Source organism: Euphorbia lathyris, chromosome 9 (assembly GCF_963576675.1).
Source record: "Euphorbia lathyris chromosome 9, ddEupLath1.1, whole genome shotgun sequence".
NCBI classification, from domain to species: domain Eukaryota; kingdom Viridiplantae; phylum Streptophyta; class Magnoliopsida; order Malpighiales; family Euphorbiaceae; genus Euphorbia; species Euphorbia lathyris.
Window position 1 is genome coordinate 34,165,069 of NC_088918.1, and position 72,089 is coordinate 34,237,157.

The 72,089-nt window shown below is 37.8% G+C and overlaps 5 protein-coding genes across 6 annotated transcripts; 2 read left to right on the forward strand and 3 right to left on the reverse strand.

Annotated features, from left to right (window-relative positions):
* Positions 1-9,133: 9,133 nt before the first annotated feature.
* Positions 9,134-9,787, reverse strand: LOC136206764 (dehydrin HIRD11). 2 transcript variants are annotated; one of them, XM_065997927.1, is made up of 2 exons: positions 9,377-9,787; positions 9,134-9,283 (listed from the first exon to the last, which is right to left on the reverse strand). In XM_065997927.1, exon 1 carries the CDS (start codon positions 9,707-9,709, stop codon positions 9,428-9,430), a length of 282 nt encoding a protein of 93 aa, XP_065853999.1. In that variant the 5' UTR covers positions 9,710-9,787; the 3' UTR covers positions 9,134-9,283; positions 9,377-9,427. The 2 variants fall into 2 exon arrangements, with proteins under 2 accessions (XP_065853999.1, XP_065853998.1); XM_065997926.1 differs by having other exon boundaries at positions 9,134-9,293; positions 9,377-9,785.
* Positions 9,788-20,869: 11,082 nt separating this feature from the next.
* On the reverse strand, positions 20,870-29,849 carry LOC136205852 (FH protein interacting protein FIP2). The gene is made up of 11 exons (XM_065996679.1): positions 29,647-29,849; positions 29,076-29,185; positions 27,634-27,768; positions 27,316-27,471; positions 26,950-27,033; positions 25,404-25,450; positions 24,976-25,049; positions 24,413-24,471; positions 24,084-24,143; positions 23,697-23,777; positions 20,870-21,250 (listed from the first exon to the last, which is right to left on the reverse strand). Exons 1-11 carry the CDS (start codon positions 29,699-29,701, stop codon positions 21,197-21,199), a joined length of 915 nt encoding a protein of 304 aa, XP_065852751.1. The 5' UTR covers positions 29,702-29,849; the 3' UTR covers positions 20,870-21,196.
* On the forward strand, positions 21,560-23,331 carry LOC136205851 (uncharacterized). The gene is made up of 2 exons (XM_065996677.1): positions 21,560-21,920; positions 22,001-23,331. The coding sequence occupies exon 2, from the start codon at positions 22,061-22,063 to the stop codon at positions 23,141-23,143; it is 1,083 nt and encodes a 360-aa protein (XP_065852749.1). The 5' UTR covers positions 21,560-21,920; positions 22,001-22,060; the 3' UTR covers positions 23,144-23,331.
* A 24,359-nt stretch (positions 29,850-54,208) lies between the features above and the next one.
* On the forward strand, positions 54,209-57,274 carry LOC136206929 (uncharacterized). Its single transcript, XM_065998141.1, has 10 exons — positions 54,209-54,378; positions 54,475-54,721; positions 54,786-54,887; positions 54,963-55,132; positions 55,240-55,373; positions 55,457-55,634; positions 55,731-56,286; positions 56,358-56,470; positions 56,551-56,800; positions 56,882-57,274. The coding sequence occupies exons 1-10, from the start codon at positions 54,329-54,331 to the stop codon at positions 57,110-57,112; spliced, it is 2,031 nt and encodes a 676-aa protein (XP_065854213.1). The 5' UTR covers positions 54,209-54,328; the 3' UTR covers positions 57,113-57,274.
* LOC136206930 (co-chaperone protein p23-2) lies at positions 57,259-59,860 on the reverse strand. Its single transcript, XM_065998142.1, has 6 exons — positions 59,024-59,860; positions 58,753-58,936; positions 58,479-58,638; positions 57,806-57,837; positions 57,664-57,706; positions 57,259-57,549 (listed from the first exon to the last, which is right to left on the reverse strand). Exons 1-6 carry the CDS (start codon positions 59,026-59,028, stop codon positions 57,512-57,514), a joined length of 462 nt encoding a protein of 153 aa, XP_065854214.1. The 5' UTR covers positions 59,029-59,860; the 3' UTR covers positions 57,259-57,511.
* Positions 59,861-72,089: the final 12,229 nt, after the last annotated feature.

Genomic DNA, 72,089 nt, shown 5'->3' on the forward strand with positions numbered 1-72,089 from the left:
AAAAACTTTTATAAAGACCAAAAGCATTTATACAAAACTTAATTAAATAATATGTAAATAAAGTAAATAATGGTATAAGAATAACTTGTAATTTAAATAAAATTTATGATAAAGAAATCAAATAGATAGTTTTGTTAAAATTAGAAGACTCTATAATTAAAATCATAGAAACTAAATAGGATAATATGTACAAATTCGGTGACTAATGTAATTTACCAAAAAAAAATTAGGGGGACAAATAAATATTGAGTGAATTACATAAACGTCACCAATATTAATAATATTTTGACTTTAATCAAATTGATAATTTTTATTTGTATTATATTAAATAGATTCATTTTTATTTTAGAAATATCATACACTAAAAGGTAACCGCCATCTTTTAACCTTCTTCAAAATAAATAGTTATAAATAACTTTCCTATTAATAAAATTTGACATAATTATAAAATATTTAATGGCATATGATTTTCCATCTAATTTCCACATAAATATTTTACAACATTTATGACTTGTATTTAACAACGGGTGAAATACATGAATATCATAATTAAGTACAAAATTACAACCAAGTCATATTATCAAACTTAATTCTTAATATGTCATTATTCTTTATATATTATGATTTTACATTATAATTTAAAAAATCGAGACTCCAATTCATAAATCATAAACCCTATAAAATATATTTTAGACTTCTAATTTATAAATTCTAATCCTTAAAATATATTAAAAGTACTGATTTTACTAGTTTGACATAATCCAAAATTATGAATTGACATATTTGTAAATAGTTTTTAGAATATGAATTTCTGTGTAATTTTCTCTTTAACTAACCCATCAACATATCGATTTCAGGCCCACTAATTTTTCAGTTGAAACTGGGCCTCTTGTCTTTCTCTTTGTCTAATTTTCACATTTGTGCACATCGTATAATGAGCATAGGATACTATTATTATTATTATTATTATTATTATTATTATTACCCTAACCAAGGGGAATTATCAGAAATAACAATGGCGAAGGAGCGTGCTAGGGCGACAGAGCGAGCGAGGGCGACGGTGAATTCTTTGGGCGGCGAAAGCGGCGCAGGCGGTCGATCGGGGGTGGGGATTGGAGATCGGGCGGCAGGGAGCGAGCCGGGCATGGATCTGGCATCGGATGGGGTGATTGCAGGGGGCGAAGAGAAGGCGGCGTGGATTACCCGTGTGAGGCGAGGGAGCGGGGAGAGAATTAGGGAAAGGTCTCGGGAAAGGGACCGGCCGTGTAGGGAGGGGGAGGGGGAGGATCTGGTTTCTCAAGGGCCTGGCAAAGGGGATGAGGGATCGGAGAGGGTGAGGGAATGGTGGGATTTATCGGAGGAAATAGGGGGTGATGGGGGCGGGAGGTGTGTTTTGGTCAGGGGGCCGGAAACTGCCAGGGCCGATCTGGCTAAGGGATCCGGCGCTGGGGTGTGCGGGCAGAGTCCGGAGGGTGAGGAGGTTCTGGCCCGCGTTTCACAGGACAGGGGGCCGGATGGAGCTGTGGGCTTGCGGATCCCTGGCTCGTGTGCTGAGCCGAGCAGTTCTGCCGTGGTAATACCGGCAGTGGTGGCTACTGCCCAGGCGCGGGATCCGGCTGTGTCCCCTGAGCCTAGGGCAGTGATGGATGTTGAGGCAGTCCCGATGGGTGGGTCTTTGGCCCAGGGAGCTGCGGGTTTAAACAATTATTGTTCTGCTGATAATACGGTTGAGAAGTTCACCTTAGAGAAAGGTATAGGGAATTCATCCTGGAGAGATAAGGTGTTGGGCGTGGTTGAGGAGGAACCCATGATGGAGGAAGACATTATCGAGGATGAGTCGGAGGATTTCTTTTCGGACTCTGATGTTGAGGATGGTGTACAAGAGGACCCACTGTGTCCTGTGATCCGTCTTTCCTCGGAAGACAAACGTATCCTCAGATCTAAATGGAAACTTGCCTTAATTGTTACTGTCCTAGGGAAAAGGATTAGCTTCAATTACTTTGCCCAAAGGATCCAGGCTCAATGGGCTAAGAAAGGAAAGGTTACCATTACGGACCTGGAAAATGACTACTATGTCATCAAATTCACAAGGGCGGAGGATTATAATGCCATGGTTAACGGAGGTCCTTATATAATTTCCAATCATGTTTTGGCTTTAAGGCCTTGGGTTCCAAACTTCAATCCTCATGACTGCTCTATCAATAGGATCATTACTTGGGTTAGATTCCCAGGATTGCCTATTGAGTACTACAGCGAGAGATTTCTTAATAAAATTGGAGGACTTGTTGGGAAAGTCCACCATGTAGACAAAACTACCGTTGGGGCAGTGAGAGGCAAGTTTGCCAGGGTTTGTATCGACATTGATCTTGCTAAGCCTCTTCTGTCTAAATTCTGCGTTCAGAATAAGGTCTTTCACATTGAATATGAAGGAATTCACAATATATGCTATGAGTGTGGCATGTTTGGCCATACTTATGATGGTTGTCCTAGAAGAAGGAAGGTGGTTGAGGAGGTGGTGACAAACATTGTTAGAACTGAGGAGAGTCAAGGGGAAGGGAGGGATTTTGGCCCTTGGATGCTGGCCAAAAGGTCGGTCAGAAGGAAGCCACGTGCGAATGTTGTTCGGAATCATCCTCCCGATATCAGCAAGGAGATGCAATCTCTCCAAATTGCTCCTGAGATTAAGGTCAGGCCCCCGGATATCAAGATTGGTGCTAGTACTGAATCTATTTCCGCTTCTGGGTCTAGGTTTGGTGTCCTGTCTAAAGAGGAAGGACATGACTCTGACTTATCTAATGATCATATGGAGTTAAGTATGCCAGGCCTTGAATCCGCCGAGCCAGCCACCATCCTTGGTGATTCTGTTAATCCGCTCTTCGTCTCCGAAGCTGTTGCTAATGGGAGCTCCCACATCATTGGCTCAACAGGAAATGGGATGACTAAAGAGGTTAGTAATTTGAAAACTTTGGTTGATGTCCCAATTGGAAAATCTGTGGGAGTCAATAAGTTGAATATGAAGAAACCCAAGGCTAACCCTAAAAAGAACCATAAGTCTTTGGATTCTTGGGATAAAAGGGGGCCTGCTGGTACCTCTTCAAGGCTCTCAGGAGCCCCGAATAAATACCTAATCTAGGGTGTGGGCCTGGGATCAGTAGTCTTTCGATCTGATGGACTTTTTTGTTTGGAATGTTAGGGGAGCGGCTAGCAAGGCTACCCGCATCCATGTTAATGATCTAATTAAATAATTTAACCCCTCTTGCTTTGCTCTTCTTGAAACCAAGGTTAGTGGTGCTAAAGCAGATGATGTGGTTAATAAGTTTAAGAATTGGAGTTGTGTCAGATCTGAAGCTACTGGTCGGGCAGGCAGGATCTGGCTTTTCTGGAAGCCAGGTCGTGTTAAAATTGATATTATGAGTATGGATAAACAATTCATTCATAGTAAGGTTTGTTACCCTGGTAATAATCCTGTCTTTGTTACCTTTGTTTATGCCGATCCTGTTTTGGCTAACCGTAAGAGGCTGTGGGAGATTCTGTATTCTATAAGTACCAGCATGGTGGATGCATGGATGGTGGCTGGGGACTTCAACGATATTGCCCTTATGAGTGATCAGAAAGGGGGGGTAATCATTATGTTAACCGGTGCCTCAATCACAAGCAGAATATGGATTTATGCGGGTTGTCTGACCTGGGAGCCGCTGGTCATAAGTTTACTTGGAAAAGGAATAGCGTGTTTGTTAGGTTGGACAAAGTTTACGCAAATGTGGCTGCGATTTATGGTTTCCCCGAGGTTAACGTGCTGAATCTCCCTTTCCGTTATTCTGACCATTGTCCTATCCTCGTTAAGCTGGTGAGATGTCAGCGGCCTAAAGGGAATAAACCTTTTAGGTATCTGGTTGCCTGGGAGTCCCATCCTGAGTTCAAAAGTTTTGTTAAAGACAATTGGCAGCCTCATTCTAATGTTCTCCTTGCCGCTGAGGGGTTTAGGAAAAATGTGGTGGGTTGGAATAAAAACATCTTTGGCCACATTGTTAGAAGGAAAGAGAAACTTTTGAGAAGAATTGAAAGGCATTCAACGCAAGTTGGAGGCCCGCTTTGATCACAGTCTGAACTGTCATCTTAGATCTCTCCAGAACGAATTAGAAGCTGTGCTTAGACAGGAAGAGCTTCTTTGGTTTCAGAAATCTAGAAAGGCTTGGATTAAGGATAGGGACCGAAATACCAGGTTTTTCCACCTCTCTACCATTATTAGGAGGCAGAGGAATCGTATCGACGCTATTAAGGACTCCAATGGTGATTGGGTCTACGAGGATGAAGATATTCGCCGTCTGGCCCTTGACTTCTATAAAGACCTTTTTAAAGAAGATGTGGTGGATCTGGATAAAGCTCTTTCTGGTACATCCTTCCCTAGGTTGGAGGAGGTTACTATTAAGGACACTTTCCACCCTATTGACCAGAAAGAAATTGATTCGGCCTTCTCTAGCATTGGAGCGACCAAGGCCCCGGGGATCGATGGTATTCCTACTTGCTTTTACCACAAACACTGGGATACTGTGAAAGAAGGCATTTACAGTTTTGTTAAAGGTGTTTTTGACGGTTCTAATGATATTAGGCTGGTTAATAAAACCCTCCTGGTTCTTATCCCTAAAGTGGATAAACCCTCCTCCTTTTTACAAATGAGGCCGATTAGTCTTTGCAATGTGTTGTATAAAGCTATCACTAAAATTGTGGCAAATAGACTCCGGCATATTCTTCCTGAGATTATCAGCCAGAATCAAGGCAGTTTTGTTCCTGGCAGACAAATGATGGATAATGTGGTTATTGCACAAGAGATGGTTCACTCCATGAAGATGAAGAAGGGTAAGAAAGGGATTGTGGCTCTCAAGCTGGATCTGGAGAAAGCCTATGACCGTTTAAACTGGAGTTTTCTTCTGGATAGTTTGAAGAAAGCTGGTATCCCGGATAGCTGGAGGAGATTGATTGAGGACTGTATCTCTTCTCCTGTCTTTCAGGTCTTGATCAATGGTGATATGTCTGATGAGTTCTCCCCCTCCAGGGGAATCCGTCAAGGGGATCCTATGAGCCCTTTCCTTTTTGTCATTGCTATGGAGAGGTTGTCTCACCTGATCCAAGAAGCTGTGAGCAAGGGAAGCCTCCACCCTGTGTCCATTAACAGATTTTGCCCTCCTATTACCCATTTGTTCTTCGCTGACGATGTGATGATATTTGTGGAAGGGAATGAGGAGCAAGTTGGTGTGGTTATGGACATCCTTAATTGCTTCTGTGCTGCCTCTGGCCAAAAGATTAACATCCAAAAGTCTCGGATGCTTTGCTCTAAAATTATGGATAAAGGAGTTTGCAAGAAACTTAGTGATCTTTCTGGTATTCCTCTTACCCATTCTTTGGGTAAGTACCTTGGGATCCCTCTCCATAGTGACAGTGTCTCCAAAGCCTCGTTTAAGGAGACTCTGGATAAATCTAATGGGATGTGTGCTAGTTGTAAAGCCAGTTCTCTTTCCCTGGCAGGCCGTCTAACTTTAATTCAGTCGGTCAACTGTGCAGCTCCTAATCATATCATGCAAGCCTGTAGATTGCCTGAGCCAGTTCTTGATGAGCTTGACAAGATTAACCGGCGTTTCCTTTGGGGAGAGTTTGGGGAGGCGAAAAAGATTCACCTTGTCCCTTGGAAGGAGGTCTGCCAGCCGAAAAAGTTGGGGGGTCTTGGAATAAGACAAGCTAAGGATAATAACAAAGTCTTATTAATGAAGCTCCTCTGGAGAATGTGGCAATGCCCTTCCTCTCTTTGGGTTCGTCTTCTCTGCGGTAAGTACCGAAAAGACAAAATCTTTGGGGGCCCTAAGGAGAGAGTTGCCAATTGTTCTTTCCTCTGGAAAGGGCTTAGCGATGTGTTTGTAGAATTTTGCTTGGGGGTTGGCCTGGAGGTGGGTAATGGCAAGTTAATCAGTTTCTGGAATGATTTTTGGTTAGGAGACAAACCGTTATTAGAAGTGTGTAGATCCCCTCCGCCTAATAATGTCCGTAATTGGAGGATTGCCGATGTGGTGGACTCTGAGGGGGACTGGATTTGGTCCAAGTTTGATACTTTCTTTAACCTGGATACTCTCCTTAGGATTAGGGGGGTGAAGATTAGTAATCAAGAGGAGGACAAGGATAGGCACTGTTGGGCCCTAACTAACAATGGTGTTTATTCCTGCAAATCGGCCTTTGAAGCCCTTTCTCCCAATAGGGCTGACCCGCTCTCTGGTACTTGGAAATCCATTTGGGCCCTTAGAATCCCTTACCGTATTAGGAGCTTCCTGTGGCTGGGGGTTAAGGACAGGTTGCTTACTAATTCGGATAGGCACAGAAGGCATTTAGTGGCTTCAGGAGCTTGCAGTAGATGCAGAGGACATGTTGAAACCTTGTGCCATGCTCTTAGGGACTGTTCCAAGAGTAAAGAAGTATGGAAAAAGATCCTCCCACACCATATTCTTCCCTCCTTCCTTGCCCACCCTGAGCATGATTGGTTCTCTGAGGGTGTTAGTGGGAATTTACTGGCTAACATGGAGCATGGTGATATTTTCTTTGCTATCATCAGTCACCAAATTTGGAAATGGAGAAATGAGGAGATTTTGGTAAGAAAACGGTTTTTATTCCTAACTTAGTGGAGTTCTTCTCGGAAAAGCTCTATGTTATTACTGAGAGTTTCAAAGGGGATTCCCTTGCTTGCTCTACCCAGAATAAAGATGTCCACCTCCTTGGTTGGAGCAGGCCAAGAGAAGGGGTGGTTAAGTTGAATACGGATGGCTCCTGCCTCAATGATGGGAAGATTGCTGCCGGAGGAGTTCTTAGAGATGCGGGGGGCGCCTGGCTGTCTGGGTTTACCCAGAATATTGGGTTGGGCTCTTCCTTTTCTGCCGAGCTTTGGGGCATTCTCTCCGGCATCAAGCTTGCCAAAAATCTGGGTTTGAAGATGTTATCTGTTGAATCTGATAACATGGAGGCCATCAATATGATTTCAGACAATCATGCTATTTGTCGGAATAGCCTTAACCTTATCAGAGCTATTAAAAGACTTTGATCCTCCTTTGACTTCATTAAGTTCAGCCACATCTTCAGAGAGCAAAACCGGGTTGCTGATCGCTTGGCGGCAGCTGGTCATTCTGGGTTATTGGGCGTCTCTACCCTTTCTGAGCCTCCTTCCTTTCTCTCGTCTCTTCTTTTAGAAGATAGGATCGGGGTCAGCTTTCCCAGGCTGATCCCGGGTTAGATTTTTTCTCTGTTTGTTTGTTTTTCTTTTCCTGTTTCCACCAAAAAAAAAATTATTATTATTACCTTTGCCATTATTACCATCCAAAAAAACTTTATCTCTCCCCTTTTTTCTCAAAAATAAAAAATAAAAAAATTATCTCTTTCTTAAATAAAATAAAAGCTTGGGGTAAAAAAAAATTGGGAGCAAATTAGAGATTGGATGAGCTTACTTTGTCAAAGTTTATCACCATCTAATGGTGAAAAAAACAAAATATGTCTTACTTTATCAAAAACAAAGTAAGCATAGCCTACCCTATACTCTGTTTATTCATCTATTAAAAATAGGATAAATTCAAAAAAAAAACCCCTATGGTTTCATGTTATTCTAAAAAAACTCTTTTGGTTTGTTAATACAAAAAAAAGGACTGTGGTTTGCGCCGTTATCCGAAAAACGAAAAATAGCTTAACACCGTTAAAGTGCTGACGTGGCACAGAGGTAAGGTTGGAAATTCGAATTTTTTTTTATTTTTTTATTTTTTTCCCTCTCTCTCTCCTCCTTCTTCTTCCTCCTTCTTCTTCCTCTTCTTCTTCATTCTTCTTCCTTTTCTTCTTCCTTTTTCTTCTTCTTCCTTCTTATTCTTCCTTCTTTTTTTTCTTTTTTTTAAGCTTCCGGAAATCTGGAAATTTCCGGAAATTTTCGAGAAAATTTCCAGATTTCCGGAGATTTTTCAGAAATTTCCCAAAATCCGGAAATTTTCCAAATTTCCGGAAAATTTCAGAATGTCCAAAATTAAAAAAAAAAAGAATAGAGGAAAAAAAAGGAAAAGGAAGAAGAAAGAAGAAAAGAGAAGAGGAGAAGGAGGAAGAAGAAACAGAAGGAAGAAGGGAGGGGGAAAAAAAATAAAAAAAAATTCGATTTTCCAATTTTACCCATGTACCACGTCAGCACTTTAACACCGTTAAACCATTTTTCGTTTTTCGGGTAACGACACAAATAACGGTCCTTTTTTATATTAACAAACTAAAAGAGTTTTTTTAGAATAACATGAAACCACATAAATTTTTTTTAGAATTTACCCTTAAAAATATAAACATTTCCATAAAAAAATTAAAAAACAAATTTAATTAGCTTCCATCTATTTAGAAATGTAATTTTACCTTTAATTGTTATCTTTTTAACTCTAAATAAATTTTTTATCTATATTTTTATTTATTATTTTTCAATAAATATCAATCAATTCTTTTTTTTTACTAGCTAAAAAAATAATTCAGTTAACTGTAACTTTTTGAGAAACCGGACCTTTTATGTCTTTCCTCTTTATATGTTTTTGGCTGTAATCTGCCGCAGATACTTCTTTTTCTTTTTATTATTTCTAATCTTATTTTTTGCATAAGATCTAAAAATTTTATATTTTTATATAAATCTATTAGAGCATCTCTAACAATCTCTTAAATAGAGCATTTTCAACAGTCTTTTAAATTGGTTCTTAAGTTAAAATTTAAATTAAAATTTAAGAAGAGAGAATGAAAATTCATCTCCAACAGCCCTTTAGTGACTCCTCAAATCATTAAGAACCCCTCCATCCTCTCAATTAATAGAAAGTCTCTCTCAAATCACTAAGAACCCCTCCATCCTTTTTATTAATAGGGAGTCTCTCCACCTCTTATACCTTCTAACTTTATTTTTTATTAATAATTTATTATTGATGTGTCTCTCCTCACACTGATAATGTAACAATAAAGAATAATTTTAATAATAAAATAATAAATAAAAAGTGAATACAAAAAAGCATTATTGAAGATACTCTTGGACTCCATCGTTAAGATGATAGTGTGATTTCAATTATTTTCCATGGATCCATACTTTAATTAAAAGAAGAAAATGTAGAAAAAGAAAGTATTTATTATCAGCAATATTCATGATTATTACAACTCCTCCCTTCCTATATCACACAAAGTAACATCTATAGTCGGAGAATCTCTCTCTTCTCTACCAGAAACAACTTCTACGGCTGCGGATATGCTCACTCACATCCTAAACACACCTGCAACGGTTAATAATTAAAACAAAAACAATAATAATAAGGAAATTAAGAAAATAATTAGGAAAATGAAAAATGAAAAATACCTAGAAATAGATCTCTGATCTGTAAGAAAGGGAGAAAAGTAATCTACAGATCTAATCGCTATCGCTGCTGCTGCTGCTGTGATGTCCATCATCATGATGTTTCTTCTCCTTCTTCTTCTTCTTCTTGTCGCCGTCGTGACCGCCGGAGTGCTCTTTATCGCCATGGATCTTGTCCTTGATCTTCTCAACCATACCTTCCTTGTGCTCGCCATGTCCATCTTTCTTGTGATCTCCTTTGTTTTCAGCTTTGTGCGATTCCACCTTGTGTTCTTCCTTCTTGTTTCCTCCTCCGATGTGGAGAGTCTCCTCAATTTTGTGCATTATTCCTGCCATTTTTTCTTCTGATCTCTCTTTTTTCTTTCTTTCTTTGTTTCTGAATCTCAAGTGTGAAGTTATATGGCCTCAGGGTCTCCTCATTTATAGGCAATCAACACTTTTCAGGACCATATAAATAATACTAAAAAATAAATAATTATATAACGAATAATAATAAATAATCATATCTACTATACTATCTAGATCTTCCGATTTTAATTGTGTCTAAGTAGTAATTATTTTGAATTTTCTTTAAAAACGTTGAAATGCCTTATCTGATGAGATTATAAAATCAGATGAAATGACGGAAATGCCCTAACATACGTGTGAAAAGAGTGTGAATGTTATGGTCAGAAATGTAAATGAAATGAACTGGGTGCCACGTTGTTATGTATTAAATTAAAATTAAAGGGTGGTTGATTTCATATTATCCAAATAGGAAACGGAATAGGAAGGTTACTTAACTTTGGTACATTGATCAGTAATTGCAGGGACCAATTATGGGCATACCTGTGGATGTCCATCTTCAGCTCACGTGTTTTACTTTGGATAACAACAAATAACTTTTTGGGAAATGGAGAATGGAATTATATATTTTTTTTTATATAAAAATGTCATATTTCATTCCATAGAGTCACAAATTATAAACACAGCACGATAAAACTTTTCATCCATGCTATAGTCAGTATAAAAACTATAAAGGGAAAAAAGTAGACTACAAAAAGTAAAAAAAAAACTACAAAGAGTAATAAAAAACCCATAAAGAGTACAAATACAACAAAATAGAAATAATATACTTCTCGAAAGTCGAATCCCATCGAAAAACAGCTGTAATCTATTCTTCATCATCTAACTTCTTCCGGACATTCGGATCTGAGTCCTTTCTTTTTTTACAACCACGCAGATCTATAGATCTGCGGACAAGATAAACATTTTTCCGCTCTTGCTAAGACCGAAAAAAAATAAACGATAAAAGTATAGCTAATAGCTGTAGATTTGACGGAAAAGAGATTCGAGAAAGAATATAGACTTCAAACTAGGAAGAAAACACAAAACCGAAACTAAAAAAACAAAGATTAAAACATAAATGGGAGGAGGAAGAAGGAAGACAAGCTTCCTTCTTCCTCCTCTAAGGGAACCTGAACAAAAGAAGGAAGCGAGACGGTGACGATAGCGGAAAGCTGGAGAAGAAGATAAAAGGGGAAGAAGAAAGCTTTAGAAATTTAGATCAGGAGAAAGAGAAGGGGGGGAGGGAGGCGGTGGTCATCCAGTCCAAATGGAATTATAATTTTAAATAATAAGTTTTAAAAATACATCTTCCTTTAGGTTTTAGGCGTCTTTATTTTCTCTTCTTCTCCTGATTTCCTGTTATTTTTGCTTTCTGAAGATATTATGGGGTTAGCTTTCCTAGGCTAATTCCGGGTTAATTTGTTGTGGTGTTTGTGATACAGATCGGTTTCGGGACGTGTTAGTTTTAATCGTAAACTAACAAAGATGTTCTTCTCTAACTAAACTAGAAGGAGTGAATCCCGGGTTTTACGGACTAAATCCATAGGAAATCAAAGATCCCCCATTGTTGAAGTGATGAGGGCATCTTATCCCTAAGCCCGAGTCCGGAACTACTAGAAGCCACCCGGGAGAACCCACTCAAAGAGAGCAAGGAACGACCCAAAACAGAGAACACGCGGGGCGTGTCCAACCTGACGCAAGGCGTGGGAATGGTGGTCTTGGATGAAAGACCAGGTCAGTTGGTGACGCGGTGCGCATCTCTTGCCACGCGGGGCGTGATTACTCACATTAAGCAAGAAAAGTTCCAGGAGAATAAACACGCAAGGCGCAATCCTTGGGCGCCCCGCGTAGATTCCACTCCGCAGACCTCCCAGTTCCAGGAGCCTCATGACGCGGGGCGTGGTCCACAATACGCCTCGCGTGACGCCGAGCCACCAGGTCAGGAGCATTTTAACGCGGGGCGTATTCCGCAGGACGCCTCGCGTACTGAACTCGAGCCAACCTCCTGAAGTCCAGGAGCATTTTTACGCGGGGCGTAAGAGCCGATACGCGGGGCGTATCTCGACCTGGAGACTACTTCTCCTCCAAGTTCTTACCTTGGGGGACCATTTCTGCAACACTCTATTTACTGTATTGCCATTGTGACTTATTTACTAAACTACCATTTTCCCTATTTTACCCTCTTAGCCAAGTGTTAACCAAAACCCTATTCATAGGCTTTTGGGTCTTTTTCTTTGATTTGAGGGAGAGTATTTAAACCCCCAATTTTTGTAATGTTCTCAACTTTTGAAGAATTAAACTTATAGCCTCCTTAAGAGCTTGGATTTCTATCCTTTGGGTTAACTCAACCTTCAAGTATAGCTTGAGAAGATTGCATTCTTTGTGGATTTAAGATTAAAATCCTCAGTCGATTTCACCCTACATCATGAAGGTGAAAACCTTAACAAACACTTCTTGAAGAAGATGATATAAATTTGATTGATAAAAAGTTAACTATTACAATGACAAAGAGATGAATTTATATCATCTAAAACCCTAAAACAAAATTACATAAACGGCTAACATACATAATTAATTAAAGAGTAAGGTTATGGGGTAAAATGGGATAATAATAAGATGGTGGTAGGGTTGTAATAAGGGAGTGGCAAATGTGTAAATAAAGGAGTGTAAATAAAGGAGTGGTAGGGTTGTAATAAGGGAGTGGCAAAGGTGTAAATAAGGAGTGACAAAGGTGTAAATAAGGAGTGGCAGGATTGTAAATAAGGAGGAAGTTGGAGTAAGGAGCAAGTTCCTTAAAGTGAATGTACGCGGAGCGTGCCTAATTCTACGCGGAGCGTAGGTTGGCTATTGAGCTCTTATCCGGATCAGTAGCCATTTTACGCGGAGCGTGTCCAAATCTACGCGGAGCGTAGGTTGGCTGTTGAGCTCTTCTCCGGATCAGTAGCCATTTTACGCGGAACATGCCCAAATCTACGCGGAGCGTAGGTTGGCTGCTGAACTCTTCTTCGGATCAAACCAAACTTTACGCGGAGCGTGCTATAAACTACGCGGAGCGTGCCTGAGCTGCTGTGTGGCACTATTTTGGCCTCCTTACTCGCTTGTTGCTCGTGCTTGGTTCTTCCTCCGACTTCCTTCGTATGGACCCGATCCCAGAAGGAGATGCCCCGCATCAGTTTGTTTTGTCTTTACTTTCTTTTCCTTACTAAAAAAAATAAACAGGAGCAATTTTATTTTAACGTTTAAAATTGAGGAACTTTACTTCTAATACTGGCAGTCAAAAGTATTTTTACTTTTAATATTGGTAAGTTTGGTCAATTTTAGACATTATTATAAAACAAATATATTTTGTTTCTTATTCTGTACAAATTCTAAAAAATCATATTTTTTTGTAATTTAATAATAAAATTGAAGATTAATATTTTTAAATTTGGTGATTTATTTTGAATTTTTTATCTAGCTCGTACAAAATACAGTATATTTTTTAATTTAAAAAAAAGTTCACGTTTAATCATATATTTGTAATTTTTTATTAACATTGACAAGATTCATGATCGAGAATACAATTTAATAAATAATTTTTTTAATTGACCAAACTTGTCAATATTATGAGTAAAATTACTTTTAGCTGTCAACATTAATGGTAAAATGACACTATTTTAAATGTTAAAGATAAAATTGTTTCGATGTGTAAACATTAGGGACATTTTTACATCTTATCCCTAATTTTATACTATTTACAAATAGAGGAAATCCAATATTTTCTATTACAAAAAAAAATTATACAACTTATATTGGGTTGCAATAAAACAAAAAAAAATTAAATTAACATAGTATGACTTTGCTAATCTAGTGGTCTGATATGTAACCAAGTCAATTAAACCTAATATATCACATTCAACGTATGATTTTTTAACAAAAATATCATATTTTTATATAAATAGTTTTTTTTTCCCCCAAATTTTCCTTACATTTTCACATATTTAATTAGGTGATTTGTCCTAAAATAAATTTGAAATATATCATACTAATGATAGATTTTTCCTTAGAACAAGAGAGTAAAAATAGTTTTACTTAAAAAACATAATGATTTTTTTTTTTTTTTTTTTTTTGTAAAGGAAGGCTCAAGGCATGGGATAGGAAAAAAAACATGAAAAAAAAACAACTATTACCGAACAAGTCTGCTAAACATTAGCCCTCTACCATCAACAGAAGAGATTTCCTGAAATCCTGCAGGAAACGCATCAAATTCATAATGACCCAAATGGAAAAAACTTGCAAAGTTCGCCAACCAATCAGTCGCACGATTAGCTTCTCTATATGCATGCACAAAAGTGATAGTCTTGTCTCTTTCACGGAGCTCCTGTCAGCGAGTGATCAGCCATAGGATGGTTAACCGTTATCAACAGTTTTTTAACCATCAAAATCGAAACTAGTCCATATCAAACGGTTAACCATCAACCGGTTAACCATTAATTTCGGTTAGGTTTTTCGGTTAACGGTTTTTAACCAATTCCCACTAGTTAACCAAAAATCAACGGTTAAACTTTACTCAAACCTAAATTTTTAAACAATATTAAAATACACATAATTTTAAAAATTCAAACGAAACGAATTCATATAAAAGTTTAGAATTCAAGCATAAGTACCGAACTAAAAAACAATCCATCAAGTTTACATTTAAAACATAAAGAAATGTAAATAATATTTCATCAAAGTACTTATTACAACATAAAGCAATATAATCTATGTTATATATTTATATTAATCTATGTTATAATCTATGTATTTATATTAAGCAGTATAATCTATGTATTTATATTTATATTTGTCTTGCCTTTGTCGTCAAATGACCTATATATATTTTTTTAAATTAATATTTATTAAATGGTTCGGTTAACCGTTAACCGCGGTTTTTGAAACTCTAACCCGAAATCGAAATCGAAACCGGTACCTGTCTATTTTTTAACCATTAAGAAAACCATCGGTTCGGTTAATCTTTTTTCCGGTTCGGATTACTGGTTTTCGGTTCGGTTATCGGTTTGACCGTTTTTTTCCCACCCCTAATCAGCCATGCATAAGGTGATGCATCACACATGTTAGAAGTTGCAGCACTGTTTTGAATCGAGCTCCAATATAACTCTCTGAAACTCCTTGTCACATGCTAGGCAAGGACCATACCAGAGTCTCCAAATTTCAGTCAGAGTGACAGTGCAATACATAATGTTAACCCCAAATCCGCCTAGCTAGGCCCTCGTTGCATCCCAGATTAAACCTCCTGCAAAAACAGATCCCAGGTTCCCTTTACAAGCGCCATCCATATTTATCTTGACCCAACTCGTTCTTGGGGGCTGCCAAATGCAATGCGGAACCATAGACGAAGTGGCTATATGGGACCACACGCTTAACAAACTCAGGCCGATTAGGCGGGCTAGCAACCCCTTCAAACACCAAGGCATTTCTCCATCGCCATAACCACCAGACTCCAAAGGTAAATAATGTCGACCACCGAAGTCCCTCCACTAAAATGGAATTGACAAGGTTCTGCCAAATCTAGTCGGACAGGCTTGCTGTAACGACCCGGTCCGGAGTGGGTGGCGTCGGGGTAGAAGGCTTGAGCAAGGAGTGGCCTTAAAGGATGGCGATGGGGGCAGGAATAAACTGAATCCCACATCGGAAATGGAGAGGGAGTGATTGAGGCTTATTATTAGTAAGATGTGAATCCAATACATGCAGACGCGTTTTAAAGCCGTGAGGCCCAATGTGTTGGAATTGGGCCAGAGCGGACAATATCTACATGGTATTGGACCAGAGTGTTACAATTGGTATCAGAGCCGACTCTCCACGTACGATGTGTGGTTCAGGGACGAACCAGGCGGAAGCTGATGGGCCTGTAACGACCTGGTCCGGAGTGGGTGGCGCCGGGGTAGAAGGCCTGAGCAAGGAGCGGCCTTAAGGGATGACGATGGGGGCAGAAATGAATGGAATCCCACATCGTAAATGGAGAGGGAGTGATTGCGGCTTATTAGTAAGATGTGAATCCAATACATGCAGACGCGTTTTAAAGCCGTGAGGCCCAATGTGTTGGAATTGGGCTAGAGCGGACAATATCTACATGGTATTGGACCAGGGTGTTACACTTGTTATGAAGAAAGAAACTCGGTGATGTTGTGGGAGAAACTGGTTCCAAAATAGTCGTGCCACGAAGCAGTCTCCTAGCAGGTGCGGTTTGATTTCCACCTCCAGGCAGCAGACGCAATTCAGAACAACTGCAAAGATAAGCAAATTTATAAGAAATAGTGACAAAGTATAGCTTCTTTTGGCTCTTAAACAAGTAAAAATCCCTCAAGTAATCATGTATAAATTGCACTTATCACTCATCAAAGGAAATACCAAATCATCATAGTGGATGACTTCACCAAATGGGTAGAGGTAGAACCAGCTTTGGGCATCACCTCAACCCAGATCACCAACTTTGTCAACAGTAATATCCTAAGTAGATTTGGCATGCCTCACACCATCATCACTAATAGTGGAAAATAGTTTGATTGTACAACTTTCAGAACCTACTATAAAAACTTGCAAATCAAACTCCATTTTCATTAGTCTCACACCCTCAAACAAATGGAATGATAGAGGCCACCAAATGAACCATCATCCGGGGCCTCAAGAAAAGGTTGAAAATACTTGATTTAACTGGCTTAAATAGTTACACACTCTATTATGGGCCTACAGTACCACAACCCGAACGGTTATGGGAAAATGCCTTTCTCACTCACATAAAGAGCATGAGCCTTCATCCCAGTAGAGATAGGGGCGACCAGCCCTCGCAAAACATTTTACTCTGAAGTAAATAATGAGACCAACATAAGAAGGCATTAGTTGGACATCCTCGAAGAGAGAATAGAAAAAGTATGCATACGTATGGAGGCATACAGATAGAACATCAAGTCCATCAATGATAAAAAAAAGGGTCAGTCCAAGACATTTCTTCTTGGGCAACCTCATGATGCGCATCATAGAGGCATCCCAAACTAAAAAAGGTAAGGGCAAATTGGGGGCACAATGGGAATAACCATATCAAATAGTAGAATGTGTTAACCTTCACACGTATAGGTTAAAGAGTTGGACGACACGCTAGTACATTAGACTTAAAACGCCAATGCACTCAGGAAATTCTACCAATGAGGCCTTCCACGTTCTCCAAATGAAGATTTTTTATTGTAATTATTATTTCAACTTCCAATCTGCAAAGATAGTCGAAAATAAATAATAATAAAATTACATCATTTCTTTCACTAAGGCTTTATAGTGCATTTGTAAAGTTCCCTTAGATTATATTAAAGGTCAACCATATGCATGCTACAAGGATTTCGATCACAATCTATGGTCGAAAAGACTTTAACAAAACCCTTTTGAACACATTACATGAACTCTCAAAGACTCATATTTATATCTATTCGATTAACACAAAATCATAGCACAAATCAAAACATAGCTCGAGAACGACTCGGTCACAAAATTGTCAAGAGCAAGCAGGCCAAAACAAAATTAATTTTCATCGAAGTATAGAACTACTTTTTGTCAAAGTACAAAATTACTTTTCATCAAACTAGAGAGTTACTTTTCTTCAAAGTACATAATTACTTTTCATCAAAGTACAAAATCACTACAAAACTAACTCCTTTACAAAACAAAAGAGCTAACACAAAGGTACAAAGCGCTGAGACGCCAATAAAGATTCACTAATGATCCTATGCACGCCAGATGAAGAGGATTAGAAGGAACAAACATCATTCTAGATATGGTAAGTGACAGAGTGCAAGAGAGGCTAGTCTCCCAATCAGTTCTCTCTCCTCCTCCCTTTTCCATCTTTGTGGTTCGAGCTTCAAGAAACAACGAAAGGAAATATCATTCACTCTGAAACTTAGACAAGCATATATCTCACAAAGGCCAAAGCTCCATTAAGAACCCAGAATGATCCAAGAAGAAAATAATGAAATTCCTTTAGGAATCCCTATAACGCTGCTCATAAAATAAAATCGCCATCCTAAACCAACACATAGGGCATAAATACCCAACATGTTCTCTTGACAGCAGAAAGAGGAGAGAAAAAACACACCCATCATTAGTTCTCCCCAAGACCAACAGGGAAAACTTACAGTCACCAAACAGACAAAATGGAGGATAAAACAAATGCATCCAACATATTTTCCCTTTTATACTACTCAAAGGGAAAAGAGAATGCGCCTCACGACCTTCATGACTCCCTTTCTTTCATGGCCTAGCTTTGCTTCTTACTCTCTAGGCTTGAAGGTTGCAGGTTTGACATCACCACCAAACAATGATTAAAAAGCACTAAAAGCCCATATCACGCCTCCTAAAAAAACAAAAAAATAACGATATCTAGCAGCACAGAAGGGAACCGCGTCAAACAAAAAGACGCTCAAGAACATAGAGAAACGAGACCTAATATGTGCATTTATGAGCACTGGCCAATGGGTAAACCAACCGGCACGACCTTGCATGAACTCCTTATCAGTCCCGTATTTTTCAAAATTCAAACCCCCCCTCCACCATCTTATTAGAAAATGACAAAGTACAATGCTTTTCGATGCCAATACTTTTTCGTCCTAAATAAAGATAAATTAGACTCGGGGGAACATCTGATATTAGACGAATATAATTTTACCACATGGAGCTACGAAAGTGCAAACCTACTCTAAAAAAGATAGAATATGCAGCGTCTTCTCAGCTGAATACAGCTAAACAACTACATATGAAAAGCTTGACTCTAGATACCTCATTAGACTTAGTCAAGAATCGAGTTGTTGCCACACACTGATCCCAAGCATCACGGGCTTAATAGTATCATGCCCTGATATCTGGACTCACTCTCTCCTATCAACAGGAGACACGTGGCGCACCCCATTCTATAGTTCAACATTAGTATAAATAGAGTAAGCTCAGCTCGAGCTAAACAAGTTCATTCATATTTACATTAAGCTTTAATTACAACCTTAATTTATTGATTGTGATTATCTTACCCACAAACTAGCTTAGACATCAGAGCGAGTTCAACGACCCCTTTTAACCTTGCTCATGTGTAGTTGCAAGTTGACACGTAGACTTTCAGGATTCAACCAGAGAACTAATATTTCTTACAAGTATATATCTAATTATAATTATAATGTGTGAAACGGTATAAATTTATTCTTAATGTTTCTAAGTAAGATCAATTTTATCCTTATATAAAAAAATTGAACAAATTAGTTTGACTGTTAATATCATAAATTACAAACCATAATTTTATATATTTTTATTAATTATTTGTATTTATATTAGTAATATTTTAGAAATTTAATAAAAAAATTATAATTGATTTATATTTAGGAGATTTAAAAAAAATAGCAGACTTGATTATTAGCATTTTAATAAATATTTTTACAATTATATTAATATTATACTAAATATTTTGAATATTAATTTAGAATATCAGATAAATAATAATGAAATTAGATTTTTTAAATTAGTCTTAATGGAAAATGTTAAAAATAAATTACAGTATAGTCGTTTCATTAAATATGCACTTTTCCTTAAACTTGATACCTAAATGGAAAGAAAAAGGAAAAGGGATTAGATTAGATATTTGGATATGGATAGGGTTCATTTCCCACGAATAAAGTCGGTGGGTGCAAAGGTACGGTATAAACCATAACCGAGGCCAAATCAACCGTATTTATTATATACAGTAGTAATAATTAAAAATATCTCATTTGTAGGACCCACTTGGTGACAGCAGTGGACCGAAATGGTGGTGGTAGATAGAAATATAGAATTAGATGCTTTTTTTAAAAGAAAAAAAAATCACTTTGTCCTTCCAGAATTAATAAAAGGAGATAAGTTTTAATTTTAATTTTGGTGTATGAAGTTGCCGACATCACGTGTAACATAGAAGGGAAGTGTTATCCTCATCTTAAGCAGCAGCCCCCACCATCTCTTTCAGCTGACACGTCTATCACAGTAGTCAAAAAAACAAAAATTAAGACGGATTTGGTTGCTGTTATTTATTACTAGTTGTTATCTACTGGGTATTAGATAAAAAACATTTTTCCAAAAGTTTTACCAAACCCTTTATGTTTTAAAATTGAAAGATAAAAAAAAACAGTTTCGAAAAATGAAACTAGACGGATACTTAAAATCAGTTTGAACCTTTAAATAAAAACATGAATAATAATTTTATTAAAATTAAATAAATATATATTTTAAAAATTTCTAAACATCTGTTTTTTTTTTTTTTTTATAGATAAACATCTGTTTTTTAAGTAAAAGACTAAAGATTATAACTGTTTTTTTAGTGGAATGGTAAAAGTTGCTTCAAAGAATACCCGTGTTTCATAAAAATATTGGTTATAACATTGAAAAATGAAAATAAATTATGGATAACTAGTGTTTTTAAAAATATAAAAATGAATCAAGTAAATTTTAAAAACTTATGAATCCTTTATAAATTTTTCTATTAATTAACCTAAAAGTTTTAATTGATTTATTTTTCTAAACAAATAAACGGAACCTTAAACTTAAACTTTATCGAAAATGCAACTTGAAAATAGTTTTTCTTATTAACAAAATATGTACCATTTCAAACTCATCAACCTATTGAGGAGGAGATGCATCATTTACTTCTTTATTTTTTATTTAAAAGTAATAGGATAAATTATTAAATTAATAGTGGATTCCCTACGTCGAGAAATTAATGTATTGAAAGTGGATAGTTTAGGGAAACAGAGTTTAAACGAGTGAATCCTACAATAATGATGTATTGCTAATACGATATGTATATTAAATTGTTGAGAATTTAATGCATTGAAAATGCTCTTTAGATGACTAAAATATGATATGAAATGTTAGAAGGTAGCTAGAACATAAAATTAGGTATAAAAAGAATTTGTTAATAAGAATTGAAATTGCACTATTTTACACTATTTTATACATGTCATTTGCATTTTATCTCCATTCTTGATGATGATAATGTCGTATCAACAATCTGATCAGAGGGTTTTATGCATTTGAATTCAAGTTTATGGTTTCCTTTTAGCCCAAATTAAAATCTTACTCCAAAACTTGAAGACTATAATGAAATCCATATACATATATATATACAGCATCAGATGTATCAATCAGCCATAAGTCTTTTGAAAGGTCTAGGCAATGGAGCCTAACAAACTGTAGATTACAACAATCAATGTAACATTATCTTTTACAATTATAACCCACACGTCTTCACAAATTATTATTCAACATAAGCACTCAACACTTATCTACAACAAGGGGACCTATAAGCAAGTCTTTCAAATTTGATTGAATCAAGCCATCCACGTTCATAGTTGTATTTTCGCAAGAAGGTCGTCTACTCAGGTAGAAAACAAACACGGTTGTAATACTCACATTTCAAAGAGTTGTATTTGATTCCACATTTTATTCAACATTTCTCCAATATCATCGGATTGCTCCCAGTAAATTGGCACCGTCAAGCCTCGCATTTTCCAAATGCTGAATAAACGCATAATACAGTTAGACATCTAAACCAGAACATGCAATTTAACAATGATGATCACTTTGAAGTAAAAAATGCATGGAGTACAAGGAAAACCATATAAGGAAAAAGTCTTCTATTGGGAAGAGATGAAAGTGAAAAAAAAACACCCATGATAATAGTATACATATGTGATATATCCAAACATCTGATTGGTTATACAATAAATAACAGCAGCATTTTCTTATTTTTCTCCACACTTCTCTATGACTAATACCATTTGGTTCACAGCAATTTCTCCTCTTGTATTTTGCTGGCTGTCTCATCTTGATAATTACCTTCCCTCCTCGTTGCTTCTCATGTAACTAGTTAGTTTATCACACAACTCCCTGAATATTTTGTTAGGAGCAAATTGTCTTACAGTACATAGTCAAGGTAATCTGATAAAGAAGGAGACAAGGGCCAACTTTTAGATGTTACGTCTCACAGGCCCAAGATATGGAAAGTGTATTCTAGAAGAAAGGGGGAGACACGTGTTGGCTGTTTAGGGAATGAGTTAGTTAGAGGAGAGTGAGAGAATCAGGTTGTTACCTATAAAGAGCTGTAACGTTTTGGGTAGAGGCATGAGGATAGTACTTTCTGTTATTTCGGCATTAGTGCTTGGGCAGTAGGTTAATTCCTATTGTGGTATCTTTCTCTTGTATCCCTGTTTGGCTACTTTTATTTCTAATACATCTGGGTTTTCATCCATTTCTCCTATTCCTCAGTTTTCTCAAATCAATCTGTTATCATTTCTATCAAATTGGTCCGACCTGCCGGATACTACCATGGGAAACGACGGAGCAGTTACCACCAGGATGCAAAACAGAATCGAGGTGCAAGATGAAAAGATCGGTGAAGTGCAAACCCAAATGGCTTCTATGCAGAAGATACTCACTGACCTTCCCCAAACAATAAAGCGCATAGTTCTGGGTTGCCTGAAGCAGCAGAGCAAGCAACCTACCAGGGAAGAAGATGAACTTACAAAGGACTCTTCCATTCAAGGAAGTGGTTCCCATTCAGCCGGCGAGCATCGCACAACCGGTGATTCTAATAAAGAACAACACCAAGAGCAACCTAATCGGGATCTGGGAAGTCTGCTCAGACCCAACTACTTTGAGGGTGCGCCTTTTTCTGTACCAAAGGTTAAAATTCCTCAGTTCTCAGGTGTGGATCCTAGAGGATGGGTCACGAAGGCAGAACTCTACTTTCGAGTCTACCATACTCTGGCAACAATGAAACTGACGCTAGCTCAGATGTGCATGGACAGCACTGCTCTAAGTTGGTTTGCTAATCTTCTAGCTAAAAACCCAGAGCTGGATTGGGATAATTTTCGTCACAAGCTTATCACCCGATTTAGCGGCACTAAATTCCGAAATGCTCAGGAGGAGTTGGGCTCCCTTTTTCAACTGGGTTCTGTCGGGAATTACATAGATTCTTTTGAAGGCATCTCTGCCCTTTTGCCCCATCAGACCGAAGAAGATGCCATCGGAATGTTTTTAAGAGGGTTGCGGGAAGATATCAAAAGGTGGGTAAAGGCTTTGCGTCCTCAAACTTGTGCCGAGGCGATGGAATTTGCGATCGATGTTGAATCTGCCTTGGGTCACTCTGCTAGCTCCTTGCCAGCAAAAGGAAGTTTCGGTGCTACCAATCAGGAGACCACCTTCAAGTATCTACCTCATTCTTCTTGGAGGCCCAACACAAGAGATTTGGCCCAAACAGGTAACATAGATAAATCTCTTTTTCTATCAAATTCTATGACACCTAAACCCGGTTTAGCTTCATCCCATGGCCCAAAATATACCATGTTTATTCTAGAAGGAAGAAGACAGATGGGGGTGCTGAAGTGGCCCACGTTAGTAATCAACTAGCGAGTAGGGCTGGTTAGTTATATGGCAGGGTGTTTGATGAGGGGTATGATGATTATTCTTCTATTTTGGCTCCTAGTGGGAGAGGGAGAGTTCCCTGGCGGGTGCTGGTTTAGTGCCTTTTCCTTTCTATCTGTTCTTAGTTCATTTGAATATTAATACTATCCAGCTTCATCTGGTTTTCTTTCTTATTCTGTTTCTTATTTCATCTGTTTCTGTAATTACTATTTTGTTTTGAGCGTTTCCATCATTCTACACATAGGCCACAAACTTTACATAGTTCTTAGCAAAACCTGAACTCTCATTGCAATCAAGGCATCTATCTATCAAGAACTTCTTGCTGTCATACATGAATGATTTAGCATTAAAACAATATGATTTTCAAGAGTAATATGAGCCACTCAAGTAAAATCTCAAATATAAACTGCTGAAGGCTGTAATGAAAAAATAAATCATGGCAGCAGAGACACAAATTTAGGAAAGCCAAGGGTTTGCGTTAATTAGCCTACTGAACATTACACCTAAAAAAGATCATAAGCCAATCAGTTCTACTTACTGTGTTCTGAAGATTGACATGTCGTAGATAAGCTCGTTGAAGGTTTGCACCTTTTAAATTGGCATTATTCAGCTTTGCACCCTAAAATAAACATTCATTGAATGAGTTAACCATTAAAATTACATACAATAAAATAAAACTCGACGCTGCATATGACAGAGATGCCCTTTTTAGTTCATTTTTGTTCTCAAACACATCCATTAATCACATAAGTCAAGGCCCAGCAGCATCCTGGCATCATCTATCTCACAAAAACCCATGCATTGATCAAATGCTTTAATCAGATGAAGGTCCATCTCCTTATTTCATTCTTCTAGTAGTGAACCTTATCAACAATCTATTACTAATCTATGGCCATGTCCATGTTTTTTGTTCATTGACTTTTACCTTTAGATTGGCTCCTTCCAGATTAGCTCCTTCCAGGTTTGCATTGGTAAGATCAGCAGTCTGCCATTAAGTGAGTAGACATATTATCATTTGATAGTAAATTCCAACCACAATGCAAAAAAGAAAAGAAAAAAAATTGCTTCCTTTCGCATTACTTCCAACAAAAGAAATGTCAATACCTAATTAAATTAGTTCTATATTTGCAAAAAGTGACAGTAACCAGTAAGTACCAAGACACAAGATTCAAAATATCTTCAAAGATGCTGGATAAGAAGGAACAAGCACAGATATCAAATTCCATACACATTAAAGAGCAGTAAATTCCCAACCTGTAAATGTGCAGAGCGCAGATCTGCTCCACAGAAACTGCAATCTACTAGACAAGCATCTGAAATATAATAACAGATATTTCCCTTATCATATTAGCCTTAGAAGCCCTACATATATAAAAATAATGATGTAATTTCAGATATCATGATCCAAAAACTAAAAGGTTTTTCTTGGGTAGCTTCATCTTTTCCAGGGTTAGAGCATTAAATTACGACTATCCCTCCAATATAATCAGTTTTCTGTCGACTCAATAAACTAATAATTTGTTGGCCCTTGATTAGTTGCAATGTTGCCACATTATACTATATAATACTCACATGATTTCATCTCACAGACAAAAGAAATTGCCTTTTTTTTTCTGAAGAATTAAGTAAAACTCAGTAATAACCAATAACCTAGGTTGCACAATGCAAGTATTCCAGAACAACAGCAGCAGCACTAACACATTTCAAGGCTTGCTAAAGCGCAAAAGGTACAGCAACCTTTAACTAGGAGCATTTGATCAAGGCATAAGGCAAAACAAAAGATAAATAGACATTAACCACACAAATAGAAAATTTACCTTGAAGGTTTGCACTCTGAAGATTGGCGCCAGCTAATAAAGCTCCACGAAGATTTGCACCAGTAAATTCACACCTTCCCTAGCATAAAACAACAATCAAGAAAGAACCTATAATACTATATACTCCCTCCGTTCCATAATAGATGTCTTTTAAGGTTAATGCATGATAATTAAGAAATGTAATCAATTTAACTAAAAGACTTTGTTACCCTTGTATTCATTGCATCAACTAATAATTTTTTATCTATTCCCAAAATAAATAGGCAACTTAAATAAGGGTATATTTGGTAAAAAGCAATTAATGTGCATGGATTGAATCAAAACGTCATGTATTATGAAAAAAAAAAAGTTCTCTAGAAAGACATCTATTGTGGAATGGAGGAAGTATTTATAAAGAAGAGATCCAATATCAGATTTAGGTGAATTACTCTCGCAAAGTTGCATTGTGAAATATGGAACCCTCAGCATCCGCATCCTACAATGGACATGTCAAAGGTTTGAGTATGACCATTACATACGTATAATTGTAAACTGTATATAACAGCTCATCTACAAGAGAACACTAAAACCAACTTCAAAGCACGAAAAAAACATCACAATTTATTAGAAATAAGCACTTCATATTATCTATTTGAAATTTGCTGATGGCAATTATAGTCATTACAAAATTCTTAGCTCTGTCCCAGTCTTGATTCCATTTCTTTCAATTTCATATATATGTCCATAGCAAAAGAGGACAATCTGTAACGATTAGGAATTTCTGGCAGTAGTAATTATGGCCATAGTTGTTAAATCGAGATTCGACTCGTGACCCGAAATCTCATTTTGCGAATCGGGACTCATGAATCGAATCGAATTGTAAGATTCGGATCAAATTCAAAATGCTATAAAAAATAAAACATTAACCATATTTAACTTTAAATATTTGTCCAAAGATGCAATTTTAATATCTAAATAGAAATTATATCAAGTTATAAAAGAAAGTAGAGACCGACAGAACATAGAAAATAGAAAGAATAAAGAGTAGAAGAAGATAATAACAAATAAATAGAAAAGAAGATGGAAGGTTTTGGAATTTGTAAAGTGAAGAGTCATCTTATTCAAACTATTTGTGTTTCATAACTTCTGTACATTTTTTTTTTTTTTGTAAAGTGAATAGTCATCTTCTTCCGATCTACATTTTGAGTTGTTATAAATTGATTTTTTTTAAATGGTGGCCTGAATCACCGACTCGGGTGACTCGGTGATCGGCCGAATCGGTGATGACTCGACCGAGTCATGAAGCTTCCGAGTCGTACCATAGATACGACTCGAATTCTTCATAAATCGAATCGAATTGTACGAGTCGACTCGCGACTCGTACGATTCTAACAACTATGATTATGGCAGAATTGAATTAGGAAGAGAAGGACAGAAGAAAAGAGAAGAACAGAGATTAGAATAAGAGAATCTCAGAGTTTAGACAAGAGAGGAAGAAGGAAAGAGAAAGTAAGATTTCATTAATTTTCATCTGATATGTTTTCCATACAAGTCATGACTCTATATAACCTACTGCTGATGTGGCAGCAGTTACAGAATCCTACAGCTGTAAATAATACAACTGTTACAGCTGTAAATAGTCCGAAATAACAACTAATTAACACTTAAATGTAAAACAATCACCCGCCTAATTAATAGCTAATAATTCCCCTTTTAATTTCTCTAATAATTCGAATAATTGTGACAATCCGTATATGCCGCTCCATCTTCCTATTGGGTACCAGTTTTTGAAAAGACAAGTCAAATGTGTAAGTTCTAATTCTCATAATTACCTCTCTTAAACTGTTGATAAGAAACAAAGATATAGTATAAGGTAAAAATTGAGTGAAATGGAGACAGTAACAAAAGTCGCGAGGCTGTAGAAAGCAAAGACAATCATTCAAAATAGTTTTTTCTCTCACACATTCCTCATTACACATAATAGTATTAACCTACCCGGAACTTTGCACACTGAAGGTTGGCACGCGAGAAAAACACATTTTTAAGACATGCAAAGCTGAAGTCAACAAACGAAAGGTCCTGCATATCAAGACAGTAGCATCAGAGAACCAATCTATGTAATCACTTTGGAGGAAATGTAACAAACAAGGCATAAATAATGATATATGTTTCTTAAGCTACTTTTCAAATGTGTATTGCCCAACGATAATGGTCTATTAGTACAAGTTTTCTTCATGATAAAAATTACAAAGGAAATTGAGTGTGAATATATGGCCAGTTGAATGAAGTCATGCCCACAGAACATTAATTAGAGAGCTTACATAAGATAACCTCCTAAGAACAGAAGTCTTAAAAACTTACCAGTTTTGAAAGATCAAGGCCAGAAAGATTAATTCCTCGAAATCGAACTCTCTCAGACTGTATACACTTAATAATATCTGTCCGTGTCAATTCAGTATCAATGTCATTATCTTCCCTCCTATTATTCAAAATAGAATTGATTCCCTCAATGAGTCCCTGATAAAATAAAAAAATAAAAAATTATATTGAAAGGATATAAAGGAATACTAAAAAAGATCAGTACCACCAAATGAAGCTTGCCAAGTGATATGTAGCATGTAAACATTTAAAGCACCAAAATATTGTTGGAATCATAAACAAATGGAATTAAGAACATACAAGTAGCTGGTAGTATTCGGCCTCTCGCATAAGCTCTGAATATTCAGCATCCATGAGTGTAGGGACCACACCATCCCTCAACCAGTTCAAAAGATGTCTAAAATGTTTCCCATCCCTATCAACGAAGACATAGCCCTGAAACAAGCCAATGAAATGAAAGATTGAAGAAACTTCATCACTTAATATCAACAGGTATGAAACTCCAAAAGCAATACCTTGCATCATTTAATACAACACATCCGTAATTTTATAAAATAAAATGGACGCAAGAGGAGGCATTTTCCTGGAAGAAGTGAGAAAGTGATAATCAATTCCTTACTTCATTAGAAATTTTGCCTGGAGGCATTTGCTTCTTTTTCGTTCCAAATCCATCAGCTCCTTTAAAGTGATGAGAATAGAGGTCATATCCTTTTCCTTTTTTTCTCTCTCTCAAAAAAAAAAGGGAGGAAGAAGAAGAAGAAGAAGACATCACTCCATTTTAGGCAACATTTCCTCATAGTTATTAAAGGCGCAAGGGGTCCTGGAGCCATGGCGCATGGCGCATGGCGATGGCGCGCGCCATAACGAGACAAGGCGCACTTAAAAAAATTAAAATTATAAAAATATAAAACTAACATAAAACTAAATCATGAAAATATCTTAAGCATAAATAAATTTTAAAATGCAAAATAAACCCCATATTAGAAAACTTTAAAGTTGAATACTAATTCCTAAGTTCTACTCCTAATCAAAACTCTCCAAATCCATCACTCATCTAAGGCATCATCAAACTATTGATCATCAAACTGTTGAAGTTGAATTCCCTTTGGCTTCTCTGTTTCTGTTGTTTGAATCCGTTTGATGTGTTTTCTTTCTACTAAACTTCTTCCTCTTTTAATGACTCTATCTCTTATTCTTCAAATGACTCAGTCTCTTCCTCTTCAAAGAGTCTCTTCGTCTTCTACTTAGTTTAAAACCTATAATCTCCCTCCTTTTTAATACTTTTTGTTAATATAACATGTGTTCCATTCTAGATATATAAAGTAACTACCAAAAAACTGCCCATAACTGCCTCTAACTTCCAAGGCGCGCCTTTGGCAACTGCCTTTGGCGCAAAATGGCGCACCAGGCGCGCGCCATGGCGATTGCGCCTCGCCATGGGTCTGCCATGGCGCTAAGGCCTGCGCCTGGTGCGCCATAGGCGCGCCTTTAATAACTATGCATTTCCTTCAGCTCTATCCCTCTATAAACTAAATTCTCAATCTCTAAGCAAAAGAAATTGTCCTCACCATAACTCATGAAATTTCAGGGAAAAAGACTGCAATTGCACAAAAACCAACTAGCAGAAAAGGATAAAACCTTGTCGAGTATTAAGCGAAAAGCTTCATTAAATATTTGCCAGAAACCCACTTTTGCCAAATAATTTCTTGATGTTACTAAAAAACTTCAATATGAGTGCATACCTTCTCAGGGTCCTCGCACAATGTATGCCGGCCACTGAACATTGCAGCAAGCATCGAGTCAGGTTCACGCTGTGTCAATGTGTCAACAGTGGTACAGAATTTCTTCCCTCCTATGATTATATAGGATGAACAATAGTTTCAGTTACCACTCAGAGATTCAATTCAAAAGAACACATCTAAAAAAACAGAGCACTGAACAGTTGAAGAAAAGTTCAATTACTACCCTTAATTATGAAGCAGAAATTACCAAAATGTCAAATTCTAAACCTTTGTTTGGCAGCTTCGAAAATAAAGAAAAGAACTAATAATCACATCCAGCGCGTCCGATGACATAAATAATTCCCTCAACTTATTTCATCCAATAAACTACACCCAAGGGGGAAAAAATGAAGAACAAGCTGAATCACTCACAAGCCCCAACACATTATTCTCAAAACCCACCAAACTATTATGAATTAGGGTTTGAACTGCATAACATCGACGACAGATGGCCCAAACATAGGGCTTGAAACTAAAGATCCGATAATCTCCAATACATACATAATAATAGAGAGGGAAAGAAAGAGCAGACCTATGTTTAGGCGAACCAGAGAAGAAACATTGAATTGCTTTGTCATTAGGTTCATGAGAAGTCAGAAGAGAGTGAGATGGACTAAGGACAGTTTTGAAGAATTTATAGCCATGGCTATTTCATGAGTTCCTTATCGTTATGATTTTGATGGATGAACAATTGGAAATTAACACTTCAATCGGTCGATTTGTTTTTTTTTTTTGTTTTTTTTTTTTGTTATATAAGGCATATAGTTTATTGGGAAGTATTAATTTGGACACAAAAGTATAAAGTTATACCAATATATGATTAACATTTCAATAAAAAGTATCAATTTGGACTTTTTGAATGAAAGTGAATTTCCTTTCATAAGTGAGAATTCAAATTTCACTTTTTTCATTTTCCCGGGATTTTTTAATGACTCAATAACAAAACTCGATAAGTCATTCATATTACTTCGTAATAGTGACATGGGGTAGCGGTATGCCTTCGCGAGATAAAGTAATAAATTAGAGAGAGAAAGTGGGCAAACATCTTTTAGTGGCCAGTGAGCCCCCTTTTATAGATGGGGACAGCCCTTGATGGGACTTGTGCTTGTAGTTGGGCTGATTTGGGTAGGGCTTGACCCATATCCTTTATCAAGTAGTCTCTCCAAATGAACTGTTGTTAGTTGTTCGATAGTTACGGTGTTCCACTTGCGAAGGTAGTCCATTTGTTGGGGGTAGTTTGATGGAAGGGGTAGTCCGATGGATGGTGTAGTCCGATGGGTGATGTGGTTGATGCGTGCGCGCCTAGGTAGAGTTTTCTAATGACGATTAAATGTGTATTGTGGTGAATGTGCTATGAATATGGATGTGATCTTTTAAATGTTCTTAACTCTACTAGATGCTACGGCTACTTAGGGGCAAGTGTACCCCGTCATATCAAGTAATAATCCGGTTAAGACCGGGTATCGAATCCACGGGATTTATAATTACAAGTATTAGACGACTCGGTTTCGTATGTTATTTAAGCGGCGATTACTTTGGGGTGAAACAAGATACAACTACACACTATCCTAACTATTGGTGACTCAGATTTGTGTAGCTAAAACCCTATGAAGTGGGATGAATATTGATAAGTTATAACCGCGATAAATAATGACTCTAAATGTATACGGATAATAATTTACTCTTGCAAAGACGACTAAGTATAGTAGGACCGACCCGTGAAGCACTTAGACTACGTAATTCCTAGTCAAGGCGTGTCTAATGCGGGGGAATTAGAAACTAGGGCCCGTAAGTTCCGTGGCTTGTCAATTCCTACGGTTTCCGGTTTGTCACTTCCGGTAAGGCAACACCTATATAACTCCCTAAAGATAACCCGAATGGCGTCGGAAATCGCGTTCTCCTACACAATAGTCAATTATCAATATCAAAACAAGTAGCAAATACTAACACGTAAAGGGAAATAGAGATTATAAATCATGAAATTATAAATATGACATGTATATAAATGGGATACAACCAAGCCTAGTACATAGGAAGAGTACAAGCTAATTAGCACGTAAAAGGGGAGAATCCGCCCTTGAAACTAGCTAACCAGACTCAAAGCCGTCTCCTAGGTCGTGGAGGTGGAACTCTCGAGCTTGGTGACGAATGGTGGAGCGGAACTTCGATGGAATGCCGGAACAACCGAACAAGCTCTCGAGGTGGAGAGTTTAGCTACAAAAACTGAATCTATACTACAACAAGTAACAAAACAAGTATAGTTTGCTCTCTAGTGTGTAAATTATTTCTTGGTGTCAAATGAAGTTCAAGAGCTTCTTATTTATAGACATCAAGCAAGGGCAAGTTTGTAATTTCACAAAGCACAAGTATGGAGCAACATTATTTGGTGCAGAAATCCCATGATACGCCCCGCGTAAATTGGTCTACGCCCCGCGTAAATGCCCATTCCGTCAGAAATCTCCTGCATGTGGACCAATTCGTTGTCTTGTTGTCTCAAGCACGCCCTGCGTAAAGGATTGTACGCCCCGCGTGTTTGAGTCTCTGAAGTTTTATTGCTTGAATTGGTGCTTTTACGCCGTGCGTAGCTGAAGTACGCCCCGCGTAAAAGAGTCTCTGATCTTTTTACGTTGAAGAACTGCCTTTTACGCCCCGCGTATATGGTGATACGCCCCGCGTATGGAGAGTTGACTCTGAGAGACAATGCAGTCTGACTTTCAGGATTAGGCCAATTATTGCCGACATGTGTCATACGCCCCGCGTAGAGTGGCATACGCCCCGCGTATGCTGAGTCAGTTCCACATGGCTTCTGCGGATAAGGCAATCATTACCGACACCATGTTTCACGCCCCGCATAGAGGATTATACGCCCCGCGTATGGAGTGGATTTTTGCTCCTTTCTCGTACCTGAAATACAAAACTTGAGAGCCGAGTTAGCTTGACGTTTTTATTTCCTAAACTAATAAAAAACGAGGAAAATAAACTGAAAGTACGAGATTTATTTTTATTTCTTTATTTTATCAAAAACATTTTATTTTTATAATTAAACTTATTTATTTTATCCAAAATCAACCCGTAAATCACGCTAAAAGATAGGGGTAAAATACCCCTATCAAACCTCCTCGGACTTTAAAGTTTTACTTGTCCTCAAGTAAAAGAAATGGAAAGACAAAGGATTGAGAAAATTAAGAAACAAACCGAAGGTTGGTTTTGCCAAGTGCGTGATTTCAAAGTTATGGTTTTGTGCAAAGGTTTTGGTAAGTACCTACGCAAACAATTGAGTACAAAAACTTGTTTGAAACCTCCATGATCAAAATTTAATAGGCAATATTAACGGGGGTTGTTTATCTTTTGAGAACCCGATAGTACCTCACCAAGGGATTTCGTTCTTACACTCAATTTTAGGTGGGTCGGTGTTTTAGCACTCTTCTTTGCACTTACTCGAGATCATGTTGATTTTGCATTTTTATCCGGGTTTTTCCTCCTAAAATATGGTTAGGCAATATTAAAAATGAACCTGGAGGGGGGTTGTAATGTGGGTGGCTTCTTTAGTGGTTATTTTAAAGAAACTCGAGTTCAAAAATACCGTTTTGTGATTGCACCGTATCATTGCTTATTTCGGCCTTGGCGAATTTTACAAGATATACTTCAAAATTTCTCGGGTGGAGCTTGAGAATGCCTTTTTATTTTTATTGTATCCTTCGTTTTGATAGAGGCACAAAAACAAAATTTTGAGAACTAATGGTGCTCATTTGCTAAGGCCGTGACTTATTTCGGGTAATTCGGGTGCACTTGATTATGTCGGTATTTGAACAAGAGGAAAAAGGGTTAAATGTTAAGAGGGTATTAACAAAAAAGTTGGTTAATAGGCTCGAGGAGGTTTCCTAATGTTCAATGAAAACGAGAAAAATAAATTAAGAAAAATTAGCCTAAGTGGGTTCGGTTTATCATCTATTGCCTTTTTACCAAAATAAGTGTACTTAACCTGGTATTGGATGCAAATTCTATGAGTCGAGTGAAGTCAAAGCTCTCGAAAAATTGTGAAAGAATTAGAGTTCTTGTACGAACTCTTTTAGGCTCAAAAATACCTCACAAAGATTCGGGTTTAAATTGTGTACTATCAAGTTTTCGCTAAATTCTCAACTATCCCGTTTTTATTGCCTTTTTAAAGTTTATTATGGAGGTAACATTTGGGTTAAGGCTCAATGTCTTAGTTTAGTACCAATCCTAAGTTTTGCACAAATTCCCTAACTTTAAGATCGAGACTAAAATTTCTTAATCGAATCATTCCTTTATGTTCCGACACTTTTATTTTTGATGACAAATAACAGAACTTTAATTAATTTCCGAATGAGGGATAACGTGTCGGGAAAATTTAAGAGAGTGAATAAATGAGTCTAATTATTTTGTTGTTATTAAATTTTTATTTTTGTTTTTGGTAGTGCAAACCAAACTAAAAGTGCGGGGTTGCACGGCCCTCCGCGTTATTTAAAATGACGCCTATTCCAAGGGCGTCGCAACAAGAAACTAAAACAAAAACAAAAATAAAGCTACGGAAGGGAAAGAAGAAGACCCTTAGTGGTCAGGTGCCCTACGCGAGGCGTGGCCAGGGGGGCGCCCCGCGTAGGACGGCATTTTTAATGCGATTTGAGGCAGAGACTCAAATACGCGGGGTGTAGGAAAAGGGCGCCCCGCGTGTTTGAGTTTCTGAACTTTTTTACGCATGAAAATGAGGGGTACGCGGGGCGTTCCATGGGGTACGCCCTGCGTGGATTTATTATAAACAGCAAAAATAAACGCAAACATAGCACGAAACATAAACGGAAATTACTAATAAAATAAAAAGATAGTACATCAAAACATCAAAACATGAAAACATCAAAAGAAAATGGAAAACACAAAGAAATGGAACTATGGTTGAGGTGGAGGTGGATTGCCATGGAGGTTGAAGTAGGAGGCGAAGGAAGCGGTGAGAGCATCGAAACGAGTGTCGATATGGGCCCGGTCCTCACGTTGTTGTGCCTCAATTGTGTCGAAGCGGGAGTCGAAATGAGCCCGATCCCGACGTTGGTTATCCTCCAAAATATCCAACCGGGCATAAAGAGAGTTAAAATCATGGAGGGGTGGAGGACTAAAATTGAGACCCAAGCTCGAGTCCGAGTCACCCTCCGCATTGGAGTTGGCTTCCCCCGAGGTCGCGCCCAGGCCGGAAGTTGGATTATTTAGGGATTTAAAAGCGTTTTTGTCCAATGGCCGAGGCACAAGGCGCGGGAGGCGCTCGAGGGCCGCTTCACCGAGAGCGGCAAGGGCGAAGATGGTGATGAGGTGGCCAAAACCGAGCTTGGCCCGCTTCCGGATGGGTGTGGAGTGGAGGTGAGCAGCCACGTGGTAGGCGAGGTCATAGGTGAGCCCATTGACACAACAGTAGAGGGACAACAGTTCGTGTTTGTTGACCTTAGATGCCTCGGACTTCCCCGAGAAGTAAAATGAGATGAAGCGGTGGAGAAGTTGGAGGATAGGGTCACGGATGATGGGCGGAGGTTGGAGACGTGATAGTCATCGGACCCCGTAATGGATGAAGGAAATTAAGGCTAAGGTATAGCAGCGGAAATATAAAAATTTTAGCCTACTTCCTTTTAACCATAGGATCCGTTAATCGTTATTTCATATAAAGAGGGATAAGAAGGAATACCTTTCGATGAACAATCTACCGTTGTTAAAGAAGCGCCCACAATTCTTCTCCGAGATTCCAACCACAAAGTTTAATACGGTGAGGCTAAGATGAAATCAACCCTTATGAGATGCAACCAAAATAGATTGCCTCTAATAAACCAACACAAGATCAAAGAGAATGAGGGATGAATAAGATTAATCAATCGATGCAATGCCGAATTAATTCTTGTCCACGAACTTGGGGAATAGAATTCTTTTTCTCTCTTAATTAAGCAATTTCGAAAATCACTTAAGGGGAGGGATATAGGCTTGGTCGAAATTCACTATAGGGGGGTATATATATTAGCTTGTATCTAAACCCTAGTTAGATAGGAATAGGTTACTTAATAGGAATTCCATTCGGAATAGGATTCCTAATTATTATCTTATAATATATCAAATACATTTAGGATAATAATAAATAACCTAATTGGATAATAATAGGAGTATATTAATCTAATTAAAACTCCTAATTAAATTATCTCTTAATTAATTTAATTCACAATCCTAATCTAATTAGGATTAATGGAATAAAATTAATTCCTTCCTAACATATATAAATTTCGGCCCCCTCCTAGTATTTGGGCCTTACTGGGCTTAATTGGGCTTCCATCTATTAATCATATCCATCTCTCTTTTGGTTCCAAGTCTTATGTGTGATCCATTAGGTCCTTACTACTTCTGGCCGTATGCAACCTATTAAATTAATTTCTTCAAGAATTATATTTAATCCCTTGCATAACGGAATGATGTACATAGTATGTTATTGGCAAGTCCGTAATCATTCCCCCAGAGTCCGTTAAGAAGACAGGTTGATTCTGTCGTTAACCCTTCCGTATTAGTTACGGTATAATACGATCCTTTATCAACTACATCCTTAAACTGAATCTTATGACCATGGGTAATGTCAAGTCACATATAGCGAGACGTTCGTTTTACTTGTTATTGGCTGAGTCAACTCAAAAAGATAGGTTAAGTGAAATCCGAATTTCTACTCTTAAGCTATCACCTTGCAAGGGTTTAGAGTCGAGTCTTCCACAAGCGATCCTTGGATGTATCTCCCATTAATCGGGAGTGATAAATGCTCAATCCAATGTATAACTACCCTGAAATTACTTCCTGTGAGACCCAACCTTTGCAGTTCACACCCCAGAGTCATCTCTGTTAAGGATCGTGGGACCACAGGATCAAAGTCTCACATTCAGTAATTCAGGATGACCAATTAACATTCCTTTGAGTCTGAGGATTAGTTATACCTATTAATACCAATGAGATGAACAATTGACAAGGATGAATCTACCCATCCTGTTATCTCAAGTCGGATCCCCAATCCTAATGAACAACGTTTCACCGGATCTATGTAACTGTCCAGATATCTATATATGTGAAGCTTGTGAGATCAGCTTTCTGTCGGACAGAAGACATTGTTACATACAAGTCTCAACTGTGATATATCAATCCTAAATATATCACTTGACTTGGGGTGGTTTTAAGTTTATTAGTTTATTATAAAGTTTTGTCTCACTTCATGCTTGTATGAACACTTTATAATCACTTTAAACAAACTTACGGATTTCCTTTTATTAGACTTTATTTAGTGCTTAAAAGGGATTGCCTTTATATAGTTATAAAACATATATCTCATTAAAACAAATGATATAAAGAACAATTCATTTACAATAAGTTTGTATCCTGCAACAATTGACTATAGGACATAAAACCCCAACATACTCCCACTTGGACCAAAGCCAATTGTTTCTAAAACTTATCCCAGTAGAAGTTAAATGACGATCATGTACTTTCTGGGTTAAAGGCTTTGTCAACGGATCTGCAACGTTGTCCTCTGTAGGTACTCTTTCTATTCTCACATCTCCTTTAGCCACAATCTCTCTTATGATGTGGTATCGCTTTAGGTAGTGCTTGGATGCATTATGAGACCGTGGTTCCTTTGCTTGCGCAATGGCTCCTAGTTCTGTAATGAACTTTCTAATCCAAACTGCTTCCTTTGCTGCTTCCGCAGCAGCGATGTACTCTGACTCGGTCGTAGAGAAAGCTACGCTTCCCTGCTTGGAACTTTTCCAACTGACCGCGCCCCCATTTAGGATAAATAGGTATCCTGATTGGGATTTAAAATCATTCTCATCTGTGAGATGACTAGCGTCTGAAAATCCTTGTATTTTCAGATCTCCTTCTCCGTACACTAGAAACATATCTTTAGTTCTTCTCAAGTACTTAAGAATGTTCTTGACGGAAATCCAATGCTCGTCTCCCGGATTCCCTTGGTAACGACTCGTTATAGATAACGCGAACGCTACGTCGGGTCTAGTGCATAGCATAGCATACATAATCGAACCGATCGCGCTGGCGTACGGGACTACAGCCATGCGTCGTTTGTCATCATCAGTTTTAGGACATTGATGATTGTTTAACTTTACTCCATGTACCATGGGTAAGTTGCCTCGTTTCGATTCAAGCATGCTAAACCGATTTAGCACCTTTTCAATGTATGTAGCCTGTGAAAGACCAAGCAGTCTACGCGATCTATCTCTGTAGATCTTTATACCAAGTATATAGGCTGCTTCACCAAGGTCTTTCATTGAGAAGTTACCAGATAACCATATTTTCACTGACTGTAATAGAGCAATGTCATTTCCCATTAACAGTATATCGTCCACATATAGTATGAGAAATGCTATAGAGCTCCCACTTGCTTTCTTGTAAATGCAAGCTTCTTCGCAATTTTGTTCGAAACCAAATTGTTTTATGGTTTCGTCAAAACGCTTGTTCCAGCTTCTAGATGCTTGCTTGAGTCCATAAATGGATCTCTGAAGTTTGCAAACTTTATTTGCATCCTTTGATATGAAACCTTCAGGTTGCATCATGTATACATCCTCAAGCAGGTTTCCGTTTAGGAAAGCTGTTTTCACATCCATTTGCCAAATCTCATAATCAAAATGAGCGGCAATTGCAAGCATGATTCTGATTGATTTGGACATAGCAACGGGAGAGAAGGTTTCGTCATAATCAACACCTTGTTTTTGACGATATCCTTTCGCTACCAACCTAGCCTTGTAGGTGCTAACCTTTCCATCCATGTCAGTCTTCTTTTTGAAGATCCATCTGCACCCAATGGGTTTTATCCCTTCGGGTGGATCAACCAAAGTCCAAACTTGGTTAGTATACGTGGAATCCATTTCAAAATCCATGGCCTCAAGCCATGCTTTAGAATCTGGACTAATAAGAGCCTCTTCGTAGTTTTTCGGGTTCGTCGTCTAACACGGGAACCTCGTCATCATCTCCCACTAGAAAACCATATCTAACTGGGAGTTCACGAACTCTTCGTGATCTACGAATAGGTGCCACTGGAGTCTCATCTAATGGGACTTCTTCGGGTACCTCGACCGCCTCCGTTGTTTCAGTCGATGTTTCTTCCTCTTGAACTTCATCGAGTTCAATCACGCTTCCCTTTTGTGTTTCTTCGAGAAACTCTTTCTCTAAGAAGGTTGCGTGTTTGGATACTATTACTTTCTGATCATCTGGATGATAGAAGTAATACCCCATGGTTTCCCTGGGATATCCAATGAAGAAACATTTATCAGATTTAGAATCTAATTTGTCGGACGCAACGCGTTTGACATATGCTGAACAACCCCATACTCTCATGAACGAGAACACGGGGTTCTTACCAACGAACAATTCATATGGCGTGGAACTAGCGAATTTAGTTGGTACTCGGTTCAGGGTGAAGAGGGCAGTTTCTAAGGCATAGCCCCAAAACGTCTTTGGAAGTAAGGCCATGCTCATCATGGATCGTACCATATCTAATAGGGTACGGTTTCTCCTCTCGGATACACCATTGTGTTGTGGTGTATAGGGAGGTGTCCATTGTGAGCATATCCCACATTCAGTTAGATAATTCAGAAAATCATCAGAAAGATATTCGCCACCTCGATCAGATCGAAGTGTTTTTATTTTCTTTCCTAATTGATTTTCCACTTCATTCTTGAAGCATTTGAACTTGTCAAAAGCTTCTGATTTGTGCCTCATCAAGTAGATATAACCATAGCGAGTATGATCATCTATGAAGCTAATGAAGTATCTGAATCCTCCTCTTGCTTGGACTGACATAGGACCACATACATCTGAATGAATGAGTCCTACAGTGTCTGATACACGCTCACCTTTATTGCTAAAGGGTGTCTTCGTCATTTTACCTTTTAAACATGATTCGCATGTTTCCAATGATTCAGAATCGATTGGATCTATAAGCCCATCTGAATGTAGCTTTAGCATGCGTCTCTTGTTTATATGGCCTAAACGACAATGCCACAAGTAAGTTGAATTATCTAGCTTATGTCTTTTGGTATCAATTGCAAAAACAGGAGTTTTATCATCTAACACATAAATCCCATTTTGTGATATTCCTGAAAAATAAAAGATCGAATCTTTATAAAAATTGCAACTATTGTTCTTTATTGAAATATGAAAACCGTCGTCAACGAGACGGCTAATAGAAATAATGTTACGAGACATCTCAGGAACGTATAAACAATTCCTTAATTCTATTACAAGCCCAGAGGGCAAAAGTAAAACATAATCTCCAATTGCGAGGGCGGCAACTCTTACTCCATTTCCCACTCGCAAGTTTATGCTTCCTTTCTTTAGTTTCTTAGTTTGTTTTAGCTCCTGCATATTTGTACAAATATGAGATCCACATCCGGTATCAAGTACCCAAGATTCAGACAATGAAACCGTATTTATTTCAATATAGAACATACCAGATGCTGAGCACCGTTATTTTCCTTCTCGTGGAAGGTTAGGTACTCCATGCAGTTTCTCTTCCAATGCCCTAAGTCACCACAATAGTAGCACTTTCCTTTGGGCTTCTTTGGTTCCTTTCCCTTTGTTTCGGTGAGCACAGCCCCCATGCATTTATCAGGATGGTTTGGATCGGGAGCGATCCCTTTCCTTTTTCTCGAACCTTCAATAGCAAGGGCCAACATTTCCTCGTTTTCTTTTATAATGGGCTCGACTGACTCGAGCATATGTGCAAGCTCTACAAGAGAGGTTTGCAAGCCACTCATCTGATAGTTCATGATGAACTGTGAGTAGCTCTCAGGGAGGGATTGTAGAAGTAAGTTTTCACTTAGTTTATGGTCCATCGCATCTCCAATACTAGAAAACTTGGTTATGAGGCTGATCATCTTGGCACAATGTTCCATCACAGATGTGCCCTCCTGCATCTTGCTTTTATATAACTCCTTGGTTATTTCGAAGTGCTCGCACCGAGTTTCTATCACAAATAGCTCTTTAAGGTGCTTGACCATGGAAGAGGCATCCATATCTGAATGTAGTTGCCTTTTAACTTCCGGTGTCAATGATGCAAGTATGATGTCCCCCACTTGATCATCATCAGCTTTATGCTTCAAGTAAGCATAAACCTCTTGGTAGGGAGCATCATCCATTGGGTAAGGGGGTATCGGTGTATCAAGTACATACCCTTTCCTTTCGAACTTCAAAACAATTTTGAGGTTACGAAACCAGTCGGTGAAGTTTGAACCATTCAATTTGTTATCGGTAAGGATGTAATGCAGATCGGTGTTAGTCATGATTTTAAGAGTGTGTGTTTAAACAAAACCTGAGAGTGAGAAAGAGTAAACGTATGTCATTCATTTGCTTTAAAGTTTAACAATCTAAAATTATAGGCCTTTTAATTTATTTCAGATTGCTCCCACTATTTTGCCAAATTAATAACCCTCCATATTAATTCGAAGAATTTCACAAATCCTTTAGTGAGCTAGGATCCTAACTCCTGAGATTTCGCCTTGAGTTTACTCAACAAGCTAGTCTCATTCATTAGGTAGATTCATACAATCAATTACATCTTTAATGTGATTCCTAGGTTATTGGGTTACTAACCACATTAGTAACTAATATGCTATTCATATTAATCCCAACCGTTTTGCCCATTAGTTTATGACAACATGAGTTTACTCATCCAATTATCATAATCTAATTTAAGTATTACCCCATATTCATGAAAAATGATTTTCGATAATTCAGGTGTTACCATAAGACCCCGAGCTTGAGTTTACTCAACAACCCAAAGGCCCCCAGTACTGCCGGCTGAATTATAATATTAGGGAGGGGCAACCGATTTTAATAACTTACTTATTTACTTAACTTTTTAATGAGGGATTTTATTTAAGTCTCATAATCTAACTTAGTCTTGATTTGTTTTAGCATACATCAGACATACATACATTCACATACATTGGCGTTATGGACATATCATCTAAATTATTCCGTCGAGCCAGAGACGGAATAAAAGGCCAAACCTAAGGAAATACTAACTATTACATATTTCTCTTTAGGTCCTCCGTCTTCTCCTTGGCGCCTTGAAATTACATATTAATTTCTATACTACTATAAGAAAACTTCAACTGAATTGAAGGGAATTAGATGAGAGGAGAAATTACAATAGATAGTAGAAAGGCAGGACGCGCAGGCCCTATTTCAAAAATACCAAAAGACTAAAAGAGGGTCCAAATATGTCCATAACTCCAAACATGCATAGACTCAATTAAATAAATTTAATTGGTTGATTACATAACCGGCTTATGTAATATTTAGGTTAATCACATTAACTCGTCAAATTAACTTTCATCCAATTTTACTTCCAATCGTTTTGTATCTTTATATTAATCCTTAGATTAATATAACCATATAAAACGTTGATTATGCTCGTCCCATTTATTTTGATTTTAATTCATTTAACACTTTGATTTACATATTGGTAAAAACAAACATTTAAACGAATTATTCATTCGATAATCAAAACAGAAAACTATTAATTTCTGAAACATATATTTACATTTAACATAAAACGATTTTAAACATATTTAAAAACAAGTGGGTATCGGGCCGGGCCCGAGGGCGGGCTGCTGCCGATTGGCAGCAGCCCCTTTGGCCACGCGGGGCGCTGCCGCGAGGCAGCAGCCGCGTGATAGCCGCCAGTCGCGCCGTGAGGCGCGACTCGGGCTGCTGTCATTTTTTTTTAATATTAAATATATATACATATATCAGTTCTAAAACAATTTTAAAACGATTTTCAGAAATAGGAAAAACTACAATAGATTTCCGTTTTATCATTTAGAATTAATAAAACTAATTTTATCAATCTAACTATAAAACTAATAGATTTTGTTATAATGATTATCAACCGAAATAATTAGGAATATAAGCATAATCAGTTTTAATTAACAATTAATCAAAACTTTATTTATCTTTAGAATTAATCAATCAATACTATTTGTCAATTAATCCTAACCATAAATATTTATTCAATCCTATTGAAAACTTCTATATTTTCATATATGAAATAACGGATTTAACGATGTCTCTGATACCACTGAAGGAAATTAAGGCTAAGGTATAGCAGCGGAAATATAAAAATTTTAGCCTACTTCCTTTTAACCATAGGATCCGTTAATCGTTATTTCATATAAAGAGGGATAAGAAGGAATACCTTTCGATGAACAATCTACCGTTGTTAAAGAAGCGCCCACAATTCTTCTCCGAGATTCCAACCACAAAGTTTAATACGGTGAGGCTAAGATGAAATCAACCCTTATGAGATGCAACCAAAATAGATTGCCTCTAATAAACCAACACAAGATCAAAGAGAAAGAGGGATGAATAAGATTAATCAATCGATGCAATGCCGAATTAATTCTTGTCCACGAACTTGGGGAATAGAATTCTTTTTCTCTCTTAATTAAGCAATTTCGAAAATCACTTAAGGGGAGGGATATAGGCTTGGTCGAAATTCACTATAGGGGGGTATATATATTAGCTTGTATCTAAACCCTAGTTAGATAGGAATAGGTTACTTAATAGGAATTCCATTCGGAATAGGATTCCTAATTATTATCTTATAATATATCAAATACATTTAGGATAATAATAAATAACCTAATTGGATAATAATAGGAGTATATTAATCTAATTAAAACTCCTAATTAAATTATCTCTTAATTAATTTAATTCACAATCCTAATCTAATTAGGATTAATGGAATAAAATTAATTCCTTCCTAACATATATAAATTTCGGCCCCCTCCTAGTATTTGGGCCTTACTGGGCTTAATTGGGCTTCCATCTATTAATCATATCCATCTCTCTTTTGGTTCCAAGTCTTATGTGTGATCCATTAGGTCCTTACTACTTCTGGCCGTATGCAACCTATTAAATTAATTTCTTCAAGAATTATATTTAATCCCTTGCATAACGGAATGATGTACATAGTATGTTATTGGCAAGTCCGTAATCATTCCCCCAGAGTCCGTTAAGAAGACAGGTTGATTCTGTCGTTAACCCTTCCGTATTAGTTACGGTATAATACGATCATTTATCAACTACATCCTTGAACTGAATCTTATGACCATGGGTAATGTCAAGTCACATATAGCGAGACGTTCGTTTTACTTGTTATTGGCCGAGTCAACTCAAAAAGATAGGTTAAGTGAAATCCGAATTTCTACTCTTAAGCTATCACCTTGCAAGGGTTTAGAGTCGAGTCTTCCACAAGCGATCCTTGGATGTATCTCCCATTAATCGGGAGTGATAAATGCTCAATCCAATGTATAACTACACTGAAATTACTTCTTGTGAGACCCAACCTTTGCAGTTCACACCCCAGAGTCATCTCTGTTAAGGATCGTGGGACCACAGGATCAAAGTCTCACATTCAGTAATTCAGGATGACCAATTAACATTCCTTTGAGTCTGAGGATTAGTTATACCTATTAATACCAATGAGATGAACAGTTGACAAGGATGAATCTACCCATCCTGTTATCTCAAGTCGGATCCCCAATCCTAATGAACAACGTTTCACCGGATCTATGTAACTGTCCAGATATCTATATATGTGAAGCTTGTGAGATCAGCTTTCTGTCGGACAGAAGACATTGTTACATACAAGTCTCAACTGTGATATATCAATCCTAAATATATCACTTGACTTGGGGTGGTTTTAAGTTTATTAGTTTATTATAAAGTTTTGTCTCACTTCATGCTTGTATGAACACTTTATAATCACTTTAAACAAACTTACGAATTTCCTTTTATTAGACTTTATTTAGTGCTTAAAAGGGATTGCCTTTATATAGTTATAAAACATATATCTCATTAAAACAAATGATATAAAGAACAATTCATTTACAATAAGTTTGTATCCTGCAACAATTGACTATAGGACACAAAACCCCAACAATGGAGGCCCAAAACTCACGAGCGGCAACGCCGGGGGGCCAACTAGATCTCCCCCCCTCCGTTTGGAAAGTGAAATGGTGTTGGAGCCATTGAGTGTCAATGGAGAATGGACGGTTATGGAGGCGGAAGTTGAAGAGTGCGGCTCCGGGGACGTTGTTGGAGGTGAGGGTGGTGTAGAACTCAAGGACCAAGGAGGGGTACACGTGGTACTCTGTACTATAGATGTCATACCATCCGAGGGCACGGAGACGAGCTTCAAAAGGCGTACCGAGATCGTGTTGATCGAGCACGCTTCGTGGGATATAGGGAAGCTCCATGACGGTAGCCGCATAAAGTTCTTCGTACCGGGTGGCCTCCTCCTCGGTGAGAAGGTGAAAAGGGGCCCGGTATAGGCGGGTGAGAGGGGGTGTGCTTTCCCACTCGGGTGGCTGTTGTGGTTGGTTTTGGGTGCAGGAGGAGCGAGTGGTGCGAGCTCGATGAGCTTGCATTTGTTGGTCGAGGGGAGTGTTAACGGCTGCTCGTTTGCTTCGGGTCATGATTATGTGAGGAAGAAGGGAAAAGGAATGAAGAATGAGTGGGGGATGAGTGTTGTGAAGAGTTGGGGTAATTGTGAGGAAGGAAAGGGAGAAAAAGGGAAGGTATATATAGGGGAGAAGTGGGGAATCCAAGCAAAGCTCGGATTCCCAGAGGGGTACGCGGGGCGTAAAGGGGCCACGCCACGCGTATCCCTCTCCTTGATGTTATTGTGCACAAGAATGGTGAGATACGCGTGGCGTAAATAGGGTTACGCCACGCGTATCGGACCTCCTGCTCCTTTTTTATGACAAAAAGGGCGGAGACGCGGGGCGTAAATGGGGTTACGCCCCGCGTATGAGGACGGAAGATGAAGGATTTTTGTGGTTTTTGGTAATTTTCTTATTTTTTTGACTTTTGGATTTATGATTGTTTAATGATTTTTAATTGGTTTTATGATTTTTATGTTTTATTATGACTCTTTTTAATTTTTATTAATTTGTAATTAAGGGGGGTAGTTAATGAAAATTTATTATGGAGGGAAGTTGAAAATTTGAATTTGAAAGGATGGAAATTGATTGGGTGGAAGAGGAGGTGGAGTGTGGAAGTGGAAAAGTTGTATAGGGAAGAGGAGTGATGGGAAGTTGGAGAGAGAGGGAGTTGCCATGGGGAGTTGTGATTCACAACTCCCCGAGGATACACGCGGCGTATCCTAGGATACGCCCCGCGTGTCTTCTACGTGGCACTTATTAAATAAAAGCATCAATGAGTAACGTGTACGCGGGGCGCAAATTCAGGTACGCCGCGCGTAGTGTGTCCTTTATTAAGCAAAAGGGGCAGACACACAACTACGCGGGACGCAAGGGGTTGTACGCCCCGCGTATTTTAAGGGTTTTTGATTAATGTGGGATTTGTTTTTCTTTTGATTTTATGAAAATAAAAGAAAATGGGGAAAAGTAAAAATGAAGATGAAAATAAAATAACAATAATGCAAAATAAAGAAAAGAGATAACGTTTATAATACATATAGACAAGTGGTTCGAGGAATTCAAACCGATGCTACGTTTTGAGTCGAAGTAGCTCGACTTTCTTATATGGCAGCTTATTGCAAGACGTCCGCGTTGGAGCTTGACGGGTCTGAACTCCTATTGTTGAGGAGCGTTATCACTTGTCCGGATTCCCTATTCTTACCCCGCGGATTTTGTTCAGTGTTTGCCGGGAGGGTTCCTAGTGGCCTTTCTTGTTATTGACGGTTTAGGTGGGCCACCTGGCAGCTAAGATCCCTACAAAACACTTCGCTATCGGAAAGACGGGTTAATATGTCCTTCAACAAGGACGTGACCGATTGGTCGTGTACATTGTTGGAAGGTGGAACGTTCCGATTACCGGGCGCGGCTTGTGATTGCCCGAGCCCGTTTTCTCGAAATTCTTGCTCAAAGCTGGATGGGGGCCTCAACACGTTATTATTATTGCCATATGATAAGTTCGGGTGTTGGTATCGAGGCCTCCATCCGCTGTTATTATTATTATTATTGTGGTGAGAATAGGAGTTCGGATGGAAATTATACCTTTGGTTGCCTCCTATATAACTTACGTTTTCGGCATCGCCGGCAAAAGGGCTGCCGGCTTGGCAATTAAACGCATCATGGTCTCCACCACAGTGAGTGCACATCAGGACCTGCACACTTTTATTGAGGCTCAATTGGGCGATCAACGAGTCAAGCTTCTTGTTCATTTCAGCTATGGAGCTTTTCAGAGCCTCTTTCTCCACAGCGAATGTCTGGTGTCGCGACGGGCCGGCAAGCCGATCCTTTTGCCATTGCACACTTTTCCTTGCGAGCTTATGAATGAGCTCGTAGGCCTCACTAGCTGACTTCCGAAATAGATCCCCACCTGCAGCGGAATCAACAGTCGCACGGTTAGTGGGAGTTAACCCGTGGTAAAAAGTGCTTACCAAGTCGTGCTTTGGGATGTCATGGTGGGGGCAGTTTCGGAGCAACTTCCAGAACCTAGCCCAAGCTGCGTGAAGGGCCTCGCATTCCAACTACCTGAAGGATGTGATATCGGTCCGTAACTTGACTGTTTTGGATGGCGGAAAATAGTAGGAAAGGAACTCCTTTTCGAGCTCTTCCCATGACGTGATGGATCCCGCCTCCAATGAGTGTAGCCATTCCAACGCCTGTCCTGTCAATGAAAAAGGAAACAATTTCAGTCTCACAGCCTCAACGGGAACACCATTTTGCCGAGAGGTATCGGCACACATAAGAAATTTATCCAAATGTTCATTGGGGTTCTCATGGAGTTCCCCTCTGAATTGACCACATTGTTGTATCAATTGGATCATTCCGGTCTTGATCTCGTATGTGTTGGCCGGGATCGTGGGAGCGATAATGCCATTACGATTCTGAGGGCGATGCGGAGCGAGGATTTCCATCATCGAACGCGTATCATTTCCCCCGTGGACGTTGTTCACGTGTGGCCTTTGGTTTCTGTCGGGTTGGTTGACCTCGGCGTTGGGGTTTGCCATTTTCTCTTTTCGAATCCTACAAAGAGTACGTTCAATTTCAAGATCAATAGGAATAAGAGAATCACTTTTCGATCGGGTGTGCATAAAGTAAAAAGAAGTATAAAAGGTTATCAACAAGAAAGAATAATGTTAGTCAAAGTATATATAAACAATTTATACAAAAAGAATGCTTAAACTAACAATGAAACGTTTTTGTCTACTATTGTAGGAGATTATAAATCCCCGGCAACGGCGCCAAAAACTTGATGCATGCGCGCCTAGGTAGAGTTTTCTAATGACGATTAAATGTGTATTGTGGTGAATGTGCTATGAATATGGATGTGATCTTTTAAATGTTCTTAACTCTACTAGATGCTACGGCTACTTAGGGGCAAGTGTACCCCATCGTATCAAGTAATAATCCGGTTAAGACCGGGTATCGAATCCATGGGATTTATAATTACAAGTATTAGACGACTCGGTTTCGTATGTTATTTAAGCGGCGATTACTTTGGGGTGAAGCAAGATACAACTACACACTATCCTAACTATTGGCGACTCAGATTTGTGTAGCTAAAACCCTATGAAGTGGGATGAATATTGATAAGTTATAACCGCGATAAATAATGACTCTAAATGTATACGGATAATAATTTACTCTTGCAAAGACGACTAAGTATAGTAGGACCGACCCGTGAAGCACTTAGACTACGTAATTCCTAGTCAAGGCGTGTCTAATGCGGGGGAATTAGAAACTAGGGCCCGTAAGTGGAGGTGGAGGTGGAACTCTCGAGCTTGGTGACGAATGGTGGAGCGGAACTTCGATGGAATGCCGGAACAACCGAACAAGCTCTCGAGGTGGAGAGTTTAGCTACAAAAACTGAATCTATACTACAACAAGTAACAAAACAAGTATAGTTTGCTCTCTAGTGTGTAAATTATTTCTTGGTGTCAAATGAAGTTCAAGAGCTTCTTATTTATAGACATCAAGCAAGGGCAAGTTTGTAATTTCACAAAGCACAAGTATGGAGCAACATTATTTGGTGCAGAAATCCCATGATACGCCCCGCGTAAATTGGTCTACGCCCCGCGTAAATGCCCATTCCGTCAGAAATCTCCTGCATGTGGACCAATTCATTGTCTTGTTATCTCAAGCACGCCCTGCGTAAAGGATTGTACGCCCCGCGTGTTTGAGTCTCTGAAGTGTTATTGCTTGAATTGGTGCTTTTACGCCGTGCGTAGCTGAAGTACGCCCCGCGTAAAAGAGTCTCTAATCTTTTTACGTTGAAGAACTGCCTTTTACGCCCCGTGTATATGGTGATACGCCCCGCGTATGGAGAGTTGACTCTGAGAGACAATGCAGTCTGACTTTCAGGATTAGGCCAATTATTGCCGGCATGTGTCATACGCCCCGCGTATGCTGAGTCAGTTCCACATGGCTTCTGCGGATAAGGCAATCATTACCGACACCATGTTTCACACCCCGCGTAGAGGATTATACGCCCCGCGTATGGAGTGGATTTTTGCTTCTTTCTCGTACCTGAAATACAAAACTTGAGAGCCGAGTTAGCTTGACGTTTTTATTTCCTAAACTAATCAAAAACGAGGAAAATAAACTGAAAGTACGAGATTTATTTTTATTTCTTTATTTTATCAAAAACATTTTATTTTTATAATTAAACTTATTTATTTTATCCAAAATCAACCCGTAAATCACGCTAAAGGTTAGGGGTAAAATACCCCTATCAGTGGTCGGCCCAGCCGTACAACATAGGCTTGTAAAGACTTTTGCCCTTCCACGCATGTTATAAGCTGTCAGGGGTATTTATGATACGTGCTCGTAGTTATGTTGCGTGCTCGTGGTGACGACGCTTCGAGTGCCAAGTGTTTGTTTTCCATTGGTGACTTTACTTTGCACCGCCGTTTGCTCCTGTCTCTGAGCTATAAAAGCCGCCTTGGAATCTTTTGACTGGTTTTCTTCACCTGAGACTTGCGCACTTCACAAAAATCCTTCTTGGGGAGAGAGTTGCTGCTTAGTCTTCACTGATGTTGGTGCTTCGTTGCTGTCGGGTAATTTGGAGTCGCTTTTGCTGAGTCTGTTCCTGTTCCCAGATGTTGTTGTGCGAAGACAAGGTCAATCCTCTTATACCTTCCTGCTTATCTTTGTGAGATAGTGTAGAGCCTAGTACTTTTGTGGGTGGAATTATGTCTCGGAATTCCTCACAGGGGCATCTAGTAAAATTGGCTTCCGTAGCACCTGGTGATTTTGCGTTAAAGGACTTTGGGCGCGTTCGCCAGAAAAACGGAAAATAAAGACTGGGAAAGGGAAAGATGCAGAGACTTTGAGAGTGAAGAAGGTTCGTTCTTGGAGTGCGCTCATGGTCCGTCTGCCTCCTTCCGTCCCGAGGCCCGTAGAGGGTGTTAGGTCGGGTACCGTCGAGGTTGTAGTTACGGTTTTAGAGCATCTTGTGAGTGACAGGAAGGATTTAGGTATGTTGTACGAGCACATACGTAAGAAGGTATGGCCGCACGGTCCAGGTGTGCCTAGATCGGACGGGTTACGCTTCGAGCGTGTGGAGAAACCGAAGAGACCTGACAGTTTGAGCCTAGAGAGAGCTTATTCGATAATCGTGAAGGAAGATCTCACGTCGCTGTCAATTGCGTATTGGATAGGAGTGTTGGTCCAGTGTAATATAATAGGATTAGTTCCAAGGGGGGTTAGGAACTAATGTAAATTTTTCGCTTAATTATGCTGACTTAATTTAACTCTTTAAATAACTTCACTCGGTTTTGGTCAGCAAGGCTGAGCGTGATGTAAGACAGCTTTAGTCAGAGGCTGACTAGAACTGTTTCACTTGTGAGTTGGGAAATAACACTTAAGGTCAGCTTCCAACTCAGCACTCTGATTACTCAGCGTCGGCTTATACAAATTATATACTGAGTAATTTAAGCAAGCAACACATACATATATATCAAGAGAAGTGTTAGAGATTACTCAGCAGTCTTATCCTGGTTCGGCCTCACCGCCTACGTCCAGTCCCCAGAATCCTTCCGGGCTTTTTCAATCCACTACTGAGCTCTTTAAAGGTAGAGCACAAACCGTTTACAAAGCAATTGAGTATGCAAGAGTACCGTTCTCTATTCGTCTACTCAACCCCACTGAGAGCTATAACCGAACACTCAGATTTTCTCTACCGCTGAGTACTAAAACCGAGTACTCAGCTTCACTCTCTCAACCTTTACAATTGATACAAGATTTGTTCTCTCTAAACGAAGAACAATTTAGATGAATACAAATTCACTCTAGACTTTTACACAGAGATTTGATTTGGGTGTAAGAACTTGCTTTTTCTATTTAGACAGCTTCTATTTTGGATTTTCACTCTTGTGAAGATTTGCTTTTCTGTCTGTGCTTTCTTGTATTTCGGTAAAAAATCCAAGTGATGAACTTGTCCTTTTATAGCAAAATCTGAGGCTCCAATGATTTGAATTCGGACATATCCGTTGAATTCAAACGGTCTTCTTGCGTCATTCATTGGTCAGCATTCAGATTTGTAGGCCAATCCTATCGTCTGAATTTAGCAGGCGTTAGGCTTGTCAGTTTCGTCTTCTAGCGCTAGGTTTGTCTTCTTGCCAAACGCCAGTTGATCCATGCGTCTCGAGAAGGTCTCTTGGTGTAATTTCGATGCTTCTGAATTGATGCAGACCTGTGTCGGGCGTTTGTCTTTTAGTCAACGGATCATTGGTGCTGTCCTGACGAACACTCAGCTTAACTTAATTGATGTTGCCTTTAAGATCTCCTTTGACGGGGCTGAGTTATGTTCTACTCAGCTTCTTCGGTCAGCTTCGTCTTCAAGCGTTTGTTCTGAAGAAGACTTTTCTTCTATGATGCTGAGTCGTGTTCTACTCAGCTTCTGTGGCTCATGCTGACTTCGTTCTGTCTTACTTTTTATTCCTGTTCTCATTTATTAATATACTCAACATTGAACAAACACATTAGTACAATTAAATCAAAGCATTTAAATTTAATTGTCTTAATCATGGGATTAACTTAAATAATTTTGTCAAATCAAAATCATGTGGAAAGGTGTTTCAACAAGGAATGCCCTACAAAATCAGCAAGGTATCAATAAACGTGTGTGTGAATGACGCCACCGCTTCAGACGAGATGATTGTGTACGAGGAGCAGTTTGATGCTGGGATGCGGTTGCCTCTGCTTCCGTTCTTTTATCGAGGTGATGAAAGAGTTCAATCTGTGTCCCGACCAGATTCATCTGAATGGTTGGCGGATAATGGTGGCGTTTTACGCGCTTTGTCGGTCGAAAGGATTTAGAGCGACGAGAATAGTGTTTCGTAAGTTCTTCAAACCGATGAAGAGCTTGAGGTAGCAGCACGTGAGCTTTTCTCACGCCAAGTTTAATGCCTTAGGGGGTTTGTTTGATAAGTTGTCCGAGTGGAGGCATCGATTTTTTCTAATCAAATAGATGCACGGGGGGGGGGGGTCGCTCCGGGTTCGTTGGAATACAGACCCTCTTGACTCTCGTAGTGGTTAATGGAAAGGGAGCTGCTCAAGTTAGAGACGAGATTGGTGACATTTCTGAAAGGTCTTTCTGATGATACGGAGAACAAAAAAGACGTTGATCTGTTGATCGGCTTTTATTTGTCCGTTGGGTATGCAATCTGAAACCAATGGTGGTTGGCGCATCTGGTTGGCTGGTCAAAGAGATGTTCTATGCGTGGAAGAAAGGTCGTAGCTTTACGGAGGGGGAGTTGGCTGAGTTGGAGTCTATCCAGGTGAAGGTGGCCCTTAATGGTGAGTGAGGGTTCGTGGCCAAATTTTTGAACTATACTTGTGTTTTGTGACATCTGCTGATTTTGTCTTTGTTTATAATCCTTGTTTGTCTTGTTTCGTGCAGCTCGTGGAAGTAGGCAAGTTAGTATGGATTTCGATATGAGCGAATTTGCCGAGGGATTCCTTCCTTCGAGCATTGTGTTTGAGGTGACATCGACTCATTTGCCCTCGCTTGGTTCGCCCGAGGATGCGAGCCAGGTTGTACGTAGTATAGGAGGCATTTTGATAGTGAGTGTCGATAGGACGTCTGAGGGAAATGTGCATGTTGGTCGGCCGATTGGAGATGTTGAAGTTGATGCATCGGCAGGGCCTGGGGTGGAGGCATTAGAGAACGAGGGCACCAAGGTAGAAGCGGATAAAAAAGGTAAGGCAGTAAGCGGTCTAACTCGGTGCAAACGGACTACCGCTAGGACCAGCGTTAATAAGCCAGTCAGTCCCAAGGATCAACCGAAGAGTGACAAGACGGGGGATTCGGAAGAGCCTTTGGAGAGAGAGTGTATAAAAAGCCTCGTGTCGCTGTGCAGACTTGTGAGGGCCAGTCCAGCAAGGTCCCGGAGCCGTTGGAGGTCCTAGTTGGATGTGATGCCGATTTCATGGCTCAGATGTAGAGTAAAACGCAGCGGTTCATGCAGTTTGTTCGTAATATAAAGATGGATGGGGATCTGACAAACTCCATATTGGCGCGCGAGTTGACAAAGCTAGCTCTCATCCCTGGTGAGGTTCAGCGTTGCGGATTAATGTCTCTCGGGGATCACTTTATCGTTTTTATGGATAAAAACTGTAAACTGTCGTTTCGCCATGTCACTAGTCGATCGACTACAGGCATCGCTGATCAGCGACCATCATTGCAGATTAGCGACGCCTACGGTTCACAACAGCTTTCATTTTGAAATTGAAAGTTGTCTGCCTAAAAAGCTGATACAAAAGGGCATAACAAATTGTCATTGGCAGGGAATCAATACTTTTTGTAGAGGAAAGAAAGAAAGAGGGAGGAAGAAGGAGATGTTTTGATTTGGGGAAGTGAGTTTTGACTGCAGTCTTACAGAAAACAAACACAAACACCGAGTGAAACACAATGTGATCGAATTCAACACATTCTGATCAGTATCTTTGAATTTTTAGAGTTACAGCAAACTTCAAAACATAGATTTTGGGTTTAAACTCAATTATTTCTATTGCAAATCGATTCTAAACATATTTGAAATCATTGTTTTGGCTTTCTGGAGGCATTATGATCATTTATACACAGGTTTGGGTCATTGCTCGGGTTTCTGGAATTCTGTGTTTGAGAATCTATCATGCGAACAAACTGGATAAAAGCAGACAATTTCTGAAGGGTTTTAAAAGCCTATCTCTTTTATTTGCAATTTGCTTCGTCTTTATATTCTTAATTTCTTTTTATGTTTTTCTGCCATTGTTGGCTTTTATGAAACAGTAGTTTGTTGTTCTACAACAGGAAGTCGATCGTCAACATCATCACCAATCAGTAACCTCATATTGCTTATCGACAACCCATGTTGCCGATCAGTGACGGAAACAGAACAACAGAATGTTCTTTTAGTCCGAATAGTATTGAGTTGATTCATTTGGTACTAAATTTATAATTGATATGACAAAAATACGATACCAAACTCAGTAATTAGCACTCATTCGACAATTTCTCTTCACTCTTTCACTCCCCTAACAAAATTTTGAAAGTTAGAGCCCGTTTAGTTTATCTAATGTTTGTTATTCCAATTAAAGTAAGAATTATCTAATATTGGAAAACAATATTTTTCATATATAAAAGGCAAACAATAGTTCTCTAATCAAATACCTAATAGTTCCTCAATATTTGATTCATATTAAAAAAAAAAGAAATAAAAATTTCATATATTTAATTAGTAAATTACTATCTTTTATATTAAAAATTAATTTTTTTCAAAATTAAATAATACATATTTTTCAGAAAATCATCTTTTTTATAATAATAAGATAATAATAGTAAAAATCATAGTAACAATAAACAGTGGATAAACTAAACCGACCTTCAAATCGAAAAACTTCTGAAATTAAGTTGGAGAAAGTAGAGTGTTGAAAATCATATGGATATACATTGCCGAATAAGAACCGTAAGGAACCATTAACACAAAAATATGATGCATGAGAGAAGCGAAAAAATGGCAAACGCAGAAAGAGAGTAACAAGTGTCTGCAATGCAAGTGCAGTATTGCATGGAAACCTTAAACGTGGCAGCTAATGGAGACATGTTTCCCTCTCCCTATTTAACGGAACCTTTTCTCACTCATCTCTCTCTCTCTTCCCTTTCCCCCACATTCTCAACCAGTTTTTCATTCATTCCCAAATAAAATAACAACAATGAAGTATCTATCCTCCATTGCATTCGACGTCATCCACAATTCTGCTCTGTAATCTCTCTCTCTCTCTCTCTAATTTAATTTATAAAATTCCTCTCTGCCTGACACCAGGTGCATTAAATGATTGTATTGTTCTCTTTTTTACAGGAAGTTGAATACGAGTGTGGATAAATTGGTGGAGGATTTTGAATTAGGATTAGGAGAATTCAAGTGTAATGATAATGACACCATTACTTATTCAAAGAAACTGCTTGAATTTTGTTGCTCTAAGGCACTCCTTGAAGAATGTAAATTCATTGAAGAAAAGATTGCCGATGCCTCTTTTAGTCGTTTCACCTTCGATGCAATGCTTGCCTGGAACACACCCACTGCTTCCGATCAACAATCTCATCTGGTACGTATTCAATCGTATTGTGTTTCTATGAGAAGTTGAGAACTATATGCTGTTTGGCTGACAGGAATCCGAGGGAAAAGTGAGGGAGGACAAGAAGATAGCTACACAAGTTAGTCAAGAACAAGATGATATCCCTCTTTTTTATACTGATCTCATGCCACTTCTTGTAAGGAATTCTTTTTTGGGGCGGTATAACTTTGATTTCGTTTCTTCTTGTTAATTCTGTTGTAATTGTGTCTAGGTTAATGATGAACCAAGTGTTGAAGAAGATGCATTTGTGTGGCTGGGATCATTGGTTCCTTTGACTGCAGATGTTACTAATGGAAGGTTCACATTTGAAACTCTCACCGCCCCTACAGGAAACCGCCTTTTCTACCCTGCTTATGACAAGTTCTTGAGAGAAATTTACAAGTAATGCTTCTAAATCCTAACATGTTAAGATTCAAAATAGATGAAATTAGATTAATTGTTTGAAATGGCTGTGTTATAGTTTTGATGTGCATTTGTTGATTTGGTAGATGTATAAAGCATTTGCAGAAGCAAGCAACGCCAAAGGGGGTGGAGTTTGCAGATGATGAATTTATATTACATGTTGAAGGCACTGCAAGCTCTCAGAGAGTAGTGCGCCATATTGGTGGAACAAGTTGGCCTGGTACTCTTTAAAATTTACAACCTTATGGGTCTGATACTTGATTGATATCTGTTAGTTCTTATGGTTGTACAATTTTTTTCTAGGTAGGCTTACTTTAACCAACTATGCTGTATATTTTGAGGCCTCAAAAGCAATTGCATATGATGATGCACTTAAAATTGACCTGTCCAAAGATATTGAACATTCTATCAAGCCAACTGCCACTGGACCATGGGGTGCTCCACTTTTCGACAAGGCCGTAGTCTATGAGTCGCCTGAACTGTAAGCGAAATTGTTCTCACAATCATCATGTTCAATCTTGATCATATTGTAGATGCATTGCTATGATTGTGAATGAGTTTTCTCTCCTTATTCTAGATCAGAAGGAATTGTGTTGGAGTTCCCGGAGATGACAAGTAGTACGAGGCGTGATCATTGGCTCGCTTTGATAAAGGAAATTATACTTATGCACCAGTTCATATCAAAGTATATGGTGGAATGTCCAATACAATCATGGGAAATGCATTCCAGGACCATATTGGGAATCATAAGGCTTCACGCAGCAAGAGAAATGCTTAGAATATCGCCTCCAGCTCCGACGAAATTCTTGATCTTTGCGTTGTTTGACGAGTTACCAAAGGGAGACTATGTACTAGTAGAGCTCTCTAATAGCCTGAAGAAAGTTAGTAGTGGACATTCATGTAGTGCTAGCTCAATCCTACGGAGTTTGAACATGCCCATATCAGGTCTCTCGAGCATGGAAGTTACAGAATTGGACAAGGTACCCACATGTTCTCAAGACAGCGAGGCTAGCCCTTCAATGGAGAGTGCCATTAATCAAGTTAGAGAGGAAGCAAAGGAAGTCGAGATAGCCAAAGCTACTGCAGAAGGGCTGAAAGAGGAAGGAATCAGTGAAAGTGTTTCTGTTCTTATGGTAAGTTCATCAATAAATAGTTAATGTTACATTGAAATTATCATATTCTTTTACTTTTGTGCATGCTGTAGGAGTTGTTAAAGCCACTTCAAAGTGTGGTACCTTGGTTTCAAGAAGTGATTTACTGGGAAAGACCAGCAACCACTATCATAGTGATTGTTACATCTTTACTTGTTTTCTACAAGTAAGTTGTTTTTACAAATTGAGCTTTGGTCATATATTATTATTGTTAGTATTACATGTATCAAAGGAATTTATATATAGGGAGTGGTTTGGCAAGGCGATAGCTGGTTTGCTGTTATGGACAGCGTCGAAGATGCTCCGGGCAAGACTAGGAAGAGATGGTGCAGAGAAATGGAATGAGATAGTTGTGTCCACTACCTCGGGTCAAAAGACTACAGTGGAAAGCATAGTTTCAGCTCAATTTGGGTTGAAAACAGTTCATGAAGTCATGCAAGCAACAAATATTGCAATACTCAAGATCTGGTCAATCATGTGCTATAGAGCTCCTAAGGTAATCTGAAAGTCATTTCCAGAAGTGACTAGTTCTCTTATATTTGTATTTCTAATGAAGTCTGAAATCCTTTTAACGCAGCACACAGACACCGCCATGGTGGCAGTATCTATACTCGCAATCATCTTCGCGTTGATACCCTTCAAGTACATAGTTATGGGAATTACGTTATACGTCTTCATGATGACATCAACAGTTGGGAAAAAATACCTGGCAAATGATCAAGGAAACAGAAGGATGAAAGAATGGTGGGATTCAATCCCAGTAATTCAAGTTCGGGTTGAAGCCAAGGCTCCTCAGCCTCCAACGTAGAATCTCTGCTCTGCCTTCCTTTGCTTTTCTAGAATAGCAAACATGGAACTCATTTTTCTTTTTCCTTACCTGTTGATTATGCTTATAAATATATGTGATTTTGTAATAATCAAAACAAAACATCAATGCAAAGGAATCATAGCCAATTCTCAAAATTTGCAATTCTCCATTCCTACTTTATGGCAACTGCCTTATAGTCTGGAAAGTTGCTCACTGCTGCACATAATCAACAAGTTCCAACCCAAAAATCAATGTACAACAGCGATCTATTCTAACTTTAAAAGCAATATGGATCTAATTCATATACAAAATTCAGTTATCAATCTAAGTCTGTTCCATACTCTGATCCTCAAGTTCGATGTGCATTGATAGTTAATGCCGTTACTTGTTAGTCAACCTTCATAAACTTCCCCTGGCCTTCTCCAGATCAGGAAGATCTGCAATTCATGTTCAAAATTTCTTTAGCACAACCACCAAAAACTCAAGAAAGTGCATATATTAATTATGGAACACTTTATGAAAGTAACAAAGGCGATCAAGTTGGAACTCACACAGCATTCCATCATCACTGCTGTCTTCATCATCTTCATCATACTGTGAGAGAAAAACAGCCACTTAATTAAGAGAAATAAAGCACACAAGAACAATCCTGAACAAATTATACCAAAAAATCAAAATAATAAGCTCAATTACCGCAGCAGTGTCATCATCAGAGGGCAAATCAGCTGCACATCACAAAGAATTAATCAGAATCCACTCACCCAAAATCTAAATGTTGTATTCTTTTTTATTTACTGAAGATTTAATTGATATGTCATTAAAGAAGCTACAAGTAATTCTTATTGATGTCAATACTAAGGTTGCATTCTTGCAATATATGGAGCTAGCATTTCTGTACTGTGCTTAATCTGTCTTTCATCAAGAAGCATAAAGGGCACTCACGTCGAGAGTCCACATCACCCATAACCATTTCAATGATTAACTAAGTCATTCCACATCACCCATAACCAGATTCAATGATTGGTATGCAAGTCTTTTCATAAACGTCAAGAAAGGTAATTTAAATTCCTACATTTTCAGTTCATCTATCGAGCAAGACAACCCTAAAGTTTATAGGAAGATAGTTAATTTGGGGAAGAAGCAGAACAAACTTTATCTGCACTTGTATTTTCACCAAACTATTGTAGAATTGTTCCTCTATTTCTCAACAGGAAAGAAGACTAAGATAATAATAGGGTTAATGGATGCATTAATGAAACACATCCAATTAAGAAAAATAGATAGCACTACAGGATTCAGGAAAGAAGTAAGTATATGCATCCTAAAATTAGTGAATGAAACAGAGAAAATGAAAATAAAAACTCACAAGTAGACACTTCGTCATCCTCATCACACCATTTATTCCAATCAACCTTAATATAAGGTGCAGGCTTTTCTTCGGACTTCAACAGTCTTTTCCACCAGCCTTTATCTTGTTTCTGAACTGAGCATATGATATTCCTTAATCCAACATTAGTTTTACACCCCTGAACCATAAAGACCAAAAAATAATCAAACTTATCTCAGAATATGAAATGAGGTTTCAAGATTTAAAAAATGAAACTGATAAGAACTTAGGGATTAAAGAAATGTGTGGCAACCTCAGGAAGAATGGGGCCATAGAGCTGCAAAGAGAAATCAAAGAATTCGCCTTGAACCCCAACAGCAGAGAAACTGAATAGACCTTGAGGATCGCATTTGACGGAAATGTCTTTGGCATCGGGTAATGCAATGGTTAGGTAAACCTTATCAGAGCGCTGAGCCCAGAGAACCTCCGGATGGCGACTGAAACAATTCAAAATGAAAGAAACAGTTTGATTCTTGGCCTAGTTGAAATAAGAAAATTGAATTGATGAGAGAGTGGAGAAATACCTCATGTTCCCTGAGAATATAGTCGATGGCAGGTTGAAGAAGATAGGCGATGAAAGAATGCAAAAGAAAGAGAGAACCCTACTACCTGACCTTACTCAAAACCCAACTGCACTTCTTTCCTTTCATTCTTTTTCCAAAAACCCACTCACTTCAATCGGTCAACTATCTTTAACGGTTAGTATCATTTTCGTTTTTTTAAGCAATAAAAATATTAATTTGTTTTTTTTTTTTTTTTTTTATAAAATGTCATATATCATTCCATTATCTTAATAATACAAATATAGCACGAAAAAAAGAGGAATAAAACCTCCATCCCATACAGGCAAAGACCCACAAAGAGAAGAGAAGACTACAACGAGCAATACATAGACTACAAAGAGCACTAAAAAACAGAAAAAATACAACTACAACAAACATAGAAGTCATATCCTTCTCATAAGTCGAATCCCGTTGAAAAACCGTTGTAATCCATACTCCATCCTCTAGGCTCTTCCGAACGTTCGGATCTAAGTCCTTTCTGTTTGTACATCCACGCAGATCAATAGATCTACGGACAAGATAAACCTTTTCCGCTCTTGCAAAGACCGAAAAAAGAATAAAAGAAAGAAATATAGCTCACAATAGTAGATCTGACGGAAAAAGAAGTTCAAGAAGGGATAAAGACTTCAAACTAACAAGAAAGGAAAACAAACTAACACTATAGAAAAAATAAAACACAGGGGAGGAGGAAGAAGGAAGACAAGCTTCCTTCTTCCTCGTCAACTATATAGAAGTAACCTTCAAACTGAAAAGGGGCGGTGGGGGTTTTACAGGAAGGAAGAGACTAGAGAGAAGGAAAGAGAATAGCTCAGGTTTGTTTAAAAAAAATACCAATACTATAAAAATATTAATTTGTTAGTATAGGAAAATATTAATTTGCCGATTACTCAGTCCGAGGCTATTTATTAATATAATATTAAGTGGAACGTTTTTTTTTTTTTTTTTTGAAGGTAAGTGGAACGTTTTTAAGACAATATAAATGTTTTTAAGGCAATGTAAATATATTTGTAACGTAAAAAAAATGATAAAATTTACATTCTCATTGTGGAACAGTGTTGGAACTGGGTAACACAATTTATTTTAGAATTGGATGACACAATTTATAAAACATGATTTTGGACTTTAATAATAATACATAAAATTATTTTGGAACCGGGTAACACAACTTATAAAACATGATTTTTACATGAGTTAGGAGATACATGGATGCATGTGCATTTTCGAACGTTGAGAATGAACATAAATGTCTTTTGATATTTTACTATTGCATACATATAAATAGGATGTTGTTAAACCCAGCCCCAATTTCCCACCTCTAGCCCCATGAAAGGACGAAAGTACCCTTTCAAGCTTTGAGGTGGGAAATTGGAGAAAAAAACCTCTCCCGGCAAGCGGACGTGAGGTAATCACGCCTCACCATGTGGTGAGGCATGATTACCTCACGCCCGCATGAATAAATCACAAAAAAAAAGTTCATAATTGTGGTAACTCGAATTATCCGTTTACAAATAAAATTATGGCATTTTAACTCGTATTACCCTTTAACAAATAAAATTTAAAAACATAAACATTAAAATAAACATTAATAAACATAAACATTTATAAACGTAAAAGAGTAAATATAATATCAAAAGTGTTAAAATGTATGAAGTTCTACAACAATAATTCAGCTCGCCCGACGCCACACATCCATAAACTCATTCATCTCCCTCTTAATGCGTGGAGCATCTTCGTCAGATCGGTGGGTAGCCGATAGTTGGGTGACACGCCACAACCAGCTAACCCACTGCAAAAAAAAAAAATTAATAAATAAATATTAAAAATTAAACACATATAAACTAATGCTAAATAATAATATTAAATAATAATAAACTTACAAATTCGCTGTTGGCGCGAGCATGCTGTACCGGTCCAGCCTGTGGTGCATGAAGGAGATGAGGATGCGAATATCGCATATACCAGTCCATATAAGCAGGATCACAGGCAGTGGGATCGTATCCAACTGGTCGGCATCTCCTCCGATCAATGCCCTGAGCCGATGGAAATCTCCGTCAGGTATCCTCAACTGTGACTAAGGAATGCGTGAGCTTATACGCTATTGTTGAGTGATTTCCGCAAGTGCACGGTTTCGCTTGTAGTAATAAAAATATCGATCCCACAGGGATACGTTTTTTAACGAAAAACTTATTTTTGAATCTGTTAATTTCGAACTTGTTAGATTTACTATTGAATGTAAATGAAAAGTGAAATTTGTCTAATTGAATTTAGGAAATTGTTTAATTGAGTTTGTGGACTTTGAGTATTTGAAAATGCTGGATTAAGATTTTATATTAGAATATATCGATTGTTAGAAAGATCTTCTGATTTAGGGATGAATTTTACAAAACAGGAACATTTAGAACTTTTAGAAAAACAAATGAATGTATTCATTTGCATTAAGCAAAGAAAACAACTTAAACTTTGTATCAATTATGATGACGAAATAAATGACGGAACCTCTAATTAATTGGCTTTGAACGCGACAAAACCCTTTCGGGATAGTTGCCCTTAATCAAATTAAAACTCTTTCGAGATGATAATTTGCCTAAGTGTTCAACAAAGTTTCCTTGTAATGATTTTGAATTTAACTACGTTTTAATGAAAACACCAGCAATCACTTTAGTGGATTGGTTACCATAAGTGCCGCATAACGATTTATCGAATAGAACGGACTTTATTAGATGAAATATAAATTGATACAAGTTTACAGAGAACATGGAGCATCGAGTTCTTCGAGGGCGTGCAAGTGAACGGCTGATCAGTCCTTTCCTTGGGTTTCCTTAGAGGTTGTCAGGCTCAGGGGCGAACACTCTACTCAATCTTCTCGCTGTAACTTCGTAATAAGGATTCGGTCGGCCACTACCAAAATGCAAACTAAAACTGGAACAATGTCTAAACGCTACTGAGTTGTAATTAAACTATAAACAATATGCGTACCTCATCTTGTTTTGTACAGAATCTAATTTCTAACTCTCGAACTATTTTTGCTTAGAACTTAGACATTAGTTCTATGCTCTGATTCTATATCTATATTACATAACATTACCTCCATTTTTCTCAACACCAACTCTTTATTTATAGATGTTAAAGGGTTGAGATTGAAGTGATGTGTCTTTTGTGAAAAATTGTATCCGTTGGTTAAGAGTCGTGTCCGTTGTGAAAGGACGTCTTTATCCACTTGAACGAACGCGTTTCTTGGATTTCAACATGTGTTAAATGCACTTTGGCAGAATTTCTGCACTTACCGAGAATGGGAATCCTCGGCCGTGAATGGGGGAGCATTAAGTTGAGCTTTGGACGAAGGGAGGAAGTAGCTGAACCACGCGTGTCGCGGCCGCGGGTGGGGGATTCGCTATTGCGGCATGCTATGTTTTTCACTTCTTTGCTCTCGTTCATGTCCTTGACTTGGCGCTTTTGATTTACGTCGTCTTTGACTCCTTTTGTAGGGTTTTTCTTCTGTTTTTGATCCTTTTTCGTTCATATTTGGATTTTACCAAATATTTAGGTACCTTGCAAGAAAGAAAGATATTTGAGAGTAAAAGTAATCTAAACAGATATAAACAACATAAATTTGTAAAAATAATGATGTAAATATTAATGATATTTTAGGTATATTTTGGGCTTAACAGCTATAGATCTCCATGGTCGTACTGCTTTATCAGGTCTAATACGCTCAGCTGGGATAGGCTGAGTATATCCAACCTGTCGCAGCGCTCGATCGGGCATATACGGCTCGACGATGTCTCTACACCGTATCCAACCGGTGTAGGACACTCGAAGCCGATCATCATTGGGGACAGGACCATAAGGCAACCACGTCACCTGAAAAAAAAATACTCAATAAAAAATAATAATATACTATAAATAATACTTAAATTAATTCTAAAATTTTATAAAATACCTCTGCCGCCGTCATACGGTCCAACTGCCCGCGTATGGTATCTAGTCGGGTGGTCGTCTTGCCTGGTACCCCGACCTCCCATCTCAGTGCACGGGCATGGTCAGCTGGGATCAAGTGATCTCCTCTATGCGGCCGGAACACCGGAAAATACTCGTATATCCATGCTTGTAGTAGGGTCAAACATCCGCATATACCTGAACAGTCTCCTCTGCTCGCTATCCCCAGCTGCCGGTACAACATGGCAAGTGTAACAGACCCCTATGATAGTCCAACTGCCCCGCTGACACCGCCGTAAACCTCAGCAAGATGAGCCGGCCTAATCCTATCTCCACTCTTGTCAACAAACAGAGTGGATCCAAGCATAAGCCACATCCACGCTGTGGCCCGAGTAGCGTCATCCCTACCCTCGATGACAAGCCCGTGTACAGCCTGAACAAATACACCTCCACCACCCCATAAATGTCGGCCCGGCAACAGAAGCTGATCCTGATTCACCCTAAACATCATCATGCACATGGCATGAAGCCCGTCAGTAGTGGGAGACTCGGACACCATCGGACCGTCGATCGGGATCCGAAGAATCTGCCACACATCATGCAGCTGGATAGTCATCTCCCCGAACGACATGTGGAAGGAGTTCGTATCGGGCTACCACCGCTCCACGAACGCAGTCAACAGCGGAGTGTCGAGGTTCTTAAACATGGCATGTGGAAGGTGAGACAAACCAGTCTTCTCGATCATCTCCTTCAGCTGTAAAATGACACATACAATTTATACAATTACTGAATTACAAATTACAATAAATGTTGACACACTATATTATTCTTACCTCGGGTGACGCACCAGAAAACCACTGACACAAATCTCGGCATGCTGATGATCTGTTGTAGCATGTCAGAAACGACTGAATCTCTCCTCCCAACATCCGTGAGGCAACATGTCCTAGAAAACTAGGAATCACGGAACCATCAACGGGGCCACCATCTATCGGTGCAGTAACTAGCCAGCTCTCGTCCTCACTAGCTTTGGGACGTTTGCTTGTCCCTAAAAGTTATAAAATTATACTAAAATTATACTAAAATACTAAAATTATACTAAAATATACTAAAATTATACTAAAATACTAAAATAATAAAATTATACTAAAATACTAAAATATACTAAAATTATACTAAAATACTAAAATTATACTATAATTGTACTAAAATATACTAAAATTATACTAAAATTATAAAAAATACATGTACTCGCAAAATGACCTCCTACGTGCTGGGTCGGCTGTCTCCCCGGGGTCGGCTGCTCATCGCTATCCTCAACCTCGCGATCATGTGCAACTGCAGACTGTCGCACTGCCCGGACTGCCACATCCAGGTAGTCCTCTAAAGTATCGCTATCAGGCTCTCTGTCATCAAAATCTGTCGCCCCCTCCGATCCATCAATATCGGGCTGCTCCACAATCGGTCCCCTTCTCAACGGGTCCGTCGCAACCCCTCTACGCCTACGACCGAATATATCAATACCACACAATCTCGTATGGCGTGGTGTATCATCCTCGCCGTCCATATCTAGACGATGAGCATATGACGGGATGGATTTCCCACCCCTAGTAGGTCGCTCCGTCTACAAAAAAAATTACATATAGTTAATAAAAAATGGTAACATATAAATTATAAATTACACTAAATTAATAAAATTGTAAATAATGTAAATTATACTAAATTTATAAAATTATGCTAAAATACTACTAAATTAATAAAATTGTAAATAATTGTAATTATACTAAAATTATAATAAATTATACTAAAGTTATAAAATTATACTAAAATTATACTAAATTTATACTAAAATTATACTAAATTTATAAAATTACCCTAAATTAATAAAATTGTAAAAATTATGGTAATACTATACTAAAATTATACTAAAATTGAACTAAAATTATAAAATTACACTAAATTATTAAAATTTTAAATAATGTAAATTTTTATAAAAAAAAACCGTGGGCGTAAGGGAATCACGCCCAGACCACTGGTCGGGCGTATGAACATCACGTCCGACCAGTGGTGCGGGCGTATGAGAAGCACGCCCGACCTGCGGTTCGGGCGTATGTGTATCACGCCCGACCAGTGGTGCGGGCATGTGGCTATCACGCCCGCACCACTGGTCGAGCGTGATGCTCATACCCCCGAACCGCAGGTCGGGCGTGATGCTCATACGCCCGACTGCGATTCTGGCGAAAACAAAAAAAAACCCCACAGATTTCAGTTCGATGTAAAAATCAACGAAATAAAACGGTAAATCTTACCACTTTAGCTTTTCCTTTACAGCTTCTGTCACCATCCATGATTCGGTTCACTAATTTGTCCGGATTTGAGCAAAAATCGTATAGGGTTCTTGAGAGGTTTTGGGTTTTTTCAAATTTAGTGCAAAGGGTAGTTCGGTCTATTCACGGGGCTACAAGTATAAATTAGTGGCTGAGTTTAGTAACCCACTATAAATATTTAAACACTATTAAATTAGTGCAATCTTTTCAGTTTCCAACTGATAGAATTTAGGCATAAACTTCAACATTTTCAGCATAGAAAAATAGAGTTTATAATTTTTTTTTACGCATGCCAAAATATAAATACCTTTTGTTTCTACTTTTTATATATATATATATATGGGGTTTGTTTTAATGGTGAGCACTAAATTATCTCCATGGGTGGTGAGCAATTAATATCCATTGGATCAAGATCTAATGGTCCATAATTTAAGTTGGCATTTAATATTAAAAAGGTTTTACCTGCTGACATGTAGGTTGTAATTTAAAACCTTGTGCATTTTAAAAACCGAATTCTCTCTCATCAATTAATATCATCTTCTCTTTCTCTTTCCAAATTAATGCATAACATTGAATTGTGCAACCAAAGGAATACGATTTCTCTCTCATGGCAGCCATTGACGATGCTAAATCAACCTTAGGCAGACTTTTTTCGACCGGAATCAATCGCAGGCAGTATCAAAATGATCGGAATTAATCTCAGGCAGTCTCAAAGTGATCGGAATTAATCTCAGGCAGCCTCTATTCGACCAGAACTAATCTTAGTTTTAGATTAATCGTTTACCACTCTATTTCAATCCTCATTGATAAATAAATGGATTGAAAATGCAATGTAAAAAAATGTTGTTTCGATATCATATTAGAGAATATACATAAGAGGTTGTCTTATTATCAATCAAATATGAAGCATAGCCGAAATTCCAGTCATCTGTGTCATTTGGATATGAGTAAATATTTGTGATAAGTAAACAATGTAAAACAAAAAAAAATGATGTATTATAATTTGGTGTTACCTTTTAGCGTATAGAATATATTGTCAAACGAAGATGTCTTCTTATGTGTTAAATACTAAAAAGAAGATGTCTTCTATGGAATAATTCATATATACAAACTGTTATAAATTTGTGTTTAACACAGCCTGTCGAAATTGACACAACCAAATGATAATTAAACAAACATAAATTTGTAACACAGATTGATCGCCGAAACAATTGTTTTCACATAGTATGCCAAAAATATCTAGTTACTGTTTGTCAAAATATATATTTATACTTGACAAAGTATTTTTTGCCATCTTCCATATGCCATAGCATAATCTATAGCTTGTTGCAGTTTAGCCATTCGCCCATCATCCTCTCGAATGGGATCTTGACCGATTCGTTCCCTCTGGATGAATTCTGCAACGTGTTGTGCGCGTGATAGTCTTTCCAAATAGGTTACAAAACCTCCATTTGGCTCTGCAAATTGCATTATTTTAGTTAGATGAACATTTTGGTAAATAAAGTACATAGATATTGACAAGAAGCTTTACCTAGATAATTGTCCAATCTGTTCTTTGAATCAAATGTTGTGGGGTAGATGAAATTGTTTGGCTACAGAATCCAACAAATGAAATTATAATGCATCATAATACAGGGTAATTGTAATAAAGATGGTACACTTACAGAATTCAGTAGTGACTTGTATGGTGAATCATCTATCAACACAGTATTTGAAGCATTGAATTGTGGATAGCTATCCCAAACATGCTTCAAATCTTTAAACATTATACATTTTTTATCACGGGGGCCAAATGTGACATTTGTTACAACACAATGCTCTTGACCCTGAAAATCAAATAGTGTAGTAAACTATTATATAGGAAACATGAATATTTCAATAGTTGATGTTGGAACGGAAAAGAATCCTAAAAGTTGGAAACAATTGTCTAACCCAAACAAACAACATTTGAACTTCATCAGCCAATGACATTCTAATTTTTGGAAGAATCTTGTCAATGTTTTTCCTGGAAAACACATAAGAAGACACTATAATTATAAAGTATTCAATGAACTTAAGAAGAATGTAAAAAGAGGATCAAATGTTTAGAATTCAATGAACCTTATAAGAATGTGAAAAATACCTCATCTTTGATGACCAAATTGCAACCGTAAAATTATCAAAACAGAATTTCATGAATGGAGTGATATGTGGGCGATGGCGATCGGTTCGCGAGCATATAAGTACCCCATTCAAGTCTAAAATCAGAAGCTTCTTCATTGTACAAGAGGGTGTCGGTAGTTCAGCTTCAGGATAAGTTAACAGCATCAGAACATTGCTGTCATCATCAACTTTTTCCTCCATTGTTTTCTCCTTTTCTAGCTGCTCCACCGTCCGGAATACAATCTCATACTCATCCTCCTCTTCTTCGTCAGACTCTTCGGGTCTTGGCTCATCAGCCTCTAACGTATCCTCTGAACTCTCCATCTCCACACCACCCATCCCAACATCTTCATCTTCAAAATCAAAACAATCCATCCCAACATCCAGACTTTCTATGTCATCATCCACAGGCCCATCACCTTCCAGCTCAACCTCAACATCCTCTCTGTCATTCCCCACGTTCCTTAAATATGTTTTTTTTATCAAACACAATTTCATCTTCAGCTCTGACAAATTTGGAAAGGATCCAGCCTCTATTACTCGTCATAGTTGCCATACTTAACAAGTATAGAGCATCCATGAGATTTGTATTGACTGACCGGTTATCCCTCACAGTCACAGGAACATTGTAATGTTCAAAGACTACCGTCAAAAGATTACCATAAGGTAGATGGATTTTCCTTTGACGGTCTTTCTTAACCGCTCTGAACCTGTTCAGTATGTGATAGATAATCTGTTGAGCAAAATTCATCTGTTTCCCCTTTAACAGATGCCATAAAATAATCCTTTCGGCTAATGAGCATTTTTCCCTGCTACCATACTTAGGTAGCAGTGTCTTTATCACCACTTGATGTAAAAATCGGGCATGAGCCGTCATGTTTGTTGTGGCAAGGGGTAAACCAGACTCGTGTAGGACTTCCTTTATGAAATGGGTATCATTATACCCCTCCCATTCTATTTTTTTATCAGCTGGGTTTTTAATGCAAAACCCATCCTCAACCGAAGGCATATCAAAAAGTTCATTTAACAAAGCAGTGTCTATTTTGATCTTAACGTTTTTTACACTAGAAAATATCTCTGTTCCCCTGTTATTCCTATGAAGGTTTCTATAGATAAGAAACTTCAGTAGATAAGAAATTATTTTGCATTAAAATAAAAACTGTGTTTACGGTATCTCACAAAACAACAATATTAAACAAAGCAAACATAACATGTATAGTTGACTATTCCAACCTATCCAATACTTTGTTCATCTTGTTAAAAGCCTTCAACGTCTCCTTCGCCTCCTCAACTTCATCCTTCAACTCCTCAATCTCTTCCAATTCGGATTTCATATATTTAGCCGCTGACTCATACATCAATTTTGTGGCAGATGCAATCACCTGCATGAAGTCTATTATTGAATCTGCATCTCCTTCCACGAATGAATCATTAAAACTTGTAATCATCTTTGAAAAATCAGCCAATGCTTTTGTGGCATCGGTATCAGTAACATCATCCTTCTCTCCCATAATGTTTCCAATCTGCTTTTCAGACTTATCCATATAATATGAATTATATTTGAAGATGAAATGATAAATGATTGATAAACTTTGATAGCCAATGTTATACTTTAAATGATTTCCATCGATTCAAGCTTATTTATACTACTACTAAAAATTCTTTTCAAATTTCTTGCATACAATAATAAATGCAAGGTCGATTTTATGCCATTAATGTGACAGTATAATAAATGCATGATAAGTTAAAAATTTGAAACGAAAAGAATACTGGAAGACGTCTTTTAATTATTTTCTGTCTTTATATGATGCATCTGTCTGAATTATTGAATATAGATTCATTATGGATATCGTGTAATCATATCTTCTAGTTAAATTATTATTACTATATTACTTGTTTAAGTTATTACTAGTATATTCAATAATGGAGAATGGGAGATGACTGATGTAACTGGTCATCCTCAATTATTTTACCACTTTTATACGTAAAGAGTTGCAGCCTTTTTTTGATATTCCTTTCATTGATGATGGGAAACTGAAGAGTCTCCAACTGCATTGACATTTACATATAAATAACTGAAATGGAACTCTTTTCTGTGTTATGTATTCTAAAAAAAACTATTAAACTACTTGTGGAGAATCCACAAATTAGGCGAGACATATATACCTTCAAGAGAAGAAAAAATGTTTGAAGAACTAATGTCTAAACTTCCTGGGCTGCAATAGTTACTCATTTGTATAATTGTACCCCAGGGAGCTTTGACATCAGTTGAGCAAACATTTATGTATCGGTTGATTTCATCAGGGAGCTTTGACATCAGTTGATTTCATTTTTTCTTTTCTTTTAATTTGCTTATTTTCTTATTTAGGTGATTGATTATTTATTCATTTGGGTTTTGTTTCGGGTTATTGATTATTTATTCATTTGGGTTTTGTTTATCTGGTCGAAAGGGGTGCCGACGTATTCTGGATGTCTTCTTCCACTTTGATTCCATGTTAGCATTTAAACATGTTTTCTTTTAATTTGCTTATGTTCTTATTTGGGTGATTGATTATTTATTCATTTGGGTTTTGTTTCGGGTTATTGATTATTTATTCATTTGGGTTTTGTTTATCTGGTCGAAAGGGGTGCCGACGTATTCTGGATGTCTTCTACCACTTTGATTCCATGTTAGCAGTTGAACATGCTACTTCAATTCCCCTCATAACCAAGGTTCCCATTTTAGGTATTTTTATGTACAACACAATAATCTCAAATAATTTGTTGTTAATCTTAGCAGTAATAGCCCCTTGTCGAGTTGGTAAAACAAATTCCCCTTGAAATAAATGATCATGTGTTCGAGTCACCTTATTTTGGCAAGTATTATTTTAATTCGAACAATATGTATTTATTATTATTATTATTATTGAAACCTTAATTATAGTTGAATCAATATATGAGAAGACGTCTTCCTATGTCCGTAAATATGCACGTTTGATATGAATGAGTTCCGAATTGCATTTAATGTATTTGTGAAGTCAATGCGTTCGAAAATAGAGCTATTAATTACTACTAAACTAATTGATTAACAAACCAATAATATAACAAAATCTAACTAATTTACTACTATTATTAATAGTTTAGGCTAAGGTCACGTGAGGTAAAAAAAATAATAATTATTAAATAAATTATTGATTAAATATGACAATCATATTGTCATGTTCCCCTTGAATCTTATGGTCATGTGTTCGATTCCCATTTTCAGCAAATTTCTTTGTTTATTGATTTTGATTAAATTTGGACAACCATATTGTTAAAGTTGTATGCAACTTTTTTAATATAAGATACTCTGAAATAATAATATTAGTAATAATAATAAAAAAAGGAACCTTAATTGTAATTGAATTAATGTAATATATTTAGAAGGCAATAAAACCTTTTTTTTTATATAGAAGGCAATAAGACCTTAATTGCACATGAAATAAAGAAAATATTATTAAAACAAAAGGAATTAAAAAGTCGCCTTAGATAAATCGGTGTAAGCATAAACAGAAATAGCTCATTGTCCTGATGGTATAGTGACTCCCCTTGAATCTTAAGGTCATGTGTTTGATTCCTCTTTTCAGCAAATTTTATAAATTTTTATTTTAATTAAATTTGAACAACCATAATGTCAAAATGTATGCAACTTTTTCCATATGCCGAAATAATAAATATTAATAGAAAAAAAAAGATTTGAACATTAATTGCAATTGAAACAATCTAATATATTTGTGAGTGTACGTATGAAGGTTTTCCTTGTTATATACCGCGCTATTTTTTACGACAGTCATTAATCGTAGATCTGTTGGTATAACACGTCCTCATGAATCCTTGGGTCACTGTTTCGAGTCCCCTTGTTGGCAATTTTTTTCTCATAAGTTCACACCAATTGATTAACAAACCAAGCTAAGAAAACCTAAATAAAATACTACTACTATAATATTTTTAGATTTATTTTTTTAACTTTGAATATGAGGAGAGGACAATATACATTTGATTATTTTTTACATTCACAGTGATTAAATTCCAATTAAATTTTTTTTATAAATAATGATACAAAAAAATGTTTGATAAATGTAGAATATAGAACACAATCGTTCAATTAACGAGCTGAGAAACCCTAGGGACTTTTGTATGGATATCATGATTATTACTTAATTATTCACACAAAGATACGTTAAGTACGACGGTGTTAGGTTACGATAAGGTTTCATGGCCTCAAAATTAAAAAAAAATATATATTATTAGATAAATGATTGATAAAATAAATATAGAACACAATCGTCCGAAAAACGAGCTGAGACACCCTATGGACTTTTGTATGGATATCGTGATTATTACTTAATTAGTCAGACCAAGATATGTCAAGCCCGATGGTTTTAGGTTACGATAAGGTTTCGTGACCTTAAAATAAAAATAAAAATATTATTAGATGAATATAGAACATAATCGTTTAATTAACGAGCTGAGAAACCCTAGGGAGTTTGTTATGGAGCTAGTGATTATTACTTAATTATTACTTGATTATGACGATAAGGTGTCATGACTTCAAATAAAAGTTAAAAAAGCTATATTATTATATGGATATAGAACACAATCGT

Bases quoted from the DNA above. Each gene is read 5' to 3' on its own strand.
- LOC136206764 (XM_065997927.1), bottom strand. From the start codon at position 9,709: ATGGCAGGAATAATGCACAAAATTGAGGAGACTCTCCACATCGGAGGA.
- LOC136205851 (XM_065996677.1), top strand. From the start codon at position 22,061: ATGGGAAACGACGGAGCAGTTACCACCAGGATGCAAAACAGAATCGAG.
- LOC136205852 (XM_065996679.1), bottom strand. From the start codon at position 29,701: ATGAACCTAATGACAAAGCAATTCAATGTTTCTTCTCTGGTTCGCCTA. The intron at 27,472-27,633 runs GTATGTTCTTAA...TTATTTTATCAG, and splicing joins CCGAATACTACCAGCTACTT to GGACTCATTGAGGGAATCAA. The intron at 21,251-23,696 runs GTAAGTAGAACT...GCGTTTATTCAG, and splicing joins ATGTCAATCTTCAGAACACA to CATTTGGAAAATGCGAGGCT.
- LOC136206929 (XM_065998141.1), top strand. From the start codon at position 54,329: ATGAAGTATCTATCCTCCATTGCATTCGACGTCATCCACAATTCTGCT. The intron at 55,635-55,730 runs GTAAGCGAAATT...TCCTTATTCTAG, and splicing joins GTCTATGAGTCGCCTGAACT to ATCAGAAGGAATTGTGTTGG. The intron at 56,287-56,357 runs GTAAGTTCATCA...TGCATGCTGTAG, and splicing joins AAAGTGTTTCTGTTCTTATG to GAGTTGTTAAAGCCACTTCA.
- LOC136206930 (XM_065998142.1), bottom strand. The intron at 57,707-57,805 runs GTAATTGAGCTT...TTTCTCTCACAG, and splicing joins CTGATGATGACACTGCTGCG to TATGATGAAGATGATGAAGA. The intron at 57,550-57,663 runs GTGAGTTCCAAC...CATGAATTGCAG, and splicing joins CAGTGATGATGGAATGCTGT to ATCTTCCTGATCTGGAGAAG.